General features: G+C 46.0%; 3 protein-coding genes and 1 long non-coding RNA gene across 5 annotated transcripts in view; 2 read left to right on the top strand and 2 right to left on the bottom strand.

Moving 5' to 3' along the window:
* Positions 1–221: 221 nt before the first annotated feature.
* Positions 222–20,907, top strand: LOC124014257 (matrix metalloproteinase-14-like). The gene is made up of 10 exons (XM_046329066.1): positions 222–733; positions 13,498–13,646; positions 13,919–14,041; positions 14,326–14,633; positions 15,221–15,382; positions 15,891–16,027; positions 17,708–17,846; positions 18,035–18,185; positions 18,364–18,479; positions 18,970–20,907. The coding sequence occupies exons 1-10, from the start codon at positions 638–640 to the stop codon at positions 19,290–19,292; spliced, it is 1,704 nt and encodes a 567-aa protein (XP_046185022.1). The 5' UTR covers positions 222–637; the 3' UTR covers positions 19,293–20,907.
* A 19,785-nt stretch (positions 20,908–40,692) lies between these two features.
* On the bottom strand, positions 40,693–42,359 carry LOC124014609. The gene is made up of 3 exons (XR_006835049.1): positions 41,488–42,359; positions 41,034–41,103; positions 40,693–40,916 (listed from the first exon to the last, which is right to left on the bottom strand). It is a non-coding gene; the product is annotated as an uncharacterized LOC124014609 (long non-coding RNA).
* Positions 42,360–42,935: 576 nt separating this feature from the next.
* Positions 42,936–52,968, top strand: LOC124014080 (LIM domain-containing protein ajuba-like). 2 transcript variants are annotated; one of them, XM_046328782.1, is made up of 8 exons: positions 42,936–45,692; positions 47,655–47,756; positions 49,834–49,901; positions 50,089–50,151; positions 50,320–50,450; positions 50,657–50,708; positions 51,762–51,830; positions 52,146–52,968. In XM_046328782.1, the coding sequence occupies exons 1-8, from the start codon at positions 44,150–44,152 to the stop codon at positions 52,248–52,250; spliced, it is 2,133 nt and encodes a 710-aa protein (XP_046184738.1). In that variant the 5' UTR covers positions 42,936–44,149; the 3' UTR covers positions 52,251–52,968. The 2 variants fall into 2 exon arrangements, with proteins under 2 accessions (XP_046184738.1, XP_046184737.1); XM_046328781.1 differs by having other exon boundaries at positions 50,609–50,708.
* A 2,436-nt stretch (positions 52,969–55,404) lies between these two features.
* The window catches only part of LOC124014312 (apoptotic chromatin condensation inducer in the nucleus-like), a 30,768-nt gene continuing 25,224 nt past the window's right edge, over positions 55,405–60,948 (bottom strand). Inside the window, 7 exon segments of the mRNA XM_046329150.1 lie at positions 55,405–57,038; positions 57,121–57,209; positions 57,345–57,696; positions 58,033–58,140; positions 58,351–58,458; positions 58,690–58,835; positions 58,962–59,145. Coding sequence (XP_046185106.1) covers positions 56,715–57,038; positions 57,121–57,209; positions 57,345–57,696; positions 58,033–58,140; positions 58,351–58,458; positions 58,690–58,835; positions 58,962–59,145 — 1,311 coding nt within the window. The 3' untranslated portion in view covers positions 55,405–56,714.

Here is a 60,948-nt window from a genome sequence, read left to right as displayed (position 1 = left end):
TGTTGTAACTATGCGCAAATAGTTAGTCTCTCTCTCTCTCTCTCTCTCTCTCTCTCTCTCTCTCTCTCTCTCTCTCTATTATCTATCTGTTGAAGGACGCTTGTCGCGTTCCACAACTAGTTGGAGCAAGGAAACTCGGAAATGTCAGATTTGCTAACTGGTTGTAGTTATACACGTGCCGCGATCAACGAATCAGCAAGTCGGACATTTCCGAGTTTCCTAGTTCCGACTAGCGAGCACAACCACGTCCACACGTCAGAGAGCGATGTCAAAATAGAGGGAAATAAAGAAAATAATTGGGGGGGGACAAAAGAGAGAGAGGAACTATGAAGCGCTGAGATTGCAGCGATTTTTCCCACCAACATCTGGATTTGAGTTTTTGAACAGATTTGGAAGATTATATATATATTTTTTACATGTATTTAATTATTTTTTTCTACCACAAAGGATTTGTTGTGTAGAACTTGAAGTGTGTCAAGAAAGTATCCACGAGGGCAGATTAGTGGCATATTATTTTGTTTTTTAAAGATCATCCCGACGGATTATAATTGATAACGTGGAAAACCAATAGAAGCAATCCCGTTGTGAGGTTCTCTATATATCTTCCTTTTTGGGTAACTCGCACATATAGAGAGGAATGTTACCCCGGCTTGAGAAGGTGATCCAGCTCCTGACGCTGACGTGCGGACTGTTCTTTGGAGTTGTTTCAACGGAAAACGAAGTAAAAGCAGAGGTAAATCATTATGACAACATGCATAAACTCAGAAACTATTTCAAAACTATTTAAAAGTATAATAAGACAGACATTGCTTAAGGTGTATACGATAAGGGTGGAGGTATATATCAACCACTATGTGTTATTGCCAACTGTGTCTACACTTCTTTCTGTACCAGTCTTCATAATTGGCACTATTTTCTTTCTCTTGATCTTTCATGATGGGGTGGCATGATCTTTAAATTGAGGGCAATTGAAAGGCAAGGTTAAAACCAGTGAACATTTCAGTAGAATCTGAAAAAGAGATGATAATGCAAATAGTAGTCAGAAAAATAACATGACTCAGATTTTGTGGTTTAAAAGAGAAAGAAGTGAGGAGGGGTAAAAGCGTTGGGGGAGTACAGAGTTGTGAAAATTCAAGTCAGCTGCTTTGTTCTAAGAAACTGGGGGCTGTGGTGTGTGTGTGTGTGTGTGTGTGTGTGTGTGTGTGTGTGTGTGTGTGTGTGTGTGTGTGTGTGTGTGTGTGTGTGTGTGTGTGTGTGTGTGTGTGTGTGTGTGTGTGTGTGTGTGTGTGTGTGTGTGTGGGTGGGTGGGGGGGGGTAATGGTTTTCATCTGTACTGAGTTATGGTGGAGAGAGACTGGAGACTGGAGAGGAAGCTGTTCTCTCTTTTAGCAAACTGGACATGAAGACTGTCTGGAGCAACAGAGTCATCATACCCATTGTAACTGATGGGACACTACTAAAGTGTAGCCTACACAAACACTATATTTTGTCACACTATGTTGTGTCATGATGTCCCTTCAAAATTATTAGGTGACATGATGCCTCTGGCCTGGGTTAATTCTAGATCCTGTTCTTCGGGAATTACAGATCTCTCTATCTACCCATCAGAGTGTGCTTTTGGATACATCCAAAACCATCAAGAATAACCAACATTAGCCATGACTGCAATAGCCAATGGCCAAGTCAAAGGTATCCAATGGTGCTCATGCATTTCTCCTAGTCTTTTCATGCACATCATGCATTTCTCCATGCATTTCTCCATGCATTTCTCCAAGCCTACCCATAGAGGTTGTTCTTATTAAGAAAGACAGGATGCTTGGAGGAACTCAGGTCCTGACTCAGTGACCACAAACAGCTGGTGTCTGAGTCAGCCAGACATGATGGATGTCTGAAATGGCACCCTATTCTTTATGCAGTCAGCGAGACATGGTCAACCACTGGTTGCACTGTCGGTTAGAAATGCCTGGGAGACTGTCCATTTACGAGGCCACAGTTTAGTGGACCAATCAATACAACATCTATAACCCTGTGATAATAGTGTAATAAGTGCACACACGACACTGAGACGGTAATAAAGCATACACAGTGTCACAATAAGACTGCAGATGTTGATGCTGGGTCCATGACAGATCTAGGCTCCGTTTACCCATTCCAAATCCTACCCATAATGCCACCCGAAGTCCCATCAAATTTGCCCATGCTCGTACAGGAGTCGGCAGATTACCCAACCCCAAATCCCAAGGAATGCCATAAGCAAGATGGATATATCTGACCCTGGAACAGCAGTCGAGGGCAACTTCTACCTACTCTGCCCATAGCAGCCATGATGGAAGATGGGATTATCACTAATTAACGGTTTCTGGTTTACATCACCTGTGTGTCGTACACTGTATGTAACGGTAAACTGTGATGAATACGATGTCTGTTGTGTGGGAGGGATAAAAGAACAGAGCACGTGAGTGACGAATAGGCTAAGTAATGAATAGGGTTGAGTTGAGAGGATGGGAGGTTGATTTTTATGCTGACAAATTCTGAGTTACGGTATGAAAGCACCGAACTTAGTAGGAGTAGAATTTTCGGACATTCCTTTCAGTGATTTAGTATTAAGTCACTGCCCACAGAGTCCAACTTGATAGGCCAGGGAGGCTAAGCCTACAATTTAACTTAAAAGCTGTGATGAGTGAGGAGAATGTCTTAGCAAATATTCACAGTCATAGGCTTCTCTTAAGATCGGGCTGCGCTTTTTGAAATGGGATAGTAACAAAAAAGAGCAAAACATCACAAAATACCTCTTTACTCTCTATTATGTACATTACTTTGTGCACATACTATAAATCCAAGAAAAAGCCCTCATTTTATTTCATTTTATTCACTTTTATTTACAATAACACCTTGTCTCACTTTTATAAAATTGCTGGTTGTACTTTATCTTAGCCAATGGAAGTGGAAAGGAATGAAAATGAGATGATCCATTTCACAGATCTCCGCAACATCTGTCTGAATCCGGAAGTCCTTGAAGTTCTTTTCAAACACGATAACAGCAGACATCTGGAGGCAAGGTGACTGGCGTGTCTCGGGATCACAGGGAAGAGGTCATGTCAGGGGTCCAATCCCAAATGGGTTAGGCCCATAGAAATAGAAATACTAGAACGGGGATACATTCTCAGACCACAGTAATTTGGGGCGGCAGGTAGCCTAGTGGTTAGAGTGTTGACCCAGTAACCGGAAGGTTGCTAGATTGAATCCCCGAGCTGACAAGGCAAAAATTCTGCCCCTGAACAAAGAAGTTAACCCACTGTTCCTAGACAGTCATTGTAATAATAATTTGTTCTTAACTGACTTGCCTAGTTAAATAATGTTTAAATACATTTTTAAAAATGGACAGTGTGGGTACCATAGAAATAGAATGAATAGTTCTATTTCTATGATCTGTATACTCAATACTGTTGCCGATCCATCCATCACAGAGCATTCACTTGAATGGGAATGTCTGCTCTATTGATTATATTTCTATGGTTTGTCTGGGTTGTTTTTGTATGGTTGAAGCACCCTGTTGGAAAAGTGCTGGCGCGTGCTGTTCTACAAGTGCTCGCTGTCACTTAAACATTTTCAGGCAGGAAAATATTCAGTTAATCTATCTGCCACAGGGAAAACAAACCAACCAACGGATGTCTATGGAGAGATGGTGTGTTTATCCATTCCCCTCAAGTGCTATCCCGGCAGTTTTCGTCCTAGAACCCATTATTTGTATAACAGTAGACATAGAATTTAGCCTTCGTGGCCCAGATGATTAAGGGATCTGCAACTTTCCCTTTCAAAACAATTCGAAATGTATCTATATACACGGGCTCCAAATGATACAAGAACAATATGTTTTAGTTTGAAGCAATTCGGTATGAATCGATGTGATTCAATGCATAAACACAGTCATTTTCCATGATAAATTATAATCTGTTGCTGATGGAGCTCATGAGCAGGGCCTCTCTTAGGTGTGTATTGGTGTGTGTGTGTGTGTGTGTGCATGTGTGCAAATTATGTCTATGTGGTGTATAGGCACCTGAGCTGAGCCATAACGGAAACTGGGAATCTACCACCCCCCCATCACCCACTAATTAATTTGTGCAGGTTAAAAGTGTTAAAGCTAGTAATGTATTAATATTTATCTTTAAAAAATAGCTATGACAAAGCCAATGAATATATAGCACAACTTTGTGTAACCCCCGTCTCATAATCAAATGGTTTAGACCAGGTATTCCCAAACTGTGGTACTCGCAATGCCGTCCGGGTTACGCCAAATAAAAATTTGATTTTACAAATGACATTTTTTGCATTAAAAAAAAATGTCTTCACATTTTCAAACAGTTCATTTATATTTTCCAATGGGGCTATACATTTTGGGTGAGTTTTTTCTCGTCTGAGTAGCCTCGTTTCGTTCACTGCTAAAAATAAAATGAAACATTCTAGTGTTCAATGAAATAACAACACAATGTCAAATACAGGTAGCCTGGTCAAATAATTAACATCCAATCACATTAACCGTTACTCTCTCGTGGGAATTCCACTAACGGTCCGTATGTAGCTAAACGTAGCTGCTGCTCATTCTGTTTGCTCGAAAATGGATAAATGGTTAAAAAAGTAAGGCCTGCGTCCATAGAGACACATACCAACTCTACTGGTAGTACTGCTACTACCAGCAGTACTACACCTGCACCTGTCGACGACAAGTTGTTCTGCTTCCACGAGCACATCCAATGCTAGCATCAGTCATTCTACATTTGTTGATAGACCAGCTGGCATGGACACTGACAGTTGTGAATCTGATGCAGCCAAAGAGCTTACTGCCCCTTTACCCGGGAAAGCACCGAACAACAGACAGGGACATTGGATCATCGAAGAGGAGCAAATATGATGAGAACTACATTGATTTGGGATTCACTTATTGGGAGTAGTGCCTTTCCTCAGCCAAGGTGTGTTATATGTGCAAAAGTACTATCTCACAACTCGATGAAATCTTCACTCTTGCGCAGACATTGAGAAACAAAACATGGCCATTTGAGAAATAATCCACAGGAGTTTTTCAGCAAACAACACTGTTTCACAACGCATCAGTGACATGGCAGGAGATTTGAAACAATTACTACTTCGCATACAAGCCAGAGAATTATATGAGTTACAGCTGGATGAGTTGACAGATGTGGCAGGCCTGGCACAGCTCCTGGTATATATCTGTTACGTTTATGGGGGTCAATTAAGGAAGAGATCCTCTTCTGCAAACCACTGGAAACCAGGACAACAGGAGAGGATATTTTTAAAGTACAGGACAGCTTTGTGACATCAAATGGACTTTGGTGGTCAAGATGTGTTGGTATCTGTGCTGATGGCGCAAAAGCCGTGACAGGGAGACAATGCGCATTAAAGCAGTTGCTCCCGACGCCATTTGGGTACACTGCAGCATCCACCGAGAGGCTCTTGCTGCCAAGGGAAAGCCTGACTGCTTGAAAGATGTTTTGGACACTACGGTGAAAATGGTTACATACAGAAGTGCGCTGGTTATCAAGGGGCAAAGTATTGACATGCTTTTTTGAATTGAGAGACGAGCTTAAAGTTTTCTTTACTGACCATCATTTTCACTTGTCTGACCGGTTGCATGATGACGAGTTTCTCACACGACTGACCTATCTGGGTGATGGTTTTTCTCACCTGAATGATCCTAATCTAGGATTACAGGGACTCTTCGCAACTATATTTAATTTGCGGGACAACATTGAGGCTATGATTAAGAAGTTGGAGCTCTTCTCTGTCTGCATTAACAAGGACAACACACAGGTCTTCCATCATTGTATTGTTTTTTGTGCAAATTAACTCAAGTTTACGAACAATGTCAAATGTGACATAGCGAAGCACCTGAGTGAGTTGGGTGGGCAATTACGCAGGTACTTTCCCAAAACGAATGACACAAACAACTGGATTCGTTATCACTTTCATGCCCTGCCTCCAGTCCACTTACCGATATCTGAACAAGAGAGCCTCATCGAAATTGCAACAAGCGGTTCTGTGAAAATTGAATTTAATCAGAAGCCACTGCCAGATTTCTGGATTGGGCTGCGCTCAGAGTATCCTGCCTTGGCATATCTCGCTGTTAAGACACTGATGCCCTTTGCAACCACGTACCTATGTGAGAGTGGATTCTCAGCCCTCACTAGCATGAAAAGTAAATACAGGCACAGACTGTGTGTAGAAAAAGACTGAGACTCCAATACAACCCAACATTGTAGAGTTATGTGCATCCTTTCAAGCACACCCTTCTCATTAACCTGTGGTGAATTATTCACCATTTTTTGATGAACAGATAAGGTTTTATATGTAAGATGGCTAAATAAAGAGAAAAATGATTGATTATTATTATATTATTATATGTGCCCTGGTCCTATAAGAGCTCATTGTCACTTCCCACGAGCCGGGTTGTGACAAAAACTCACACTCATTCTTATGTTTAATAAATGTATCGTATAGTGTGTGTGGCAGGCTTACAATGATGGCAAAAAAAAAAAAACATTTGAGAGTCCACTGACCCTGGTGCTAGAGGGGGTATGCAGCTGGAGGTTGAATGTTTGAAGGGGTACGGGACTATAAAAAGTTTGGGAACCACAGGTTTAGACTGTTTGGAAGTTGATGGACCATGCAGTGCAGGTAGAAGATGTTTGACTATGCAGTGCAGGTAGAAGATGTTTGACTATGCAGTGCAGGTAGAAAAAGTTTGATCGTGCAGTGCAGGTAGAAGATGTTTGACTATGCAGTGCAGGTAGAAGATGTTCGACCATGCAGTGCAGGTAGAAGATGTTCGACCATGCAGTGCAGGTAGCAAAGGTGATTGGCTGTCCTCGTCATGAAATGATCAACTTTACCCTGTATGTCTAAAAATGACCACATATACTGATTGTTTCAAGCAAAACTACCAAAACTATTGCCGATGGTGAACCTGAACAATCCAAATCAAATCTAATGTAAGATCAGCATGTAGCAAGCTGAGCACATCAAGCAGTTTGACTCGATTGCCGATATTGCCTGGGGTGGTTTGGTATGCAAAGTGACCCGTAGATCAATGACTGTCAACATAATTCCGCGCGTAGTTCAACCCTGAAGGAGAGGACGCAGTTGTCACAAAAGATGAGAGGTATTTTCGGAAGGTAGAAAGAATTGTAAACCGCCGATTCGTAATGTTTGAATGGATTTTCTTACCAATGCGTGATCGGTTTGGGGCCCCCGGACCTATGCACTCATATCTTAAACTATTTAATCAGGGGCCGATGTGTATCGGTGAATCGTTACATCCCGATATGAACCCAGGTTAGGAAATTGAGGCTCATCAACTGATAGGCTTTGACAATATGCATAGGACACCTACGGTTTGGTTGGGTGTAATTGTGTAGACTGGAGCCATGTGCAAGCTAGCGTCCTGTGTTGACTAGGCCATACTTGGCCGCTTGAGGGGTAGGCTTAAGAGTAGCCAAGTGTATTATTATGTTATAAATGGTCGCTCCTTTAGCCTAGAACTCAGGTATTCTACATTGTATTAAGCGTGTATATACAGTAAAAGTGATTTAGTTAGTTAGCATTAGCGTGTAGCCCCGGTTTGGGTTGAAATGGGTCAGAGAAGTGGGACGCCACACTAGGAGGCCAGGGAGGCTAATGTGTCTCTCAGACTGAGCCGCTTACGACCAAACTCTGGTGTCTGTTTTTTCCGTTGGCACCGTCTGAAGGGGAATAACTGACTCAGTCAACTCCGTCACCCTCAATAAAAAATTAAACTTTAATACTCCTGTCCCCTATTTTCTGACCCTTTTCTTTGTTTTAATTTTTTTACATCTTCATCCCCCATTTCTTTCTCACTTTCCTTCATTGTCGTTCCATACGTCAATCCCAATGAACATTTTATTTTTCCTTTTCTTCTTCTCTCTCTCTGTCTCTCTCTCTCTCAGCATCAGTGAACTATTAAAAAAGAGAGTCGGGAAAAGATTCCACTAATTCCGCTGCCTAAAGAAAACCAGATCCACTATAAAAGACATGTGGACTGAGAGGGCTGAAAACAGCTCTTTTCAGTTTGCTTGAAACCCAAATATCTGCAGTATCTTCACGCTTGGCAGAATTGCTTCTTGCTTAAACACCTTATTGTAACGGTTTTCCTCCTCTTCTGAGGAGGAGTAGGAAGGATCGGACCAATATGCAGCATGGTAAGTGTTTGTCATTTTATTAAACTGAACTGAACACTACAAAGTAAACGAAAAGAACAACCGAAACAGTTCCGTCTGGTAACTGATACAAAGACAGAAGACAACTACCCACAAATCGTAGTGGGAAAACAGGCTGCCGAAGTATGGTTCTCAATCAGAGACAACGATAAACAGCTGCCTCTGATTGGGAACCATACCAGGCCAAACACAGAAATACAAAAACATTGGACACATAGAATGCCCCCCCCAACTCACGCCCCCAAAGGTGCGGACTCCGGCCGCAAAACCAATAGGGGAGGGTCTGGGTGGACATCTGTCCGCGGTGGCGGCTCTGGCGTGGGACGTGGACCCCATTCCACCATAGTCTTGGCCCACTTAAGTGGTGCCTTTGGAGCGGTGACCCTCGCCGCCGACCCCGGACTGGGGGCCCTTACAGTGGGCCCGAATAGGCGGGAGACTCTGGCAGCACCGGACAGGCGGGAGACTCTGGCAGCGCCGGACAGGTGGGAGACTCTGGCAGCGCCGGACTGGCGGGAGACTCTGGCAGCGCCGGACAGGCGGGAGACTCTGGCAGCGCAGGACAGGCGGGAGACTCTGGCAGCGCCGGACAGGTGGGAGACTCTGGCAGCGCCGGACTGGCGGGAGACTCTGGCAGCGCCGGACAGGCGGGAGACTCTGGCAGCGCAGGACAGGCGGGAGACTCTGGCAGCGCAGGACAGGCGGGAGACTCTGGCACACGCCTGAGTGATGGGCGGCTCTGGCAGCTCCTGACTGACGGGCGGCTCTGGCAGCTCCTGACTGACGGGCGGCTCTGGCAGCTCCTGACTGACGGGCGGCTCTGGCAGCTCCAGACAGGAGGGAGACTCTGGAAGCGCCGGACAGGCGGGAGAACCTGGATGGAGGAGACGGAGAGGCAGCCTGGTGTGTGAGGCTGCCAGAGGACCCACCAGGCTGGGGAGACCTACAGGAGGCCTGGTGTGTGGAGGAGGCACCGGATGGACCAGGCTGTGGGGGAGCACTGGAGCTCTGGTGCGCAGCCTTGGCACCACTCCTCCAGGCTGGATGACCACTTTAGCCCGGACCCTCCAGAGTGCAGGCACAGGTTGAACTGGGCTGTGGGTGAGCACTGGAGATCTGGTGCATACCACTCGCACCTCTTCCTTAGGCTCAATGCCCAAATTCGCCCGGTACGGGCGGAGCGCAGGCATAGGGCGCACTGCACCCTCCCAGCGCCCCGGAGACACAGCACGCAGAGCCGGCGCAGGATACCCTGGGCCGAAATGGCGTACTGGAGACCAAACACGCTGAGCCGGCACAATACGCCCTGGCTGGATGCCCACTCTCGCATGGCACTTGCGGAGGGGGCTGGTCTATAGCGCACCGGGCTATGAGCGCGTACTGGCGACACCGTGCGCTTGACCGCATAACACGGTGCCTGACCAGTACTGCGCTTCTACCGGTAAGCACGGGGAGTTGGCTCAGGTAATTCGCCTGACTCCACCAATCTCCCCATGTGCCTCTCCCCCAAATATTGGGGGGCTGCCTCTCGTGCCTGTTGCGCTACCTTACCTCATATCGCCGCCGCTCAGATTTTGCTGCCTCCAGTTCTTCTGGGGCGTCGATATTCCCCAGCCTGTGCCCAGGGTCCCTTGCTGTCCAATATCTCCTCTCAAGTCCAGGAGTCCAGAACCCTCTGCTCCTGGTTACCACGCTGCTTGGTCCTTTCTTGGTGGGCCATACCCTTCTTCCTCTGATGAGGAGTCCATAATATATTTAATAAACTGAAAACAGAATACAAAAGAACAAGAGAAATACATTTGAAAAATGAAACAGTTCTGTATGGAAAACACAGACACAGAAAACAACTACCCACAACCCATAATGGGAAAACAGGCTGCCTAAGTATGGTTCTTAATCAGAGACAACGACCGACAGCTGCCTCTGATTGGGAACCATACCAGGCCAAACACAGAAATACAAAACCTAGAAATACAAACCTAGAATGCCCACCCCAACTCACGCCCTGACCAAACTAAAACATAGACATACACAAGGAACTAAGGTCAGGACGTGACACTTATGGTATATATTGGTAAGTTAGTCTAGCCGCCAGCTATCTAAACTTGCAGTAAGCATGGTCCAATTACCAACTGGGCTTTGGCCCATTGCCATTTTTAATATGATAACTGATGGTCAAACATTTGCCTCCACCTTATGGAACGTTTTGTAGAATTCCACGGAATTAGCAGAAAAACTGCCAAAAAATTGGGGGGGGCACCCCCATCAAAGTTTCACATCCCTGGTAGTATACAGTAGTGAGTATACAGTAGGTAGTATACAGTAGGTACTAGTATATTATCAGGCTACTTTGTCGTCCGGTTGTCTAATACTTTCATGAGTGTCTGTTGGACCGGATACATATTTGTCATCAATCTACTCGTTGTTTTATTTTGCGGGTCACACAGCCTGTCTTTGTTGAAATGCATTTTCTTCGAATATATGAATCGCTGTAAATTGCGTAACTTATAGGGACTTGCGTCTGTTTACTAAAACCGCAGTTACATGACCCTAGGCTATGACCACACACACATGGGTTTGTAGTTACCCTAAGGCTGGCAATAAGCGACGTAGAAGTCCTACTAAATAGAACCTTTGACTGGAACTGCTGCTGGGAGTTCCAGAGGAGAGTTGCATGATGGGATAGCTGGCGTTGTCAGAAGGGATGTGAGGCTTTGGGAGATAGAAAGAGAGAGGGGGGGAAGAGCAGAGGGTGGGGGACAAGTGGTGGAGAGAGGAGACCAAGATAGAGAGGGAGAGAAATGAGAGAGAGGTAGACTGAGAGAGAAGGAGAGCGAGAGGAGAGAGTCTTCTCGTTGTGGGGGAAACTTTTCATCCTGACTGAGCTGAAAGTGTTTTCACAGAGCCAGACTCGTCACCACAGTGGAGCCACAGCGCACACTAGGAGCAGTCAGATAGAGAGATGGAGAGAGAGGGGGGGGGGTGTAGAGAGAGAGAGGGAGCTTGGAGGGAGTTAGATATACAGACATGGAGAGAGGTTGTTGGAGGTGGGGACCAGATGGATTGATACAGTGTGTAGGTCTTGCTGAAAGAGGGGGCTGGTTGCAGTACTGACATGAGCAAAGGGAGAGTTTACCTCACTCTGCAGCCTATAATTGAACCTTGTTTTTCACCCTGTCTGCCGTGGCTGTGTGTGGTAATATCTCTGCCCAGGTACAAGCCAGCCATTTCCTCACTCTTACTCTCCTCTCGTTTTCCTCCCTCATTTAAATTAAACTCTTCTCGATATTAAAAAAGACCTCTCATCTAAAACGACATGAGAGAGAGACACTCTAGGAAAGAGTCAGGCTGACTATATTCACCCAACTAACTATAAAATGTATACTATTATATAGACACACATGGTTGGGGGTTTTAAGAGAAAAGGAGATAGAGAGAGATGGAATAAATTAGAGAGAGGGTTGGGTTTTTTCTGGGATTACAGAAGAATTCTCTGTAATTACACTGACTGAATTTGTGGGAAAGATTGAGACACTCACTGACTGCCTGTCTGTGCAGCACACACACACAAGTGCGCGCGCACACATGCGCGCACACTCATCTTGTCTCTCACCCACACACATGAACAAACTTGTCCATGATGTTTGATAACATTACGTCGGACTAGAATGAATCATCTCCATTAGGTTGATGTTTGTCTCTCTCTCTCTCTCTCTCTCTCTCTCTCTCTCTCTCTCTCTCTCTCTCTCTCTCTCTCTCTCTCTCTCTCTCTCTCTCTCTCTCTCTCTCTCTCTCTCTCTCTCTCTCTCTCTCTCTCTCTCTCTCTCTCTCTCTCTCTCTCTCTCTCTCTCTCTCTCAGAGAGACTGTTGCACTGATGCAGTCCGTTTGGCCAGAGGCTTAAGCAGCTCCGCATGACTGCTCTTGTATTTGAGAGCGAGATAGGTGAAAGTTTAGCACTTCTTGGTCAGACATTTGACTGAAACGCCATACCCAGCTAACGCATAACGTTCTGAGAACCATATGTTTCTTACATCTTGGTGAGAGCGTGGTCGTCCTATGGTTATTTTGCATACCACCTTCTTACAACTTTCTGGGAGTGGCGCAGGATAGTCGCTAAGCTATATTTCATCTAGTTAAGTATGATCTCACCTGGTTAAAAGCCTCACTACCACTACTCTGATGCGGTCCCGTGTGGCTCAGTTAGTAGAACACGGTTGTGGGTTCGATGCCCACTGGGGGAAAAGATAAGAGCCTCTGCTGAATCACTCAAATGTCAAATGAATCATAGATGTTGTTAGTATAGATGTCACTCCTCTCTCCCTCGACATAGGCATGTAGGGTCTAGAAAGCACACGTCTATTTTCTATGAGCCCCCGTGGTTCTGACTGAGAGAAAAGACGAAGTTCTGGGGATCCACGTCTGAGATGACATCAGTGTTATGGTTCTACTGTGATTTATTTGGCTTGATTCTCTTCCCTCATTTCTCCTTACAATCCCACAACAAGGTCACAGTTTCCTTTTAAAATGCCAAGCATAAGCTAAGGAGCAAGTTTTTAATGGAATTACATTGCAATAAGAATAGTTTTTTGTATAATTCAGTGTGTGTGTGTGTGTGTGTGTGTGTGTGTGTGTGTGTGTGTGTGTGTGTGTGTGTGTGTGTGTGTGTGTGTGTGTGTGTGTGTGTGTGTGTGTGTGTGTGTGTGTGTGTGTGTGTGTGTGTGTGTGTGTGTGTGTGTGTGTGTGTGTGTGTGTGTGTGTGTGTTCAGTCTGGCCAATCTCTGTCTGTTTGCTGTTGTAAGGAAGGGAGTGTGTGTTCCTGGGTACAACACGGTTTTGGTTCAATGTCAGCTTTGCATCGGTTTATTCAAACACTGGATACTAAAACTCCCATCCACCCACCCAGATCTCTCTCGCTCTCCCTCTCTCGTCCCTCACACACTCACGTTCAGATAAGCACTGTAAGCAGGCAAACAGGCACACCCACAGATATTGACACACATGTACACACAAAACATTCTTTACAATGACATCCTGGGCCGGTCTCTGTGTTGTTTCTGGCTGATGGAAATGGTGGGAAAATCCAGAGAGAATGAGAGAGAGGAATGAGGAGAGAGAGAGAGAGATGTGTGTTTATCTGTGTCTGTGTGTGTGTGTGTGTGTGTCCCCTTCTACCATTATCTTCAAAGACATTGAATTGTCCAGGGTCTAACTGTCTCTACCCTCCCATCTCTCCTCTTTCTATCCCAGGTGTGGCTTCAGCAGTATGGCTACCTGCCTCCAGGGGACGTCCGGGCCCAGGCTATCCGCTCCCCCAAGTCCATCAATACGGCCATCACAGCCATGCAGAAGTTCTACGGCCTCACCGTCACCGGATCTATGGACACCAACACCCTACAGTGAGTCCTGAGTGACCAGGACAAAGTCAAAGAATGCAAATATTTAAGCGTTATGCGCATAACGTTTTCATGCTGTTGGCTGTTTTTAAAGTACCCGTGAGAATTGTAGCCTCAGAATTGTATACAGAGCAGCTAACCCACTTTAAGTGGTGTCATTACCCCAGATGTGGTACAAAACCCATTCATATGCTCTAATGATTTACTCAGATATAGACATTGTACAGTTTGCAACATGGTAAAGGTAACAAACAGGTGTGCCTTGCTGTTGCCAGGGCGATGAAGCGGCCGCGTTGTGGCGTACCAGACAAGTTTGGATCTGAGCTGAAGAGCAACCTGAGGAGGAAGAGATACGCCGTACAGGGGCTGAAGTGGGACAAACAAGAAGTCACTTTCAGGTAAGACTACACAGCTTTACGACTACAACACAGCTAATATGTACGCAGTGAGTCTAACTTCCTCATATAAGAATTACACATACAGTATAAATAAAATATTTATATCAAGTAACTTGTTAGATCTAGAGCTCTTAAGGAATATTAATCAGTCAAAACGGGATCATATTGAGATTGCATCTAGCAAAGGTTGCACAAACGCAACCAATACACATTTCAGAAGATATTATTAGATATTTATTCTTTAAAACGTCAAATATGCTATTTCCTTCCTTTCCCTCACCTAGCATACAGAACTACACCCCTAAGATTGGGGAACACGCCACATACGAGGCTATCCGCCGGGCGTTTAAGGTGTGGGAGGCAGCCATCCCTCTCCGCTTCCGTGAGATCCCTTACAGCCACATCAGGGACAAGGTCGACAAGTACGCTGACATCATGCTCTCGTTCTCCGAGGGTTTCCACGGCGACAGCACGCCGTTCGATGGCGAGGGCGGCTTCCTGGCCCACGCGTACTTCCCCGGGAACGGGATAGGGGGCGACACGCACTTTGACAACGCCGAGCCCTGGACTACCGGCTACGTCGACCAAGGGGGTAAGAGACAAGGGAAATGGGGAGGGGAAGAGGAAAGTGAGGGAGAGGGGGAGGAAGAGGGAGAAGGTGAGCAGGGAAGGCTGGTGGGAGGAGCTATAGGAGGACGGGCTCATGGTAATGGCTGGAACAGAACAGATGGAACGTGTCAAACACATGAAAACCACGTTTGACTCCGTTCCATTTATCCCATTCCAGCCATCACCATGAGCCCGTCCTCCTATAGCTCCTCCCACCAACCTCCACTGAAGGTGAGAGATTATCAGAAAGAGGAGTGAGAGCTGGAAGAGGGGCGAGACCAGGGGGAGAGAGGAGATGAGAAGCGAAGGGGGGGGGGGGGGGGAGCGTAGAGACTTAAACAGGAGGTACAGGGAGTGGGAGCGAGTGAAAATAGACACCTGAGTGTTTTTCACTGGGTTGTCTGGAAGTCGGAATTAAGTCAGTCTGAATTACACAGTACTGTTCGGGCGCGTCTGTACTTTGTTTGGTAAACGTGCTACTTTTACTCTCTTTTCAAACGGTCTTTTCCCTCTTCCCACCTTTTCCCTTCTTCCTCCTCTTCCTTCCTCTCTCTCTCTCTACCTCTGTAGGTAATGATGTGTTCCTGGTTGCGGTCCATGAGTTGGGTCATGCCCTGGGTCTAGAACACTCCAACGACCCGTCTGCCATCATGGCTCCATTCTATCAGTGGATGGACACAGAGAACTTCCAGCTGCCTGATGACGATCGCCGCGGCATCCAGGCAGTCTATGGTAAACTCCTACGCTCTTAGAAAAAGGGTTCCGAAAGGGTTCTTCAGCTGTCCCCATAGGAGCACCCTTTTTTATTCCAGGTAGAATACTTTTTGGTTCCAAGTATAACTATTTTGGGTTCCATGTAGAACCCTCAGTGGAAAAGGTTCTACATGGAACTCAAAAGGGTTCTACCTGGAACAAAAGGGTTCTAACTGGAACTAAAAAGGGTTCTTCAAAGGGTTCACCCAGGGGAACAACCGAAGAACCCTTTTAGGTTCTAGATAGCAGCCTTTATTTCTAAGAGTGTAGTTTCATGGAATGTTATAGCAATGTTCCTGGAATGTTACAGCAATATTTAATACCGACTGTCTCTTTATAATGATTCGGGAAGGCTAAACGGGCAGGAAGTTCTTGTCTAGTTCACAGAAAGAAGGACTTCACATTCATTTTGTCAACTCAGTTCTCACTCAAGTCCACCTCTGGTTATCGTCTTTCCTCATTTTGTCTTGATTGTGTCCGACCACAGGGTCGTCCGGAGCTCCTCCCCCTCCCCCCCGCCCCACCAGACCCTCCAAACCAGACCACCCCGGACACGGACCAGATGTCTGTGAGGGACACTTCGACACCATCGCCATCCTCAGGGGGGAGATGTTTGTCTTTAAGGTAAATATGGAACACATAAACGACTACATAGGCTAACACATAACCACACACCGGAACACATGGCACAGAAATACACACATATTGGCATATAGTGCATTTGGAAAGTATTCAGACCTTTTGACTTTTTCCATATTTTGTTCAGTTTTTTGTTTGTTTTTATTCCTCATCAATCAAACACAATAGCCGATGATGACAAAGCGAAAACTGAAATATCACATTTACATAAGTATTCAGACCCTTTACTTTGTTGAACCGCCTTTGGCAGCGATTACGGCCTCAAGTCTTCTTGGGTATGACGCTACAAGCTTGGCACACCTGTATTTGGGGAGTTTCTCCCATTCTTCTCTGCAGATTCTCTCTTGTCAGGTTAGATGGGGAGCGTTGCTGCACAGCTATTTTCAGGTCACTCCAGAGATCTGAAGTCCGGGCTCTGGCTGGGCCACTCAAGGACATTCAGAGACTTGTCCCGAAGCCACTCCTGCGTTGTCTTGGCTGTGTGTTTAGGGTCGTTATCCTGTTGGAAGGTGAACCTTTGCCCCAGGCTGAGGTCCTGAGCGCTCTGGAGCAGGTTTTCATTAACAATCTCTCTGTACTTTTCTGTACTTTGCGCCATTTTTCCCTGGATCCTGACTAGACTCCAAGTCCATGCCACTGAAAAACATCTCACAGCATGATGCTGCCACCACCATGCTTCACCGTAGGAATGGTGCCAGGTTTCCTAAAGATGTGACGCTTGGCATTCAGGCCAAAGAGTTCAATCTTGGTTCTCATGGTCTGAGAGTCTTTAGGTGCCTTCTGGCAAACTCCAAGGGGGCTGTTATGTGCCTTTTACTGAGGAGTTGCTTCTGTCTGGCCACTCTACCATAAAGGCCTGATTGTTGGAGTACTGCAGAGATGTTTATCCTTCTGGAAGGTTCTCCCATCGCCACAGAGGAACTCTGGGGCTCTGTCAGAGTGACCATCGGGTGCTTGGTCATCTCCCTGACTCTATTTGGCTGGGCGACCAGCTCTAGGAAGTGTCTTGGTGGTTCCAAACTTCTTCCATTTAAGAGTGATGGAGGCCACTATGGTCTTAGGGACCTTCAATACTGCAGAAATGTGTTGGTACAGTTCCCCATTTCTGTGTCTCGACACAATCCTGTCTTGGAGCTCTACGGACAATTCCTTCAACCTCATGGCTTGGTTTTTGCTCTGACATACACTGTCAACTGTGGGACCTTATATAGACAGGTGTGTGTGCCTTTCCAAATCATGTCCAATCAATTGAATTTACCACAGGTGGACTCCAATCAAGTTGTAGAAACATCTCAAGGATGACCAATGGAAATAGGATGAACCTGAGCTCAATTTCGAGTCTCATAGCAAAGGGTCTGAATACTTATGTAAATAAGGTATTTCTGTTTTTATGCTAACATTTCAAATAACCTTTTTTCACTTTGTCATTATGGGGTATTGTGTGTAGATTGATGGGGGAAAAATTTGATTTTATACATTTTAGAATAAGGCTGCAACGTAACAAAATGTGGAAAATGTCAAGGGGTCGGAATACTTTCCGAAGGCACTGTAAATGCACTTACACCCACTGAGAAGGACTGAATGGCACATCAAGTCACTCAACTACCGAACCTATGTGTGTGTGTATGTACTGTACTCTGTAAACACTCTATCTTTCCGGTGAAGGATAAGTGGTTGTGGCGTGTTCGGAACAACAAGGTGCTCCAGGGTTACCCCATGCCCATCGGTCACTTCTGGAAGGGACTGCCACCAAACATCAACGCTGCCTACGAGAGGAACGATGGCAAATTTGTATTTTTCAAGGGTAGGTTCACTTCAATCGGCAATGTCTTTTTCAGTTTTTCGCATGATGGTTTTGCATTGGCATTGATAAGCCCATTCTAGCTACTGGTAGTCATTTATTGTTTTGTTTGTATATCCTTCTCAGATCTGTGTGCTTATAGATTTTCTCTCCCCTCCTCCTTCCCTCCCTCTCCCTCTTCCTCCCCCCAGGTGACAAGTACTGGGTGTTTACAGAGTCCAGTATGGAGCAGGGTTACCCTAAGACTCTGAAGGAGCTGGGCACAGGGCTGCCCAAAGACAAGCTGGACGCTGCCCTCTTCTACACCCCCACCGGACAGACGTACTACTTCCGAGGGACCAAGTGAGTCTTGTCTTTCATCCTTCATTCCTTTCTTGATTTTTTTTCTGTGTACCTTTCTATCTGGACAAAAAAAGCAGATTCATCCGCTATCCATCCCTATCTTCTTCTTTCTTCCTCTCTTTTGGTTGTTTTTCTCTCTCCCGTCCCTCTCCGTAACCTGCCTCTCTCTGTCCCTCAGGTATTACCGTTTCAATGAAGAGTCCCAGACTGTGGACAGAGACTACCCCAAACCCATCAGCACATGGCAGGGTGTCCCCGACAACATTAAGGCTGCCATCATGAGCGAAGAAGGATGTAAGTGTGTCAAGGCGTGCATGTTAAAGTGGATGTTCTTTAGAGTGCCACTGAGCATTATATAAATCGAAAAGGATAAAAATGACAGTTCATTTGTGATATTAGAGGAGGCTATCATAGACCACAGCAACACACTGTAATTTCTGAAAGTAATCATAATTAAGCAATAATGGCCTGAGGTGGTGTGGTATATGGCCAATATACCACGGCTAAGGGCTTATCTTATGCACCACGCAACACAGAGTGTCTGGACAGAGCCGTGGTATATTGCCGTGGTATATAGGCCAATAATCGCAAGCCCCCGAGATGCCTTATTGCTATTATGAACTGGTTACCAATGTAGTTACAGGAGGTTTATTTCGTACCCACGGTATACAGTTTGATATGCCATGGCTGTCAGCCAATCAGCATTCAGTGCTCGAACCACCCAGTTTCTAATCAGATTTATATCGGACCTTTCATCCTCCTTCTCTTCTAACATTCTCTCCAGCCTACACCTACTTCTACAAAGCCAACAAGTACTGGAAGTTCAACAACCAGCACATGAGGGTGGAGTCGGGCTACCCCAAATCAGTGCTCAGCGAATGGATGGGCTGCGCGGGGGAGGAGCCTAAGAAGCGGGACGGCGAGGAGGAAGTGATCATCATCGAGGTGGAGGAGGGAGAAGGCGGGGCCACGGCGGCGGCCGTGGTGATCCCTCTCCTCCTATTGGTCTGCGTGGTCCTCACTCTGGGAGCCCTGCTGTTCTTCAGGAAGTACGGGACGCCACGACGTCTCCTCTACTGCCAGAGATCTCTACTGGATAAGGTCTAGAGACGAACTGAACGAATGAAGAATGCAGAGGGACAGAAAGAGAGAGAGCGACTGAATGAATTGAAAGATTGAAAGAAAAGGGGGTTTGGGAGGGTAAGGGTAGGGATGAGGGTGAGTAAAGTAGGCTGAAAGGAGTTTTGGTTTTAAAAGAGAAGGGGTAATGGAAGGGCTGTTGGACATGGGGTGTGGTTGGTTGGTTGGTTCGTATACAGCCCAGAAGACGAGAAAGCGGGAGAGGGACAGGGAGGAGGGAGGAGAGAGAGTCAATCAGGAAAGACAAAAGTATGTTATCTATTTACATGTACAGCTCTGCGAGTTTGAAATTAGGAACAGGCCCCTACACAAAACACAGAGGAAGGGAATTATTAGATGATGATCGTGATCAACGTTCCGTGTGGTCGACACCCCATCTGCAATAAATCTACTGTCTCCATGTGTCCTTCCATTCTATCCCCTTCTCATTCTTCCTCTCCTAAAATCTCCATCCCATCTACTTGACGACTCCAGCTGAACTGCTGTCTGAATTACATTTGAAACCTTTATACAGCTACTTTGCGCTTTCATTTTTGGTTTCGCTCTAATGATGAAACCCAGGGCCGAACACAAACAAACGAACAGCTCTCTCTTCCTTTTCTCCTACCACTGAGAGAAGACACTAACCCCAGTCTCTCACTGTACTCACGCCAGCACCACGGTCTTATAGTCGTGGTTGTATTGCGAGGAGCATGCTATGGGCACTACCCTCGCCGCAAATGAGATGATAAAGGGGTAGATGTGAAGGTGTTGTATATTGTACACCCCTCCTGCCTTGAGTCATAGTGAGAAAGGCTAAGGTCTTGTCATAGAGGGTCAAAGACTGTTTGTAATCCTAAAAAAAAGGAGCTTCCCCACCCAGTTTACAAATGTATCTGAAATCGCACAGGCCCTTGGTACAGAGCCTGGTCTCAGTAAGCAGTCAAAGTTGGATGGAATTAAAGTAGCCATTTTGGCTCAACAATAAAGCCAGTGGCTCAACAATAAAGCCAGTTTCAATATTACTCCATGGAAAGGCAGTGAAGTTTCATTACATGTCACCCCATTCCAAATACTAATGTATTATCGTGTTTGTTATGTTTTTGTTACTATCATTGTTATAAATGTTGTTGTTATTATTATGACTATGGTTATTATTATTATTGTTGTTGTTCTCCAGGTGTAGTCGTACAGTAAATGATGTTTGTTGTTTTTGTACATTGTCATTTCAAGTCCTGCTGGACAGAGACAATAACATGACAAAGATAATCAAAATGGCTCCCAAATTTCACATTTGAGTGGTGGACTTGGGCGACTTTGAAAGTGTTTCCTTTTCTGAAACACTACTTTTCCCATTGCTTGGTTGGCATATAAGAACAATCAAACAAAACTATTTATAAGCAATTCTGATGATGCTTAATGTTTTTAAGTATTACACAAATTGAAAAATGAAGTAGAATTGTTTTAGGAATAACAATGATAACGGTAATGATATTTATAATGATAATGATATCAATTTTTTAAAAAGGGAATTAAATTGTTTTGCCTGTTTCACCTTTTTGCATTTCATGAGTTAAAATTAAATAAAAAATATTTTCTAAAATGAGTCATGCATTACTTTTTGGTAGCGATTTTCTGTTATCGTAACACACACAAACACACACACACTGGGGAAGAGAATGGCCTTCGGACTGACTAACAAATAGCAGCCTGGCCTCACCACTATTCAAACAGGACTAGGAATGCTGAGCAAACAACAGAATGAAGAGCTGCTTCTCTGGTTCTGTGCATTCCAACTTGTTGTTAACCAGCTATTGTTTACAGCTCACCAGGGGTCATGGGTGGAGTGGAGGAGAGGAGAGGAGAGCCTAGTTGAAGCTGGGAGGTTGTTTTGGACTTGGCCAGAGAGCCATGAGCCCAGGGAAATGAGAAATGGAAAAAGTGATGGAATGATCACGTTTTTCTGAGTGCAGTGTTCCAACTGAGTTCTGTTAACTACATCTGGAATTCTTAAAACATCGGAGCCTCCAGCCCCAACCAAGCGAGAGAGAGAGAGAGAGAGAGAGAGAGAGAGAGAGAGAGAGAGAGAGAGAGAGAGAGAAAGAAGGAAAAAGAAAGAAAGAAAGAAAGAAAGAAAGAAAGAAAGAAAGAAAGAAAGAAAGAAAGAAAGAGTGTGCTAAATTAAGAGTGAGGTGTCCAGTAAAGCTGAAATTATTTTATTGGTTTTAGAAAAAAAATCCTAACAAACTGCCTTAACTTACTGCCACTCCCCCTCCCTCCCCCTCTATCTCACCCCAATTTTTAACCCACTTACTGCCACTCCCCCTCCCTCCCCCGCTGATCTATTTATGAGGTTTCTAACAGAAACCACTGCCCCACTCACCACAAGAATCTAGGCTCTGTTTTCCTTTTCCCTCTCATCACATCCCAACTCACATCTCCTCTCCTCACATCCCCTCTCCTTAGATCTCCTCTCCTTACATCTCCTCTCCTTACATCTCCTCTCCTCACATCCCCTCTCCTTACATCTCCTCTCCTTACATATCCTCTCCTTACATCTCCTCTCCTCACATCTCCTCTCCTCACATCCCCTCTCCTTAGATCTCCTCTCCTTACATCTCCTCTCCTTACATCTCCTCTCCTCACATCTCCTCTCCTCACATCCCCTCTCCTTACATCTCCTCTCCTTACATATCCTCTCCTTACATCTCCTCTCCTCACATCCCTACTCCTCACATCTCCTCTCCTCACATCCCCTCTCCTTAGATCTCCTCTCCTTACATCTCCTCTCCTTACATCTCCTCTCCTCACATCTCCTCTCCTCACATCCCCTCTCCTTACATCTCCTCTCCTTACATATCCTCTCCTTACATCTCCTCTCCTCACATCCCTACTCCTCACATCTCCTCTCCTCACATCCCCTCTCCTTACATCTCCTCTCCTTACATATCCTCTCCTTACATCTCCTCTCCTCACATCCCTACTCCTCACATCTCTACTCCTCACATCTCTACTCCTCACATCTCCTCTCCTCATATCCCTACTCCTCACATCACCTCTCCTCACATCCCCTCTCCTTACATCTCCTCTCCTTACATCTCCTCTCCTTACATCTCCTCTCCTCACATCCCTTCTCCTCACATCTCCTCTCCTCACATCTCCTCTCCACACATCCCCTCTCCAAATCTCTCCTCTCCCCTCCTTTCCTCACGTCCACTCTCGTCTCCTCTCATCTCCTCTCCTCACATCCCCTCTACTCACATCCCTACTACTCCTCTCATCTTCCCTCATTACCTCTCCTCACATCCCTACTCCTCTCATCTTCCCTCATTACCTCTCCTCACATCCCTAATCCTCACATCCCTTCTCCTCACATCTCCTCTCCTCACATTCCCTCTTCTCACATCCCCTCTCCTCTCATCTCCTCACATCCCTACTCCTCACATCCCATCTCCTCACATCTCTTCTCTCCTCACATCCCCTCTTCTCACATATCCTCTCCTCACATCCCTACTCCTCACATCTCCTCACCTCCCTACTCCTCTCATCCCCTCTCCTCACATCTCCCCTCATCTCCTCTCCTCACATCTCTACTCCTCACACCTCATCTCCTTACATCTCATCTCCTCTCCTCTCATCCCCTCTCCTCTCATCTCCTCACATCCCTACTCCTCACATCCCATCTCCTCACATCTCTTCTCTCCTCATATCTCCCCTCATCTCCTCTCCTCACATCTCTACTCCTCACATCTCATCTCCTTACATCTCATCTCCTCTCCTCACATCCCCTCTCCTCTCTTCTCCTCCCTACTCCCCACATCCCCTCTCCTCAAATCTCTACTCCTCACATCTCATCTCCTCTCATCTCCTCTCCTCACATCCCCTCTCCTCTCTTCTCCTCCCTACTCCCAACATCCCCTCTCCTCACATTTCTCATCTCCTCTCCTCACATTCCTACTCCTCAAATCCCCTCTCCTCACATCTCTACTCCTCACATCTCATCTCCTTACATCTCCTCTCCTCACATCCCCTCTCCTCTCTTCTCTCTTCTCCTCCCTACTCCCCACATCCCCTCTCCTCACATTTCTCATCTCCTCTCCTTACATTCCTACTCCTCAAATCCCCTCTCCTCACATCTCCACTCATCTCCTCTACTCACATCCCCTCTCCTTATATCTCCTCTCATCTCCTCACATCCCTTCTCCTCATATCCCTACTTCTCACATCTCCTTTCATATCCTCTCCTCACATCCCCTCTCCTCATATCTCCTCTCATCTCCTCTCCTCTCATCTCCTCTCCTCACATCCCTACTTCTCACATCCCCTCTCCTCTCATCCCTACTCCTCACATCCCCTCTCATCTCTTCTCCTCTTGTCACATCCCTACTCCTCACATCTCCTGTCCTCACATCCCTACACCTCACATCCCCTCTCACATCCCTACTCCTCACATCCCATCTCTACACATCTCTTCTCCTCACATCTCCTCTCATCAGTAAACGGTTGTGCCTTGAAGATGAGGGAGAGTTGTTTAGTTTTTTATGTGCATTCCCTAATTTGTATTACAGCATATTGGATGACTGTCATTCATATTCACCCAGCTCAATGTAACATCGATAGGTTTAGGCTACTACATTACACTCAAATTTCCCCTGTACCCATCATGGGGTTGCTACAACCTAGCCTATGAATGCAAGTTAACAACGTAAGTGCACAGATCAATAGAATTTTGAGTAATCAAGGTGATACCCATCAAATCTAGGGGTCAAACAGGGAAATTGTTCCAATTGTTTTTTGCACCATACATTTTCCCATAGGGGATTTTAGAAACACTTCAAATAAGGGCTGTGTTTCGTATAGGCTTACCCTGCCATGAAGTTTTATCTATTCATCTATTTATTTAGATATTCAGCTCTATTCAAAATTGTCACGTCATCTCTAGCCGAAACCTTTGCTAAACAGGTATTGTGTCAATTTAAAACTTGCACAAGACAGTTCACAGAAGTGTCAATTTAAAGAAATATAGCCAATTTATTCATTACTACATTTAGCTAACATTAGATAGTTAATCCAGAGATTCTTACCTTTGCCTCGATTTGACAGTGTTGTCCAGATCAACATGGTATTTGTAGTTATTTATGATAGCCACATTAGCAGCTAAAAAGCATTACATTTTTTTTGTGGGTAAATACAGGTTAATATATTGATAATAGTCACCTTGTCCTAGGGAGATTTACACGATTATGAAAACGTCACGCCAAGGTAAGCCTACATGAAATACTATTTGAAGTGTTTCTAAAATCCCCTATTGAAAAAATTATGCTTGGAAACATTTCCCTGTTTGACTGCTAGGTTTTATGATACTTTTATAGCCAGCTAGCATCCCTCTCTGTTTGAGTAGGCTAAACTAGCTAGCTGCTTAAGCAGTTTAGCAGTTACACCGGCGGGACAAGTGGCAATAAATTACTAAAACCAAAAGCTTACCTTGACTTAGAAGAGTCCCAATGTTGGATTGCCATAGCCAGCTAGCTAACAATTCATCCCTCTCTGTTTGAGCTGGGTGTTTGAGTAGGCTAAACTAGCTAGCTACATTTGCTAGCTAAGTGAAAGTTTAAAAACACACAACCAAACATAGCTCTCTCTCTCTCTCTTGCTTCTCCTTCATTTTGGAGGAAATTTATTTGTTCAAAACTGTTCAACTATTGTCTTGCTCTCTCTTTGAGTCAACTTGTGCTGGAAACTTTTTATGTTTGTGCTTTTCTAATAACCGTTTTCTATTTTCATGGAAGTGTCTTACGGAATGAATCCTCACTATCAGTAGTTGCAATTTGGCAGTTTGCCCAGACCTTTGTTTTGAAAACGAAAGATATGTCATTTTCAAGGTCTCAGCGAAGAGAGAAGAGGCCTCGTGAGGTATTGGTCTGTCACATGTTATGAACCAGTATTGTTCGGTCACATGAATGAAACAAAACAGTAATGATGAATGAATTATGCTAAATCATGCAAATATAACTTGTCTGTGTATAGCTATATATTAGACAACTGCTGGGACTGCCCCAGCAGAGTTCCTGATTGACATGTGTACTATGGTGCATTGAGTTTGTTGGAACCACTCCAGCACCCTGACAATAAAGGATGATTCATTTAAGATTGAATTTGAGTGTCCCTGGTGGGAATTTCCATGACAAACTACTCACCACATTTTACACATTGCGTTGCTTGCAAGCTGTAGCTTGTGCTTTCAGTACTAGATTAATTATCTGATCCTTTGATAGGGTGGACAACATGTCAGTTCATGCTGCAAGAGCTCTGATAGGTTGGAAGACGTTCTCCAGAAGTTGTCATAATTACTCTGTAAGCCTATGGAAGGGGTTGAGAACCATGAGCCTCCTAGGTTTTGTATTGAAGTCAATGTAGCCAAAGGAGGACAGAAGCTAGCTGTCCTCCGCCTACACCATGGTGCTACCCTACAGTGCTGCTGAGGCTACTGTAGACTTATTTAGTATAGTTTTTATCTAGAAAGGATAACTTTTTTAAATGTTTCACTATTTTTATTTTTATGAAATTTCACTGAGGATGGTCCTCCCCTTCCTCCTCTAAGGAGCTTCCACTTCATCACATCCCCTCTCCTCTCCTCACATCCCCTCTCCTCTCTACTCCCCTTCCCCATCTCATCTCCTCCCATTCCCCAACCCCGCTCCTCTCCATCCATTCCCACATTCCCTCTTCTCTCTATCCCCTCTCCTCCCATTTCCCCATCCACTCACCTCTCCTCTCATTCCCCATCTCCTCTCCTCTACTCCCATTCCCCATCCCCTCTCCTCCCATTCCCCATCCCATCTCCTCCCATTCCCCCATCCATCTCCTCTCATTCCCCTCCATCCCCTCTCCTCCCATTCCCCCACCCCCTCTCTTCCCATTCCCCCACCCCCTCTCCTCCCATTCCCCCATCCCCTCTTCTCTCATTCCCCTATCCTCTCTTCTCTCATTCCCCCATCTCCTCTCTTCTCCCCCATCCCCTCTCCTCACATCCTTCAACTGTTTACGTTCCATCTGTGTGGATTGGCAGCCATCTTACATTTACATTTACATTTAAGTCATTTAGCAGACGCTCTTATCCAGAGCGACTTACAAATTGGTGCATTCACCTTATGACATCCAGTGGAACAGTCACTTTACAATAGTGCATCTAAATCTTAAAGGGGGGTGAGAAGGATTACTTAACCTATCCTAGGTATTCCTTAAAGAGGTGGGGTTTCAGGTGTCTCCGGAAGGTGGTGATTGACTCCGCTGTCCTGGCGTCGTGAGGGAGTTTGTTCCACCATTGGGGGGCCAGAGCAGCGAACAGTTTAGACTGGGCTGAGCGGGAACTGTACTTCCTCAGTGGTAGGGAGGCGAGCAGGCCAGAGGTGGATGAACGCAGTGCCCTTGTTTGGGTGTAGGGCCTGATCAGAGCCTGGAGGTACTGGGATGCCGTTCCCCTCACAGCTCCGTAGGCAAGCACCATGGTCTTGTAGCGGATGCGAGCTTCAACTGGAAGCCCGTGGAGAGAGCGGAGGAGCGGGGTGATGTGAGAGAACTTGGGAAGGTTGAACACCAGACGGGCTGCGGCGTTCTGTATGAGTTGTAGGGGTTTAATGGCACAGGCAGGGAGCCCAGCCAACAGCGAGTTGCAGTAATCCAGACGGGAGATGACAAGTGCCTGGATTAGGACCTGCGCCGCTTCCTGTGTGAGGCAGGGTCGCACTCTGCGGATGTTGTAGAGCATGAACCTACAGGAACGGGCCACCGCCTTGATGTTAGTTGAGAACGACAGGGTGTTGTCCAGGATCACGCCAAGGTTCTTAGCGCTCTGGGAGGAGGACACAATGGAGTTGTCAACCGTGATGGCGAGATCATGGAACGGGCAAGTCCTTCCCCGGGAGGAAGAGCAGCTCCGTCTTGCCGAGGTTCAGCTTGAGGTGGTGATCCGTCATCCACACTGATATGTCTGCCAGACATGCAGAGATGCGATTCGCCACCTGGTCATCAGAAGGGGGAAAGGAGAAGATTAATTGTGTGTCGTCTGCATAGCAATGATAGGAGAGACCATGTGAGGTTATGACAGAGCCAAGTGACTTGGTGTATAGCGAGAATAGGAGAGGGCCTAGAACAGAGCCCTGGGGGACACCAGTGGTGAGAGTGCGTGGTGAGGAGACAGATTCTCGCCACGCCACCTGGTAGGAGCGACCTGTCAGGTAGGACGCAATCCAAGCGTGGGCTGCGCCGGAGATGCCCAACTCGGAGAGGGTGGAGAGGAGGATCTGATGGTTCACAGTATCGAAGGCAGCCGATAGGTCTAGAAGGATGAGAGCAGAGGAGAGAGAGTTAGCTTTAGCGGTGCGGAGCGCCTCCGTGATACAGAGAAGAGCAGTCTCAGTTGAATGACTAGTCTTGAAACCTGACTGATTTGGATCAAGAAGGTCATTCTGAGAGAGATAGCGGGAGAGCTGGCCAAGGACGGCACGTTCAAGAGTTTTGGAGAGAAAAGAAAGAAGGGATACTGGTCTGTAGTTGTTGACATCGGAGGGATCGAGTGTAGGTTTTTTCAGAAGGGGTGCAACTCTCGCTCTCTTGAAGACGGAAGGGACGTAGCCAGCGGTCAGGGATGAGTTGATGAGCGAGGTGAGGTAAGGGAGAAGGTCTCCGGAAATGGTCTGGAGAAGAGAGGAGGGGATAGGGTCAAGCGGGCAGGTTGTTGGGCGGCCGGCCGTCACAAGACGCGAGATTTCATCTGGAGAGAGAGGGGAGAAAGAGGTCAGAGCACAGGGTAGGGCAGTGTGAGCAGAACCAGCGGTGTCGTTTGACTTAGCAAACGAGGATCGGATGTCGTCGACCTTCTTTTCAAAATGGTTGACGAAGTCATCTGCAGAGAGGGAGGAGGGGGAGGGGGAGGAGGATTCAGGAGGGAGGAGAAGGTGGCAAAGAGCTTCCTAGGGTTAGAGGCAGAAGCTTGGAATTTAGAGTGGTAGAAAGTGGCTTTAGCAGCAGAGACAGAAGAGGAAAATGTAGAGAGGAGGGAGCGAAAGGATGCCAGGTCCGCAGGGAGGCGAGTTTTCCTCCATTTCCGCTCGGCTGCCCGGAGCCCTGTTCTGTGAGCTCGCAATGAGTCGTCGAGCCACGGAGCGGGAGGGGAGGACCGAGCCGGCCTGGAGGATAGGGGGCATAGAGAGTCAAAGGATGCAGAAAGGGAGGAGAGGAGGGTTGAGGAGGCAGAATCAGGAGATAGGTTGGAGAAGGTTTGAGCAGAGGGAAGAGATGATAGGATGGAAGAGGAGAGAGTAGCGGGGAGAGAGAGCGAAGGTTGGGACGGCGCGATACCATCCGAGTAGGGGCAGTGTGGGAAGTGTTGGATGAGAGCGATAGGGAAAAGGATACAAGATAGTGGTCGGAGACTTGGAGGGGAGTTGCAATGAGGTTAGTGGAAGAACAGCATCTAGTAAAGATGAGGTCGAGCGTATTGCCTGCCTTGTGAGTAGGGGGGGAAGGTGAGAGGGTGAGGTCAAAAGAGGAGAGGAGTGGAAAGAAGGAGGCAGAGAGGAATGAGTCAAAGGTAGACGTGGGGAGGTTAAAGTCGCCCAGAACTGTGAGAGGTGAGCCGTCCTCAGGAAAGGAGCTTATCAAGGCATCAAGCTCATTGATGAACTCTCCGAGGGAACCTGGAGGGCGATAAATGATAAGGATGTTAAGCTTGAAAGGGCTGGTAACTGTGACAGCATGGAATTCAAATGAGGCGATAGACAGATGGGTAAGGGGAGAAAGAGAGAATGACCACTTGGGAGAGATGAGGATCCCGGTGCCACCACCCCGCTGACCAGGAGCTCTCGGGGTGTGCGAGAACACGTGGGCGGACGAAGAGAGAGCAGTAGGAGTGGCAGTGTTATCTGTGGTGATCCATGTTTCCGTCAGTGCCAAGAAGTCGAGGGACTGGAGGGAGGCATAGGCTGAGATGAACTCTGCCTTGTTGGCCGCAGATCGACAGTTCCAGAGGCTACCGGAGACCTGGAACTCCACGTGGGTCGTGCGCGCTGGGACCACCAGATTAGGGTGGCCGCGGCCACACGGTGTGGAGCGTTTGTATGGTCTGTGCAGAGAGGAGAGAACAGGGATAGACAGACACATAGTTGACAGGCTACAGAAGAGGCTACGCTAATGCAAAGGAGATTGGAATGACAAGTGGACTACACGTCTCGAATGTTCAGAAAGTTAAGCTTACGTAGCAAGAATCTTATTGACTAAAATGATTAAAATGATACAGTACTGCTGAAGTAGGCTAGCTGGCAGTGGCTGCGTTGTTGACTTTGTAGGCTAGCTGGCAGTGGCTGCGTTGTTGACACTACACTAATCTTGTGGAAGGGGGTCTCCATTAAACACTTGTTCATAACTTTCTCAAGCTTTCATTTGTGGATCTTCTTTCAGTCTTTCCATTCTGTCTCTTCATCTTCCTCTCCCTCTCCCTCTCCCTCCCTCCCTCCCTCCCTCCCTCCCTCCCTCCCTCCCTCCCTCCCTCCCTCCCTCCCTCCCTCCCTCCCTCCCTCCCTCCCTCCCCCTCCCTCCCTCCTCTCCCTCTCTCTCTCCTCTCTCTCCCTCTCTCTCCCTCTCTCCCTCTCCCTCCCCTCCCTCCCTCTCCATCTCCCTCACCCTATCTCTCTCCCTCTCTCACCCTCACCCTATCTCCCTCCCTCCCCCTCCCTCCCTCTCCCTCTCCCTCTCCCTCTCCCTCTCCCTCACCCTCTCCCTCCCTCCCTCCCTCCTCTCCCTCTCTCCCTCTCCCTCTCCCTCTCCCTCTCCCTCTCCCTCTCCCTCTCCCTCTCCCTCTCCCTCCCTCCCTCTCCATCTCCCTCCCTCTCTCTCCCTCTCCCTCACCCTCTCCCTCCCTCCCTCTCCATCTCCCTCACCCTATCTCTCTCCCTCTCTCCCTCTTTTGTGCCACATCTGTTCCTGTCCTCGCCCCGTTCTCTGTCCCCTCTCCACGTCGCCTGGTATATACATTTGTCTCATGCTCCAAATAATCTCTCCCAGCATGCAGTATTACAACCATTTATCTTCTCAGACTCATTTCCATTCCGACACTCCATCTACATCCTTAATTAACATTCACAGAGGATGGATGGATGGGAGAATGTGTGATAAACAGATTGACCGTAGACAGATAGAAATAGGTCTAAGAAAGGTGGGAGAACAAATTAGGAATATCTAGAGATGGGAGATCACACACACACACACACACACACACACACACACACACACACACACACACACACACACACACACACACACACACACACACACACACACACACACACACACACACACACACACACACACACACACACACACACACACACACACACACACACACTCATGCGTACACACATACACACACGCGCGCGCAGGCACGAAAGCATGCACACATGGTCACATAAACTTGTGTTGCAGAGAGATAGAGCGGGCAGCCATGTTAGTGAGTGTGTTTGGGTAACCTACATTGAGGCGCACTCTAAACTATCAGTCTCACTCACCAACTCACACACATTCAGACGCAAGTATGGACTCGCACTCACACGGACACAAGTTTGGACGAACACAAGCATACGCGCACGCACACGCACGCACGCACGCACGCACGCACGCACGCACGCACGCACGCACGCACGCACGCACGCACGCACGCACACACACACACACACACACACACACACACACACACACACACACACACACACACACACACACACACACACACACACACACACACACAAACACTGCCGTAGAAGTTTGTGTTACAGAAAGAACGAGCGACAATAAAATTCCTTTGCAATCTGAGTCAAGTACCAGAGTGTATGTTTATTCCATGGAAATCCAGCCTTTTCATGACAACAAACAGCACTATCAAGTTGGCCTACAAGTACAACACTGAAAGACTGAGATTGCTTGAGGTTTGAACTCATGTTGTGTTCCATGAAATCAGACCTAACACAGCAGTTAGACACTGGTTAGGATGTGACACCCTAAGCAGGACTTGCTGAATCAGTTCCTCCACAAAACCCCTAACACCCTCCCAAACTCTGCCCAGGCCCAGTCATATCTGCCAGGAAATATCCCTGCTTCGTCTCAGGCCTTTTGGCCTAGAGGCTGCAAGTAACCTTTTGGCTGAACCTAAAACACTACCCCACCACATCAGAGGGATGAGAGCCCTTCTGACCTTCTTATCCTTCTTGCTTCTTTTCGCTTTCTCCATTGTTGCATCTCTACCTCTGTGTGTGCTGCTGTTTGCTACAGCAGACTGACCTCACCCACTGTCCCCCCTCCACTCCCCCCTCAGTGACTTCTGCACAATAAGCAACATCTGGTTCTCATTTCTAAAAACCAAAACAACACGAGGGGGCGGGGGAAGAGGAGAGGGAGCAAGAGAGAGGAGAGAGATGAGTGGAGAGGAGAGGGAGATCCTGGCTGTTTCACACATAATTCTCAGTTTTTCCAAAGGAGATGTTAAATTGGGTGTGAGAAGTAAGAGGTTCATTCCAAGCCATTGTTCAAATGCTTTACAATTCTCACTTGGGAGAGAAAAGTGAGAGAATCCGTCTGAGAGACTTTGTATTCAGCTTCAAAATACTTGGTTCTTCTTACACATTAGATGTCCTCCGTTAAGAATGCTCATTGTTCATTGCATAGAATTAGAATTGCTTGATTGTAATTCTATGGTTCACCCAGTGACACAACACATAGCCACACCTAACAGTCATCACACAAGTGGAGCTGAGCAGTCCTTGGTCCAGCCCCATGAAAAAGAAAGGAGGGGAAAATAAAGCTTAATCGCCATAGAAAAGAATCTGCAACTCAGCGGCTAGCATGCCTTAATTACAGTGGTACATTGCTGAGATCGGCAAGAAGACCTGAGAGAGAGCGAGAGAGAGAGAGATAGGGCAAGGGAGAGAGCGCCTGAGAGAGAGAACCTAAGAGAGAGAGAGAGAGAGAGAGAGAGAGAGAGAGAGAGAGAGAGAGAGAGAGAGAGAGAGAGAGAGAGAGAGAGAGAGAGAGAGAGAGAGAGAGAGAGAGAAAGAAAGAAAGAAAGAAAGAAAGAAAGAAAGAAAGAAAGAAAGAAAGAAAGAAAGAAAGAAAGAGAGGGAAATAGCTCCGGAGAGAGAGAAAGAGAGGGCAAGAGTGGGAGAGCCTGAGCAAGGGAGAATGCAGGAGAGAGGGAGAGAATGGGAGAGAGGAAAGAATGAGAGAGGAAAGGTAGAGAGAAAGGTTGAAAGAAACTGAACATTTGGTAACCTTACCTCCCCTTCTAAACACAGACTGTTGGCTAGTCAAGGTCGCTCTAAAATTACAGCCGATGTTACAAATACAACGTGTGCTTAAATATAACGTCGGCAGTCTAATACTTTATTCCTTTAGAACACACACACACACACACACACACACACACACACACACACACACACACACACACACACACACACACACACACACACACACACACACACACACACACACACACACACACACACACACACACACACACACACACACACACACAAACACACACACACACACACACCCACATGCCCATAAGCTTCTGTGACAGAAAGAGCAAGAAAACATTTGACCGCGCATCACTTAGCCTAGTTCCTAGTCTCTTATATAAGAGGGGCATTGGTCGGACATTAAATGGGAAACTTTTGCAACAGAGTGGCTGACACACACACAGCAGAGTAGCTGACACAGTGAGATGCCTGTGGGATCACTTCAGAGATGGTCAATCTGCCTTTCCTATAGGAACAGTCTCTTAGTTAATCATCTTTCCAGACAACAGGCAGTCAGCAGCGTGGGACACACACTCTGTCCCATAACACACTTTCCCCTGTGTCTACGTGTGTGTGTGTGTGTGTGTGTGTGTGTGTGTGTGTGTGTGTGTGTGTGTGTGTGTGTGTGTGTGTGTGTGTGTGTGTGTGTGTGTGTGTGTGTGTGTGTGTGTGTGTGTGTGTGTGTGTGTGTGTGTGTGTGTGTGTGTGTGTGTGTGCGTGCGTGCGGAATGTAAAGTTCTTTAATTGCAGCCTTACACAGCACTTCATTAGGAGACTGATTCATACCCACATACACAATGGAACATTTACATAACACAGTGAAGTCACAAGGGGGCAGTGTAAAGTTACCAGCAGCAGTAATACCACATATACATATAGCTTAAGCACATTGCAACATATTTGCTTATAACACAAAGGTGTCACTAAAGAATTGCATCTAGTTAAGCAGAGCTTCTGCTCATAGCCTATATGTGTGCAGATAACAAACACACACACACACACACACACACCCACACACACACAGCTACACAATTGAACTTTTCTGTTTGACAAACCCTCCCACTCTTCACCAGACCACACAGCACTCCTTCTAGAGCAGTACTGGAGACAAAATGGCGACGAAGCCTGACTATTGACCTAAACTGGTGAAATACTGCATTCTAGTGGGGGAAGGATGACATTGAGGGAGTGAAATACAATTTAAGTCAGAAGTTTACATATTCATTAAATTCATTAAAACTCATTTTTCAACCACTCCACAAATTTCTTGTTAACAATAGTTTTGGCAAGTCGGTTAGGACATCTACTTCGTGCATGACAGAAGTAATTTTTCTAATAATTGTTTAGACAGATTATTTCACTTATAATTCACTGTATCACAATTCCAGTGGGTCAGAAGTTTACATATACTAAGTTGACTGTGCCTTTAAACAGCTTGGACAATTCCAGAAAATTATGTCATGGCTTTAGAAGCTTCTGATAGGCTAATTGACATCATTTGAGTCAATTGGAGGTCTACCTGTGGATGTATTTCAAGGTCTACCTTCAAACTCAGTGCCTTTTTGCTTGACATCATGGGAAAATCAAAAGAAATCAGCCAAGACCTCACAATTTTTTTTTGTAGACCTCCACAAGTCTGGTTCATCCTTGGGAGCAATTTCGAAATGCCTGAAGGTACCACGTTCATCTGTACAAACAATAGTACGCAACAGCATGTGACCACGCAGCCATCATACCGCACAGGAAGGAGAGACGTTCTGTCTCCTAGAGTTGACCGTACTTTGGGGCGAAAAGTGCAAATCAATCCCAGAATAACAGCAAAGGACCTTGTGAAGATGCTGGAGAAAAACAGTACAAAAGTATCCATATCCACAGTAAAACGAGTCCTACATCGACATAACCTGAAAATCCGCTCAGCAAGGAAGAAGCCACTGCTCCAAAACCGCCATAAAAATGCCATGACTATCGTTTGTAACTGCACATGGGGATAAAAATTGTACGTTTTGGAGAAATGTCCTCTGGTCTGATGAAACTAAAATAGAACTGTTTGGCCATAATGACCATCGTTATTTTTGGAGGAAAAAGGGGAAGCTTGCAAGCCAAAGAACACCATCCCAACCGTGAAGAACGGGGGTGGCAGCATCATGTTGTTGTGGTGCTTTGCTGTACTAGGGACTGGTGCACTTCACAAAATAGATGGCATCATGAGGTAGGAAAATCATGTGGGTATATTGAAGCAACATCTCAAGACATCAGTCAGGAAGTTAAAGCTTGGTCGCAAATGGGTCTTCCAAATGGACAATAACCACAAGCATACTTCCAAAGTTGTGGCACAATGGCTTAAGGACAACAAAGTCAAAGTATTGGAGTGGCCATCACAAAGCCCTGACCTCAATCCTATAGAAAAAATTTGGGCAGAACTGAAAAAGCATTTGCGTGAGCAAGGAGGCCTACAAACCTGACTCAGTTACACCAGCTCTGTCAGGAGGAATGGGCCAAAATTCACCCAACTTATTCTGGGAAGCTTGTGGAAGGCTACCCGAAATGTTTGACCCAAGATAAACAATTTAAAGGCAATGCTTCCAAATACTAATTGAGTGTATGCAAACTTCTGAGCCACTGGGAATTTGATGAAAGAAATTAATGCTGAAATAAATGATTCTCTCTATTATTCTGACATTTCGCATTCTTAAAATAAAGTGGTGATCCTAACTGACCTAAAACAGGGATTTTTTTACTAGGATTAAATGTCAGGAATTGTGAAAAACTGAGTTTAAATGTATTTGGCTAACGTGTATGTAAACTCCCGACTTCAACTGTATATTACTCCGTTGAAACCTTTACCAACCGTGTTCCTAATATTTGTTCATACATATGTTCAAGTACAAATAAGAAAGTAGATGAACAGTACGTTGTGGATATACATTAAAGTTTATTTTTGGAAAAACATTGAAAAAGGACAAAATAAGTACTACAAAGCCATACACCAACTCCACCATTTTGTTAATAGGTAATGTCAGCTAGAATGGAAAATATGATTTCTTATTTATTTTTCTTCAATAAAAGGTTCTCTTTGGGTTTTAGCAGAAGAGATTTATTGCGTTCCTCGATCCTTTTAGCTTCCTCCCGTTTCTCCCTCCACACTTCCATCCCTTTATCCACCTCAGGGCTGAGATTCACTACACATCTCTGGAGAGAGAAAATAAAATGAAGGGAAGGGATAAATAGAAGAAACAGATGGAGGAGTAGAGTTGCATCAAAAGGAGAGGATGTTCAAGAGCATACAATATATTGTTGACACAACTAAACTCAGCAAAAAAAGACGCGTCCCTTTTTCAGGACCCTGTCTTTGAAAGATATTTCGCAAATACCCAAATAACTTCACAGATCTTCATTGTAAAGGGTTTAAATACTGTTTCCCGCGTTTGTTCAATGAACCATACACAATTAATGAACATGCACCTGTGGAACGGTCGTTAAGACACTAGCTTACAGACGGTAGGCAATTAAGGTCACAGTTATGAAAACATAGGACACTAAAGAGGCCTTTCTACTGATTCTGAAAAACACCAAAAGAAAGATGCTTAGGGTCCCTGCTCATCTGCGTGAATGGGCCTTAGGCATGCTGCAAGGAGGCATGAGGACTGCAGATGTGGCCAGGACAATAAATTGCAATATCCGTACTGTGAGACGCCTAATACAGCGCTACAGGGAGACAGGATGGACAGCTGATCATCTTTGCAGTGGCGGACCATGTGTAACAACACCTGCACAGGATCGGTACATCCGAACATCACACCTGCGGGACAGGTACAGGATGGCAACAACAACTGCCCAAGTTACACCAGGAACGCACAATCCCTCCATCAGTGCTCAGACTGTCCGCAATAGGCTGAGAGAGGCTGGACTGAGGGCTTGTAGGCCTGTTGTTGTCACGCCATGGTCATTATATTTTGTGTTTTTGGTATATGTTTGGGTAGCCAGGGTGTGACATGGGTTTATATGTTGTGTTTCGTATTGGGGTTTGTATTATTTGGGATTGCGGCTGATTAGGGGTGTGTCTAGTTAGGCTTGGCTGCCTGGGGCGATTCTCAATCAGAGTCAGGTGCTTGTCGTTAGCTCTGATTGAGAACCGTATTTAGACAGCCTGACTTTCGCGTTGTATTTTGTGGGTGTTTGTTCCTGTCTTTGTGTTGTAGTCACCAGATAGGCTGTAATAGGCTTCACGTTCCGTTTGTTGTTTTTGTATTTCTTCAGTTATTTCATGTACCGCGATTATCTTCATTAAAGTCATGAGTAACCTACACACTGCATTTCGGTCTGACTCTCTTCATTCAACAGACGAACGACGTTACAGGAACACCCACCACTCACAGACCGAGCAGCGTGTGAACTGGCAGGATCTGAAGGAGGACATTATGGACAGCAGAAGCATGGAGTATACATAATATAATATAATAATAATATAATAATATATGCGACGTGGGAAGAAATTGACAGGTGGGCGGCCGACCCAGATTGAGTGCAGGAGCCCGCCTGGGATTCCCTACAGCAATGCGAAGAGGGCTATAGACGTATGGAGTCGAAAAGGAAAGCACGGCTACGCAGAGCGAGAACCGAAAGTAACGGGGGAAAGCGCAGAGAGAGAGTGGCTGAGTCAGGAGTCAGACTTGAGCCTACTCTCCCTGTTAATTGTGAGGAGCAGCAATATGAGGACTTCTGGTCTTGGGAGATGATATTAGACGGAAAAGGACCCTGGGCGCAGCCGGGAGAATATCGCCGTCCCAAGGAGGAAATAGAAGCAGCTAAAGCGGAGAGGCGCAAGTATGAGGAGGCAGCACGGCGACGTGGTTGGAAACCGGAAAGTCACCCCAAAAAATGTATTGGGGGGGGGGGGCTTAGGGAGAGTATGGCTGAGTCAGGAGATAGACCTGAGCCGACTCTCCTTGTTCATCGTGAGGAGCCAAGGAGGAGACCAGAACCAGAGCCAGTGTTAGAGGTGAGCGAAGCAGAGACTGTGAAAGGAGTTAATGGGGAAAGTGGAGTGGAGAGTAATGAGGGAGTTGCTAGCTTGGTGCTATAGATATAATATTCGTCCGACGGATCGTGTCGGGGATTTAATAGCACCTGAGTTAGCGCTCTATACTTAACCTGAGGTGCGTGTTAGTCAGCTGGTGAAGTTGGTGCCAGCCTCACGCATCAGGCCTCCTGTGCACATCCCTAGCCTTGCACTTCCTGTGCCTACACTGCTCTCAAGATCTCCAGTACGCCTTCACGGTCTAGCCCATCCTGTGCCACCTCCACACACCAGTCCTCCGGTAGCAGCTCCCCGCACCAGGCTTCCTTTGCGTGTCCTCGCGCCAGTACCACCAGTTCCAGCACCACGCACCAGGCCTCCAGTGCGCCTCGCCTGTTCAGCGCAGCCAGCGCTTTTCTCCTCTCCTGCGCTGCCGGAGTCTCCCGCCTGTTTAGCACAGCCAGAGCCTTTCTCCTCTCCTGCCCTGCCGGAGTCTCCCGCCTGTTTAGCACAGCCAGAGCCTTTCTCCTCTCCTGCGCTGCCGGAGTCTCCAGTCTGCCCAGCGCGGCCAGTGCTCCCAGTCGGCCCAGCGCGGCCAGTGCTCCCAGTCTGCCCAGTGCTCCCAGTCTGCCCAGTGGTCCCAGGCTGCCCAGTGCTCCCAGTCTGCCCAGCTCTGCCAGTGCTCCCAGTCTGCCCAGCTCCGCCAGTGCTCCCAGTCTGCCCAGCGCCGCCAGTGCTCCCAGTCTGCCCAGCGCCGCCAGTGCTCCCAGTCTGCCCAGCTCCGCCAGTGCTCCCAGTCTGCCCAGCGCCGCCAGTTGGCCCAGCATCGCCAGTCTGCCAGGATCCGCCAGAAGGGCCAGTCTGCCAAGATCCGCCAGATCGGCCAGACAACCTGAATCATCCAGTTCCACTAGCCAGCCAGGATTTACCGGAGCCTACTACCTGCCTGAGCTTCCTCTCAGTACTGACCTTCCTCTCAGTACTGAGCTTCCTCTCAGTACTGGGCTGCCTCTCAGTACTGGGCTGCCTCTCAGTACCATGTTTCCCCTCAGTACCTGGCTGCTTCGGTCCCGGGCTGCCCCTCTGTCCTGAGCTGCCCCTCTGTCCCGAGTTGCCCCTCTGTCCCGAGCTGCCCCTCTGTCCCGAGCTGCCCCTCTGTCCCGAGCTGCCCCTCAGTCCCGGGCTGCCCCTCGGTCCCGAGCTGCTCCTCAGTTATGTGGGGATAAGGGTGAGGACTATTAGGCCATGGTCGGCAGAGAAGGTGGATTATCCCAGGACGCGAAGGGGAGGAACTAGGACATTTATGGAGTGGGGTCCACGTCCCGAGCCAGAACCGCCACCATGGACAGACGCCCACCCGGACCCTCCCTATGCTCTTGAGGTGCGTCCCGGAGTCCGCACCTTAGGGGGGGGTTCTGTCACGCCTTGGTCATTATATTTTGTGTTTTTGGTATATGTTTGGGTAGCCAGGGTGTGACATGGGTTTATATGTTGTGTTTCGTATTGGGGTTTGTATTATTTGGGATTGCGGCTGATTAGGGGTGTGTCTAGTTAGGCTTGGCTGCCTGGGGCGATTCTCAATCAGAGTCAGGTGCTTGTCGTTAGCTCTGATTGAGAACCATATTTAGACAGCTTGACTTTCGCATTGTATTTTGTGGGTGTTTGTTCCTCTCTTTGTGTTGTAGTCACCAGATAGGCTGTAATAGGCTTCACGTTCCGTTTGTTGTTTTTGTATTTCTTCAGTTATTTCATGTACCGCGATTATCTTCATTAAAGTCATGAGTAACCTACACACTGCATTTCGGTCTGACTCTCTTCATTCAACAGACGAACGACGTTACAGTTGTAAGGCAGGTCCTCACCAGACATCACCGGCAACAACGTCACCTATGGGCACAAACCCACCGTCGCTGGACCAGACAGGACTGGCAAAAAGTGCTCTTCACTGACAAGTTGCGGTTTTGTCTAACCAGGGGTGATGGTCGGATTCACGTTTATCGTCGAAGAAATGAGCATTACACCGGGGTCTGTACTCTGGAGTGGGATCGATTTGGAGGTGGAGGGTCCGTCATGGTCTGGGGGGGTGTGTCACAGCATCATCGGACTGAGATTGTTGTCATTGCAGGCAATCTCAACGCTGTGCGTTACAGGGAAGACGTCCTCCTCCCTCATGTGGTACCCTTCCTGCAGGCTCATCCAGACATGACCCTCCAGCATGACAATGCCACCAGCCATACTGCTCGTTCTGTGCGTGATTTCTTGCAAGACAGGAATGTTCTGCCATGGCCAGCGAAGAGCCCGGATCTCAATCCCATTGAGCACGTCTGGGACCTGTTGGATTGGAGGGTGAGGGCTAGGGCAATTCTCCCCAGAAATGTCCGGAAACTTGCAGGTGCCTTGGTGGAAGAGTGGGGTAACATCTCACAGCAAGAACTGGCAAATCTGGTGCAGTCCATGAAGAGGAGATGCACTGCAGTACTTAATGCAGCTGGTAGCCACACCAGATACTGACTGTTACTTTTGACCCCCCCCTCCCCCCTTTGTTCAGGGACACATTATTCAATTTCTGTTAATCACATGTCTGTGGAACTTGTTCAGTTTATGTCTCAGTTATTGAATCTTATGTTCATACAAATATTTGCACATGTTAAGTTTGGTGAAAATAAACGCAGTTGACAGTGAGAGGGTGTTTCTTTTTTTTTTGCTGAGTTTACATACAAACTTATAGGGAGGTAATATGAAGACAAAAAGGGGGGGGGGTTAACATAAGAGAAGGTACTGACTGCTAACGTCTCGCTCTCCTGCTTTCTCCTCAGCTGTCCTTTCAGTGGGGGTGCTGACCGGCCATCTGTGTATAAAACACACACACACAAATCATAACACCAAAAACCACATGAACATAACGTGTTCAAATGAAACACACAAACGACACTCACAGCATCTACCAGCTCCATTGACCAACCACACAATATGTTCCTGCAATACATTCAAATTAATGCTCCAATCGTGAACTTGCCTGCAAAGAACCAGTCAGGGATATCTGTCAGGGCACCATACTCTGTTCCACTGCGGGCAAGACCATTTCAGTGGGCAAGACCATTTCAGTGGGCAAGACCATTTCAGTGGGCAAGACCATTTCAGTGGGCAAGACCATTTCAGCGGGCAAGACCATTTCAGTGGGCAAGACCATTTCACTGGGCAAGGCCATTTCAGTGGGCAAGACCATTTCTGTGGACAAGACCATTTCTGTGGACAAGACCAAGTGGAATTGTAAAAAAGTATACCAACAGTCAACACAGCTGTATTATCTACAATTGTGGGTGTTTCATTTTGTCTTAACAGTTTCTGTCTTTTAGAGCTTACTCTGTCGTCCACTTGATTCCGGACTGTGCCCCACAAGTCGTAGTAAAACAACGACTGGAATGCCTCAAAGCTGAAAACAGACCAGGAATTAAATTCATTTAGCTAGGCTGTCTACCCTGTGTTTCTGAATCTGACATTGATTGGGCAGCTCACGTACAAACAAAAAAAAACACAATTGAAGAGAACAATGCATTCGTTAGAAATATCTGATGACATGGCTGTCAAAGACCAACATATGTTACACAATACAATTTGACTGAGACATGTAGTTCAATCTGAATCACTGACCAATAAGAGTTGTCTAGCTAGCTAGCCATTTAAAATAATCTAGGGTAGCCATCTATCTAAAGATGAAACGCAGTCTTGTGAACTGGAAGCCGGATACTATTTACATTTCAGAAGGAAATGACCATTCGGTTGAATGAAAATGACAAGTAATTGTAAATAACCTCACCTGTACTACACAATGTCCTAAGGGGCGCAGCCATGTTGGATTTTCATGGGAGGATTGTTTTGACCACTAGCAGTGCTCAAGATACGGCAAACAGGTGGTGGATTTGGAAAGAAAGTAGTAACAGGCAGCAACGTGCGATGATACATTTGTTACATTATAATAACGTCGATCACGCTCTATTAGACAATGATTATGTGGACTTCAGGTGGTGGTGGTGGTGATGATGATCATACACTTACAAAATCAAATGTGGGGTCTGAATTGGTTGAGATGAAGTCGTATTTTATTATCATAGAATTACACACTTGTATTAGATTAGAGTATTATGCTAAAATACCAAATTATAATATTGCATTTACACTTGAATGATACGTCAATATTTTAAAAGTATAATTACACGCACAATTTGTCATCATATAAAATGTTTTGTCCCCCAAAGTTGATGTCATAATTGTGAACAATATTTTTCCGTGCTCCAGCTGCTCTTTACACTGAGTAAGCCATGAAGTATTTTCTGTTAACTTTACAGACAAGTCCCCACTCGCCGACAATGAACGCTCTCGTCAACTCAAGGGAGCAGGAACCAGGCACACACCGAAGCCAGTGCGTTTCAGTTTAAGCTACTGCAAGGCCGATGAAAGAGTCTAGGGAGAAAAGACTTCGGGGCTTCGGGGTAGGCAAAATCAGCCTGCCCACAGTAGGCCCTAATATACACAAAATTGTTTCACAAAGATGTGATTCATGTTATGGGTTAATGTCACCAAAACGACTCAGATCGCGTTGAAATGTATGACACTTGTTTACTTTGTATCGTCCTTGGAGAACACGTACATGCCGAAAAGGAATCATAGCGCCGTTGTCTCTAGCGAATGTCCTTCCGCACATTCCACAGAATGGGAGCACAATAAAGTAGTACCCAAATAGGTTTGGACCATTATGGCCGATTACACATATTCTAGTCGCGTAGGCCTATACCAAAGTCATATTTCAACTGTGTCAGGTCTTGACAACAAGCAATATATTGCTTTCTGCGTCAGGCACGTCATATTGGTGTGTGGTTGATAAGGCCTGGGGCAAATAACATACCTGAGACAGGTATTTAAGAGGTCATAATTGTGTAATAAATCATTAACCCACCCATGTGAAAAATCTGAATGTGATGATTTATGATTGTAATTGAGTATAAATTATGCAAGGAAAGGTTCTTATCCACAATTCCACATGAATTCCTATTTAAGCCCCCACTGAATATAAAGGCATAGCCTCTTAATTTGGTTAATACCGAAAAAAATGGGAAAACAAGATAATCTCTTTTGATGTGTCTGTCACCTAAACTAGTGGACTCTGCAATGCCATTGTTCACCCACTGGGAAGTTTGCGAATGAACGACGAAATATTTTGGGACGTTATCCATTCGCGATTGCTGGCAGAAAGGTGTTCCGGCCTGAAGGAAAAAAACAAGCCAGTGGCTGATAAAGGAAAAAGAGGGGGAGGTAAATCATTTGGGGGAAAGAAAGAAACGAAGTTGTTGTAGGCTGTGACACATTTGCGGAATGGATTAATGCTTGCCTACTTTTACGGTACAATTGGTTTGGCAACGGTCAGTAGAGTTTAAGGCAGCATGGGTTCCGTTCTCAAACTTATCCGCATATTTTTTTTGTCGTAAAATTATTTGAAAACGGAATGTGAGCAATAATACATTCTCGAAACATCGAATGCTTTATGTTTTCGTTTGATCCGTTTTTTTTTCTCGCGTTTTTATATGCATTTTCAATATCATGTTTCTTTCAAAGTGAATAGAAGAGTTTGGATACGCTACATTTTATACAGAAACGGACTTATTTTCCTCCTTCCACTGGTCCTCACTTAGCCCGACGAGTTATTCCAAAAAGCTTTGCCGTGGAAAATCGTGTGGAACGGAACTTCACTGGACTACATGTGGCTTTAAAAAACAAGATCAAAGGGGAATGCTTCTTAATTAAAAGGACCCAAAATAAGAGCATTTAAGTTTATACTGGTGCCAGTTGCGTGGGAAACAACTCATCTTTACGTGACCAAGTCTAACCTAATATAATGGACCGTTTCGTCACACCGAAGACATGCAGGTGTGGGGCTACCTAGTCTCAAACGAGACCGACAACAACAACTTCAGCTTCACGAGAGTGACCTAAAAAAGCCATTTTTATCCGTCTTTATCTCCAGCATTGCCAGAACAATAGAAGTAGTCCACTGCTAACTCGATGGATTCACATGCGTTACCTTCTACCTGTCTGCCTGTAGTCTCCACAGCCAAGACACGATGACTCTCAACACTGTTATCCAAACATGATTATATCGTCATGTGATCCTCCAAAAATGTCTTAATCGTCTTATTTAACGTCTGTTTTTTTAATTTATTGTATATGTACATATAGCCTACACAGGTCTGTCCTTTGGTTGTTCTAATTTGGGGGGTATTTGTTTAGCATATAGATTGCAAGGGTCTCTGTCATTTCAACTACTGTAGTTCAACTGTACTGTAGACATACTTGAGTGTTAATGTATTTCCAACTCACACACTGTATTTATTGAGTACATTAACTTATATAACATAGTGGTTTGTTAACAGCATTTAATTTAATTGGATTATTCAGAGTTTTAGACGACCAGGTTAGACATTACAATGGACCGACTTGGAAGTAAGTTATTGGAGAAGTTGAAATTGACTGACTCAGGGAGTGTGAAATTCGCCAGTTCTAAAAAGAAAAACGAGTTGGTCAACAACACCAACAATAACAGCAATGGGAACACCAGTAGTGGACTGCCACCAACCCTGAGCACTGTAACCTCCTCACCATCAACACCCGGCCAGTTCTCTCTCACCTCTCCAACCTCAACGGAGTCATGCAGACCGGCCAGTGGCAGAGGTGGGAATGGACTGGGAGAGAGAGTCTCCGCTACCCAGCACCTCTCCCCCTCTACAAGCTCCATTGCCCCCCAAACTGCTGACTGCGAACATCAACCCTACTCCCTCTCGACTCTCGCCCCCCTTCGGCGGCGGTCGCCCCAGCAGCGTGCCTCCTGCTACCTGGGGGAGGGCGTTGACATCCAGATGAGGCGTGAGTCAGGCCTGGGGGACTGTGACCCGGCTGGGTCCAAGGCCTCTCTGAACCAGCGCCGCTACTCTCTGGAGCTCCAGCAGCTGGTCCGACGCCAGCAGCTCCTCTCCCACCCTCCTCTCCCACCCTCCTCTGGCCCCCCTCCGGCATACCCCACCTCCTCCACCTCCTCGGGTTACGGCTCCGCTCCCCGTGGTGGCGCAATGGCCGAGCTGCACTACCTCCCCGAGCCGGAGCGCCACAAACGCCTCTCCCTCCAGGAGGCGCTGTTCTACAAGCGGCTGAGCGCCGGAGGGGAACTCTGGGAGAGCACCAGGCCGGCCTCGCTCTCTCACCCCCCACACCGGCCCTCTGAGATGGGTGGAGGAGGAGGGGTGGGTGGAGGTTTCTTCTTCCCCCCAGGCCCGACACTGAGCCCCTGCTCGTCCTTCAGTCTCCAAGAGTCGGTGCTGGTCAGTCCCAGGTCCAGCTTTGCCTCCAGTACTGCCAGCGGTGGAAGCCCCATGGGCAGCCGCTGTAGCAGCAACCGCACCAGCGGAATCAGCCTGGGCTATGACACCCGCTACTCCGCGGCACCGCAGCTGCAGTTCTCCTCTCTGCACGCAGGGGGCTCCACCAGTGGACAGGGATACACAGTCTCTGGCAGGGCCGGGGCACACTCTGGGTCAGGAGGCTGGCAGGACTACCTGGACGGGGTCTCTTCACCTGGAGGAACAGGGGTTCAGGACAGTCGGCATTCATACCCGCCTGCGGTGGGTAGCCCGGCAGCGGCCTGTTACCGGGCTGGGCCCGAGTGGTGGGATGAGAGGGGAGCAGGAACAGCACGAGGGGAGGAGACTGGCGTGGGCGCTGGCAGGGAACGGGCGCGCTACTCGGACCTCCCGGGGACCCGCTACCAAGAGGAACTGACGCGCCTGTTGCTAAGAGATGCAGCACTGGAGGGGGAGGGGCTACACCTGGGTGGTCTGATGCTCAAAGAACATGCCAAGGCCCTCAGCAAGCCGGTGACGCTCGTCAACACAGCTACGGCTGCCGGACCAATCAAAGCCCAGGAGGAGCCAGGAACGGGGAGGGAGGCGTTGTCTGAGAATCGCCAGGAGTTCTTTGGTGAGATCATCAACCACTTCATCATTTATTTATTTTTCAATGAAAGGATTGGATAGATGAATGGATGGATAGACAGATTGGATAGATGAAAGAGAAGGATGGATGGTGCCTTGATACCTGTAGGGACTTGCATGTCCTACCTACCTACATACCTCCCACACAAGCAAAGGGAAAGAAACACATTTTGCCATCAGTGGGCTAGCTAAGGCAGAGGCCTATCCAGACAAGTAGAGCTGCTAGGTTATCCACATCAGACAGAAAGGAGAAGAGAGGGATGCAGAGATCAATTGATGAGGAGTCATTATCATAGTTGACATGCAAAAATACACACATCAAAGACTGTCTGTGCAACAATCACTCCATAATGTAAAGCAGTAAATCACATTGGGAGACTCTAGGTATACAACATTTGTTAGGTAGAGTTAAGCACAGACATTGAACCACATGGCAGCGGTTCTCAAAGTGGGGTCTGCGGTACTGCAGGGGGTCCGAGGCCAGATAAAACAATATATACATTTATTATATTTTATGATTGTTACTAACAACAACAGATTAAAGTACATTTGGTCAAGGATCAGTGGAATAAGTTTAGTGTAATACAATAATACAATGTAATATTATTAACCCTGGGCAACATGAGCCTGGGAGGCTCACAGGGATATTGGTATCCACAGTACTCTACAAATTATCCATACTGCCAATGCACTGTAATTTAAGCTTTAAAATGGCAAAGTTTTCTCTCTGCCCATTACAAAAGTGTGTAAAATTGCAGGAAATTAGCTTTAAAACTGCAAAATTCTCTTAGATCCCAAGAGGCAGGCCTTTAAAATGCTCCTTCCCATTCCTGAGACTTGGTACATCCAGCCATCCAAATCAAATGTATTTATATAGCCCTTCGTACATCAGCTGATATCTCAAAGTGCTGTACAGAAACGCAGCCTAAAACCCCAAACGGCAAGCAATGCAGGTGTAGAAGCACGGTTGCTAGGAAAAACTCCCGTCGAAAGGCCAAAACCTAGGAAGAAACCTAGAGAGGAACCAGGCTATGTGGGGTGGCCAGTCCTCTTCTGGCTGTGCCGGGCGGAGAATATCCATCCACTGCCAAAGTCATAGTAAAACTCCTTGTGTGCTATTTTAATCTCACTCGAGTTGTTCTGATTATGAGGTGTTCCCCTGATGAATTGGCTATCACAAAAGTGGCCCCCAAAATGTTTGAGATCCCCTCCCATAGAGGGCAGAGGAAGCGCAGCTATACATACACACTGAACTGCAAGGCCTAGTTCTGCTGCAATGTTCAGACAAATTACATGGTAGCGATAAACACAGCACTGACCATTAGTATGAGTCATAGAGAAGATTACAGCTTTGGACTGGCAGTGTGCGTGTCGTGTGGCAGGGTGTGTGTGTTCGGAGTGACTCCGGGCCATTATAATATGCAGTGTGTGGGACGCGAGTCATGCGTGTGCTGGTGTGTTACCCTGGCACGGCGTGCGGCAGCGGAGGTGTGCTATAGCCTGTTTTTCTGCTCCCGTATCTGAGCCCTCGGGGGATGTGAACTGTACTGCCACCTCCTCTCACTGTGGCAGCTAAGCTAGGCTCAGAGCTGTTAACACGACAGAGGCCCTAACCGGAGCTCAGAACAGGAGGGCGTTTTAAGAAGGGCCAGGAGAAAAAAACGAGTCCTAATTTTGAGTGTTGACTCTTGTGTCTGGCTTGAAGTATCTTGTTGGTTTCAAGTTTTATTAGTCCTATATACGGGATACAGTAATGTTTACTGAGTGTGTGTGTGTGTGTGTAACGAGGGATGTTTGACTAAGGCCAAGACGTTTTCTTGACGAGGTGACTTCACCAGGAAAGAATGTGGGCCCATGTCTTAATGAGTAATGGTTGTTCATTGTATTGTGTTGCAGGTACATGTGTGACGTATAGCAAGGGTTATTTATTGTGTTGATTGTGTTGCAGGTACATGTGTGAAGTGTGGGAAAGGTGTGTATGGAGCGGATAATGCGTGCCAGGCTCTGGACAGCCTCTATCACACACGCTGCTTCACCTGTGTGTCCTGTGGTGAGTTGAACACACACACACACACCTCTAGTTGACTGACTGATTGAACAACAGCAGAATGGTTAAACTGATATTTCACGCAAATTGCACATTGGTTCCTTATCCTATAATCAGTCTACGGACAAGGCATGACAGCAATTCATGCTTTGGTTTTGTTTCCCGGGCCCTGTTTCCACATGCTTACGTTTGAGCTTTTGTGGCACAAATCCCATCCCAAGTCATAAGACTGATATTAGATTTTTTTGCAAATCATGTCCAAATCATCCAAAAGTATCTCAAAATTGATTGAGAAGCACAACAAAGTCACTTAAAGATGAGCAAAAAATGCTAACATCGGTCCCATGACTTGAATGGGAATGGTGCAACAAATACTCAAATTATAGCATGTGGAAACTAAACCAAAGCATGGACTGCCGTTGTACCTTGTCCATAGACTGCATACAGGGTAAGGAAACCAATGTCATTTTGTAATTTGGGTGAACTTTCCCTTTAACTCAGCGGAAATGAAGCATTCCAAGCCAACTGCATCATCAAATCAAATGTAATTTGTTAAATGCGCCAAATACAACAAGTGTAGACCTGACAGTGAACTGCTTACTTACAAGCCCTGAACCAACAATGTAGTTTTCAGAAAAATATGTTTTATGTAAATAAATAATTATATTATTTAGCTTTAAAACTGCAAAATTCTCTTAGATCCCAAGAGGCAGGGATATTATAATTTTATATTATAATTTATATACACACACACACATATACATATATATACACACACACACACACACACACACACACACACACACACACACACACACACACACACACACACACACACACACACACACACACACACACACACACACACACACACACACACACACACACACACACACACACACACACACACACACACACACACACACATATATATATATATATATATATATACACACAATTATTTTACTTAACTTATAATATATATATAATTAAAGAGCAGCAGTAAAATAACAGTAGCGAGGCTATATACAGGGCGTACCTGTACAGAGTCAATGTGCGTGGGCACAGATTAGTCGAGGTAATTGAGGTAATATGTACATGTAGAGTTAGTGACTATGCATAGATAATAAACAGAGTAGCAGCAGTGTAAAATAGGGCGGGGGGACAATGCTAATAGTCTGGGTAGCTATTTGATTAGCTGTTCAGGAGTCTTAGACCTATACTTGTTCAGGAGTCTTAGACCTATACTTGGTTCTCCGGTACGGGAGCAGAGTGAACAGTCTATGACTACGGTGGCTAGTCTTTGACAATTTTTAAGGCCTTCCTGGTATAGATGTCATGGATGGCAGGAAGCTTGGCCCCAGTGAGGTACTGGGCCGTTCACACCTACCCTCTAGAGCCTTGCGGTCGGAGGCCAAGCAGTTGCCAAACCAGGCGGTGATGCAACCAATCAGGATGCTCTCGATGGCAAACTTAATGGTGTTGCGGAGTCATGCCTGGCCGTGCAGTCATAAGTGAACATGGAATACAGGAGGGTACTGAGAACGCACTCCTGAGGGGCCCCCATGTTGAGGATCAGTGTGGCAGATGTTGTTGCCTACCCTTAACACCTGGGGGCAGCCCATCAGGAAGTCCAGGATCCAGTTGCAGAGGGAGGTGTTTAGTCCCAGGGTCCTTAGCTTAGTGTTAGTGATGAGCTTCGTGGGCACTATGGTGTTGAAAACTGAGCTGTAGTCAATGAACAGCATTCTCACATAGGTGTTCCTTTTGTCTGGTGGGAAAGGGCTGTGCGGAGTGCAATATAGATGGCATCATCTGTGGATCTGTTGGGGCGGTATGCAAATTGGAGTGGGTCTAGAGTTTCTTGGTGATATGATAAACTCAGTTTGAACAATCATGCCACTCCATGAATGTGTTTGCAGTTAGTGACACACGGATGTATTTTTATGTGAATAAGTACCGTTTTAAATGCCGGTAATATCACAGAGGACACGGTATATAGTCAAAGCAAGGAAAACATCTGGGTAAGCCTGGCCTCCCTCTGTTCCTCTGTGGTCATTCATGTTTCCCTCTCTGTTAGGTCGCACCCTGAGAAACAAGGACTTTTACAACGTCAATGGCTCTGTGTACTGTAAAGAGGATTACATGGTAAGAGGGCAAGGCCAAAGATTCTCTCTCTCTTTCAGTTCCATTCCTGGATATCAGTGCAGTACATTTCTAAACAATGGCCTCCTAGACATTACAGCAAATTGCATTAAAGTTTTAAATAGTACTTTTCTATGGTATGATATAAAATCATATCTCAAATGTTCTCTCTTCTCTCCATACTTGTCAGTTCTCAGGGTTCCAGGCTGCAGCAGAGAAATGCAGTGTGTGTGGCCACCTTATCCTGGAACAGGTGTGTGTGTGTGTGTTTGTGTGTGCGTCAGCGACTCCTCAACATTCAAGCCCGTGTATTTTTGACCATGACCATAAAAAAGGAAAATGTTTCTGACCAAGACCACATTTTCTAACCTTGTTTTCAAAAATCATTTCTTCACATTCCCCCATCTGTTTCGTCCATCAGATCCTCCAGGCAATGGGGAACTCTTACCACCCCGGTTGTTTCCGCTGTGTGGTGTGTTCCAAAGCCCTGGACGGAGTTCCCTTCACCGTCGACCACCTCAGCAACATCTACTGTGTCTCGGACTACAACAGGTGAGGCCGGGTGTCTTCAGTAGGTCAAACTGGGGCGTTGACATACAGATGGGGGTCGACATTAATTCCATTGTCAAGTTGTTTATGGTCAGAGGATAATACTCAGTTTATCACACAGTTTGTTAGGTTTGTACATTAGTAGTACATTACATTTCTAGGTCTACATGTCGTTCTATTCTGCCATTGGAACTCTTGTTGCCCCGCAGAACGTTTGCTCCTAAATGTGCTGCCTGCTTACAACCCATCTTACCTGCTGAGGTGAGTGTCTCGTTTCATTCAATGTGTTTGTTGCGTATCATGTAGTTAGACAATACTGCATGCCACTCAAATGTCCAACTACACTATTTATGCAAAAGTATGTGGACGCCCCCTTCAAATTTGTGGATTCGGCTATTTCAGCCACACCCGTTGTTGACTGCTGTGTAAAATCTAGCACACAGTCATGCAATCTACTTACACAAACATTGGGAGTAGAGCTGCCCCAGGCAACTTTAAGCGCTGTTATTGTGAAGTGGAAACGCCTAGGAGCAACAACGGCTCAGCCGCAAAGTGGTAGGCCACAAAAGGCCGAGCAGCCGCACACAAGCCTAAGATCACCATGCGCAATGCCAAAGCGATGGCTGGAGTGGTGTAAAGCTTGCAGCTATTGGACTCTGGAGCAGTAGAAATGTGTTCTCTGGAGTGAAGAATCACGCTTCACCATCTGGCAGTCCGTTGGACAAATCTGGGTTTGGAGGATGCCAGGAAAACGCTACCTGCCCCAATGCATAGTGCCAATTGTAAAGACTGGTGGAGGAGGAATAATGGTCTGGGTCGGTTTTTCATGGTTCGGGTTAGGCCCCTTAGTTCCAGTGAAGGGAAATATTAAAGCTACAGCATACAATGACATTGTAGATGATCCTGTGCATCCAACTTTGTGGCAACAGTTTGGGGAAGGCCCTTTCCTGTTTCAGAACGACAGTGCCCGTGTGCACTAAGTGAGATCCACAGAAATGGTTTGAACCGACCTCAACACCACCAAACACCTTTGGGATGAATTGGAGCACCGACTGTGAGCCAGGCCTAATCGCCCAACATCAGTGCCTAACCTCTCTTATGCTCGTGGCTAAATGGAATCAAGTCCCTGCAGCAATGTTCCAACATCTAGTGGAAAGCCTTCCCAGAAGAGTGGAGGCTGTTATAGCGGCAAACAGGGGACCAACTCCATATTAATGCCCATAATTTTGGAATGAGACGTTCAACTAGCACGTGTCCACATACTTTTGGCCATGATTGTGGTGCACTAATCTCACCACCGCTGTTTTGTTACAGGGCAGCGAGGAGATACTCCGGGTGATGTCTATGAACAACGATTATCACTTTGAGTGCTACCACTGTGAGGTTAGTACGGCCTTCATCTAATATTAACAACACCTGCTACGTAATGTGGTCAGTCTGTACCCGTGTTCATTGAGAGTGAGCAGGCTTTTGTTCCAGCTGTGCAATAACACACCTGATTTCAACTAATCTAGGGCTTGATAGTTTAATCAGGTGTGATAACTGTACTGGAACAATACCCAGAACATCCTGCGAGTCACCGGGACTAGGGTTGAAAAACACAGACCATAGTAGTGTACTGTATGTACTTTATGAAGAATTATACCTGAACTCAGATCAGAAGTAATGTTCTCTCTCCATGTCTGTTTTATTCCTCAGGAATGTGGGAAGCAGCTCTCGGATCAGCAGGGCTCCCAGTGCTTCCCTCTGGACTCTCATCTCCTCTGCCATTCATGTCACATGACCCGGGTGTGCGCCTCATAACATTTCCCCTCACAACACAACTGAGGAAGGAACTCTGTGCATAAAACATTCCCTTTTCTTTCTCACACAAACTATTTCTTTCTCTCTATTGCTCACCAAGATATGGGTTTGCTCTGATGGTCGAATTTCATGTGTGAGACAAGCTCACATGAAAACGCTGGTATAAGATGTATTTTATTTACCGTTTTGGTCCAGAGTTTGACACAATAGCACCAATGTCTTAGATCCAGGGATGGGTCGGTTACATTCTAAATGTAATCTATTAGTTATCTGTCAAATTGTAGTCAGTAACAACTTTTGGATTACCCAAACTCTAACGTAATCTGATTAGTTTGTTACTTTTAGATTACTTTGCCCTCAAGTGGCACCCTGCCTCTGTTTTTGTAAAACGCTGAATTCATGGCCCTGGCGAAATGAAACCACTCTAAGATTAATAGACAGAGACAATTTTCCAATGTTTTTATACAAGAAAAAATACCAATGTTTACAAACATTGGGGGGAAAACAAGTTTACAGTATTTTGGGTTATCATGGCATGTGATAGTTGAACTAAGCTCATGGACCATTTATAATTTATATTCTTCCGGCCACAACCGGGAGGTCCGTGGGGCGACGCACTATTGGCCTAGCGTCGCCCGGGTTAGGGAGGTCTTGGTCGGTAGGGGTGTCCTTGTCTCATCGCGCACCAGCGACTCCTGTGGCGGGCTGGGCGCAGTGTGCGATAGCCAAGGTGGCCAGGTGCACGGTGTTTCCTCTGGCGCATTGGTGCGGCTGGCTTCCGGGTTGGATGCGCACTGTGTTAAGAAGCAGTGCGGCTTGGTTGGGTTGTGTATCGGAGGACGCATGACTTTCAACCTTCGTCTGGCCCGAGCCCGTACGGGAGTTGTAGCGATGAGACAAGATAGTAGCTACTACAACAATTGGATACCACGAAATTGGGGAGAAAAAGGGGTAAAAATTTTTATTTTTTTTTTATATTCTTAAAGAATCAATGGGTATATACGGTATCATTAATTTATAAATCCAAAAATTGAGGTAGCAACGACAGATTTACCCTTTGTCTATCAAAAGTGCGCGAGTCCATTAGGCCTATGGATTATTTTTTTATCAACACTAATTAGATTGAGCAATAAAAGCCATATTTGAAGTCTTAAATTAAACTTGTTTTTGACTGTATTGAGCACAATACCACAGGAGTTTAGAAGTTAAGAACACCCTCAAACTTAAATTCCATAAACTGGGATCTGCAGTATGCAACTGTTACAAGAGAGCATTTTTCACTGGCTATCCACTGGTTGCAAAAACTGATTGAAAAGGCAGTTTAAACTTTTTCAGTTTAACCATTATTGGGTTCAAATACACATACATTTGAACAGCCATCTACAACAACCACAATCCGTACGGCGATAATAGCTAAATGAGAGCTGCAGTGTGATTCACAATAATGTAGATAGATAAGTATTCTTATCGCCTGTAGGCTAAACCACTGCTGTCATCCTTACCTCCAAGCATTTCTTAAAGTTGAATAATCTTTGAATGCGGACAGCAGTCACAACATTGGACTGTAGCCTACAAAGCCTATTCCCTTCTCTTTTCCAGCGATCCATCAAACATTTGGTAGTCGTCAGTGGCCTCTGACTTGTGGTCAGACTCGTTTAGGCGGATCAAACTTAAACTTGCACCTTTTTTCAATTATGATTTAAATGTCATTGAGAAAACAAAAAGGTGTCATATTTTTTGTTGTTGCAAACAGCCTTTCTGAATTTAAAAAGACTAGAAGTAATAATCTTGCTGGTAATTTAATGGATTCGTTTTTGTAATCCGTTATACCCCAATCCGGTTTAGATCAAACCCCTGTATGTCCGGGGGTAAGTTCATTAAGGCGCACACGTTTGGCAGAAGATGAAAATAAGTATTTCTTTCTGGGCAAGTTGATCATTTTCTTCAGTTGTGTGCCTACTGAACACCACCCAGGTGCAACATAATGAGTCCTTCTGTAGCTCAGTTGGTAGAGCATGGCGCTTGTAACGCCAGGGTAGTGGGTTCGATCCCCGGGACCACCCATACGTAGAATGTATGCACACATGACTGTAAGTCGCTTTGGATAAAAGCGTCTGCTATAAATGGTATATAACTCCTGCCATTCCGCAGACCATCACTGTACCAGACTGGGAGAAGAATATAGCCGGGTCCAAGATCAGTTTATGCAGTCTCGGCAACTCTTATGGTAATTGTCACGGCATAGTTTGGCATATCTGGGACCAGGCTAAGAAGAATACACCAAACTATGGTTTTGTTTTTACCACCCGACCATGTGCTATAGAATAAGGGATTTATCGATCTGGTTAACCTGTTTTTGTATTTAACCATCACTAGCAAACAATTTGCACTTAAAATTTGACTTGTTTACCCGTAAGATATTTTGTAAGTGTTTCCTCTTGTAAAAAAATAAAACATTCCTGTATCGGTTGTAATTAATAAATATTTTCCTTTGTGTCTTAACTTTTGAGGTAGTCTTTATTGCAGTTACAATCTTTGGCCAGAAGGTGGAAATCAAACCTAGTGTGTGTGTGTGTGTGTATATAAAATACACACACAAAAGTTAGAGTCCAGGCTCTACCGTGACTGGGAGACCGATGAGGCAGTACACAATTGGCCCAGCATCGTCCAGGTTCGGGAGGGTTTGGCCGGCAGGGATGTCCTTGTTCCATCGCGCACTAGCGACTCCTGTGGCGGGCCGGGTGCTGTGCACGCTGACACCATCGCCAGGTGTATGGTGCTTCCTCCAACACATTGGTGCGGCTGGCTTCCGGGTTAAGCGAGCATTGTGTCAAGAAGCAATTCGGCTTGGTTGGGTTGTGTCCCGACCTTGATCTCTCCCGAGTCCATAAAGGAGTTGCAGCAGATGAGACAAGACTAACTACCAATTGGATACCATGAAATTAAGAAAAAAACTTGAAATGCTGTTCTTGTGAAACTCCATATTAATGCCCATGATTTTGGAATGAGGTGGTCGATGAACAGGTGTCCACATACTTTTGGCCATGTAGTGTATTCATATAATTGACTAATCTCCCGAATAAGCAATTGTTGAACATGAACAACATTACAGAATGTGACTTGAGATACTATATTAAAGAATGCGCTGACAACATTTAAACTTTTACATTTATTTTGAATTCTTTGTACATTCAGCACTTACAGGAGAAAAAAAAAGAGCCAAATAAGATTCCGTTTCAAACAAATTAAAAACAATATTAAAACAGTAATAATCTAAGTTAAACTCATCCGATGTCTGATTCATTTACAAAAAGAACTGGGAGGGTCGAGGGTACACTGAGTGAATAAGAAGGAAGAGAGCAAGAAAGGGATAGTTTCACATGTTGGGACAGTTTCACATCGTGCCACACGGACTCTCTCAGTGCGTTTGGACCCCCCCTACCCAAACAACCTAAAAAGAACCGTATACATGCCAAGTGTGCGCAAATGAAATCAGTCCCCCACCCAACACAAAAATGTCCCTACCCCTCTGACAAGGCAAAAAGATAAGTTTCCTAATTTTCTTAAACATACGCTGCTTTCAGTGTAATGACACATTAACCAACTTTAACCTTAGTGTGTGGAGAGAGGGAGAGCAGAGCACCACCACACACACACTAGAACACACAAAAACCATCCAAGGCTGAGATTTACATGATTCATCATAATAAAACGTCAAAGCAGAAAAAATAACCTTCACATGACCCTACAAAGGGCCTTGGTACCGGTTGTAGAAAAAATAACTTCACTGGATTTTGAAATACTAAAATTGATTCTAGAACACATTTGGGGGTTGGTAAACTGGGCTGCTATTTTTAAATGGATTATTACAGGGAAGAGTCTTATTACTGTGTGCCCGCAGAGATTGGTGGAACAAGACTCTGCCTCGAGGCAAACCTCCACCCTTTATTTCCATTTCTGGTTAAAATGCATGAGAATTTCCAGAGCTCAGAATAGGCCTCTGGACTGCTTCGTATGAGAAGCTTGAGACAGATGAGACAGCTATAGGAGGAAGAGGGAGAGCGAAAATGTCACCATATCTATTCCCTATATAGTACACTACTTTTGACGGGGGCCATCATATAGGAAATAGGGTGCCATTTTGGAGGCAGACATTTTTCGGTTCACTAAACTATCAACATGTGACCAAAGTCCATACATGTAGATTTTTATGGTCATGTGAGAGACAGACAGCATTACTGAGTGAGGATTTGGGGTTTTATAAATAGGAGTCTCCCTGGCCCAAAGGACAGGATAGCCAGAAGAGGAACAGCCTGTTAACCTGAAGACTATGGAAGTGGTTTTAATGTAAAGGAGGGGGACTAGAAATCTCTTTCTGCTGTGTTTCAATTGTATGTTGAATGAGGGACTGCATCCATCCTTTTTTCCTCCTCCCCATCTCTCTCACTCCGTCAAACTGATAACTCAACGGCGTTTGTCACGGGGGTTGCTACGGCTACGGGAGCGTCGGAACCCAGCAGAGGGTTTAGTATCAGGACCTCTGGGTCTGAATCCACCACTGTCCCTCCTCTTCTCTCCCTCTCTCTCCCTCCCACGCTCCCTCTCTCCCTCAGATCCCCGGACACTCACACTTCCAGTGCTTACCGCAGCTCCTCCCTCCTTCTCTCTGCTTTTAATTCTCTCCTTTCTCTCCTCCTCTCGCTTCTTGTCCTCCTCCTCCTGCTGTTCTTTCCGCCTCCTCTCTCGTTCTTTCTGTCGCTCTTCCCGTTCTTTTCCCCTCTGGTTTGCCTAGGGATGCGAACAAAAGTCATTAATGACAATAAAACACTCCCATCAAGTTGTTGCATGATGATGTGTGTGTGTGTCTTACCTGTTCTTCAGTGAGAGGGAGCCAGTATATACAGGGAGCTGCTTTGGTCTTATTGAAGAGGTCGTCTAGTAATTTGGCAGGAGGCTCATCTGTTTGGAATGGATGAAAATGGAGGAGAGGGAGACAGAAAGATAGTGAGTTAACATCGTAATAGCTATAGGTTACAAACAGCTTAGATATTAAAACATGCATAGGGAGGACAAGAGACTCCCAACTCCTCTCACCCTTTTTGTCGGCCTTTTTCTCCCTGCCGTCCCTCTCCTTCCGCCTTCTCTCTCTATCCAGGGAGCGAGATCTCCTCCCCCTCTCCCTCTCCTCTCCTGGTTTGCCTCCGAAGTCTCGAACCTTGTCCCGGTCCCACTCACGTTCCGCCCTGGTCCTCTCCCGGCGTTCCATCTCCCTCTCTCTCTCCGCCCACTGGTCCCGCACACCTCCGACCACGCCGCGGTCCCCGCGCCCGTCCATCAGGGGGGGCAGCACGCCCGGTCTGACTTTGGGACCTCCAGGACCCACACCAGGCTGGGGGCGGTGCTCCTCTCTGGGATCCACGGCCAGTAGGCCTCTGTGAAAGTCCAGCTAAAGAAGAGAGAGAATGAGGGGAATAAAGGATGAATGAGAGGAAAAGAGGGTGAATGATTTTTAGACAGGCAGTGTTTTATCACTTTAAAATGTAAAAACTTGTTCCTTGGATGGATAAGAGAGGAAGGGCTTTGTTAAATCATAATTTACACAATAGATCTACACACCATAGATTGAACATAGATCTACACACCAAGCGCCAGCTATTTTCCCCCAAGTTAGTTTATGTAGATACCCATTAGTCCATCAGAGCTAATATTCCTATGTTCCTAGTGTTTACTAGTACTAGTCCAGTTGTTCCCTGTTGGGTGTGAAAGGGTTGGACAGAATTACCTCGTTCTGCTCACAGAAGTCCACACTGAGGACCTTAGGGTTGCTTTGGGGCCACTTCACCCCATGGAGCGCAGCTCGTGTGGCCACAGCCTCCTCTGTGCTGGAGTACTGGGAGGAAAGAGAGAGAGAGCGAGAGTGAGGTCAAAGAACAATGACCAGTTCTTTGAAAAACAACAGTGTGATGTGCGTGGACTTTCAAAGCCATCAGTTTCTCTAGTCCCAATTAAGTAATTTGGGAATTAATTATCTGACCGACTTGACAATGATAGTGAGAGACAAACTGGTATGAGAGAGAACGAGACAATAACAGTTACTCACAGTGACGTAGCAATGAGACTTGATCTTGTCGATCCAGAAGCCATCCTCTACCACTGAGCCTGTCCTGTTCAGCAGCTCCTTCAGCTGCCCCAGGGTGAAAGGTCGCACCTAATGGACAGGAGAGAGGTCATAGGTCAGTCAGGGCCACAGGTCACTGAGTTCATGATGTTGATTCAAGTTAGAGGTTGCCCTTTTGCACAGATCTAGGAACCATATATCCTAACCTTACCCATTAGGGATGAAAATGATCAGTGACTAGGAGCAACCTTATCCCAAGATCTACTTTTATATATGCTATACACTCAAATGAGTGTGTTAAAGACAATGCTCTGAACTCACCAGGTTACAGACGTGGACGATGTTGGAGACTTTGCCTCTGGGCGGAGAGGGCTGTTTGGCGGTGCGAACCGGGTCGTCGATGGTGACAGACACACCTGACTTCTGCTGGCTGATGGAGCGACGCACCAGCGTATCACTGGGAGTGACTGAGGGAGAGAGATTGATTTGAAGAGAAAGGGACAAACAAGGGGAACAGGGCAGGAAGATAAAGTGGCTAGAAAGAAGGAGAGACTTGGGAGACAGCGTTACACTTCAGGACTGTTGTGCGTTACCTTTCTTAGCATCGGTGTCGTGCGTAGCGGAGGACTGAGACTCCATGGTGTCTTCTGAGTAGCTGTCCTTCTTCTCTTTCTGTGTCCTCTCTCTGTCATGCTCCTGTTTCTTCTCCTCCTCCTCCTCCTCTTCATCTTCATCTTGTTCTCCCTGGCCATTCTCCTGGTTTTCACTTGGGACCACCTATGAATGGAGAAGTGACAACTTAATCACTATACAGCTCTCAAGTGTGTAAGAATAAATGTTGGCTTGTCGATAAAAAGAAAACTCGGTCTCCGTCCTCACACGATGCTCGTTCCCGATGCTCGTTCCGTGGGTAAGCGAATGCTCCTACCACTGTCATTCCCAAGCATCTTCAACCAGTGTTTAGGCTTACTGCCCAGCATATACCTTGTATCAACAGCACTGGCTTATGCTAGACAGAAATAAACACCCCAAAGCTCAATGTGGAAGAGGAATATGTATCAAACGCTACACTCCATGAACTCGATCAACAAAGAGTTGGATAAAGATCCCCCCAAAAAAGTCTGTCCTGCAACTCTTTATGGATTCTACCAACAAAGGGGTTGATGATTTGTTTAAGGATGTCATGGAATTTAAACAGTTGAGTTTACACAGTCAGAGGTGGAGGAGCTAAAGGGCGTGAATGTCACCATTTAGCAATTTTCCAAACACTTGACAAGCATTTTTCCAAAAGGAGACTACCTCGAAAACCGATAGAGGCGCAAAAACATAAAAAATAAATCCATTTAAAAAAAGATGGAATTGAGGATGTTAAGACTGAAACTTGGCATGACACCGAAGTTAAGGGCAAGAAACCCCTGGCAAGATCAACTCAAACTGGACCCTAAACTCGTGGAGAGGGCGATTAGGAATGGCACTTTCTTCCCTGATGGACGGCCCAGATCTATAGTGGCGAAAATGCTCAGGTTCAAAGACAAGGAGGGGATTCTCAGGAGAGCCAAGTGCCTGAAGGAAACCAACATCTCCATAAATGAAGACTTCTCTGAAAAGGTACGCCTCAAAAGAAAGGAACTGCTGCCACGACTAATTGAAGAACAAAAAAAAAGGCCAAATTGGAAAACCACTGATGGAAATCCTGTGGATTGCATTAAGGAACATTTCCCTTCTCTGCTTCAGTTTGATCCTCCTGATGTAATGGAGGTAATTGGTAACTTAAAGATATCAGCAGCAGCCTCTAATGTATATCTTCACCAAATCTATGCAAACTGGTATTGTTCCTAAAGATAGACCATTTTCTAAAGTTATCCCCCTCTATATAATCTGGGGATCCAAGATCTTTTGCAAATTATCCCCCAATATCTGTACTGTTTTTCTAAAATCCTCAGAATTGGTATATAAGAAAATGTTGAAACATTTAATTAACACTTCTGTATAAGCAACAATATGGTTTTCGTAAAAACTACTCCAAAGATATGGCTCGTTTGCAACTTGTGGATAAGATCTATACTGCCCTTAATGAATATATGCTTTGGCATCTTTTTAGATTTATCCAAAGCGTTGACACGGTTGATCAGGAAATATGACTTTCTAAATTGCATTACTACAGTTTTCATGATAATACATATCATTGGTTATATAGTTCTGTTTATGATCGAGACCAATTTGTTTATGCAAACAGCTGTGCATCTACCAGGGCCAAGATACGATAACTAGGCCTTTGTTGTTCCTAATTTATATCAATGACCTTGCTGCTTTCAACCATTCTCTTTGCTGATGATACCAATTAGATTTTATCACACAGTCATTTTGATTCACTAATTAATGAAGCCAACTCAGATATGGCTACATTTTCTGAATGTTTCAGATATATTTTTTTTTTAAATGTAAAAAACATTTAAAAAGATAATTTAACTACTGAATCTCAATTGGTGGGAATGAAATGGAACAAGTCACATCCACTAGATTCCTCAGAGTCTAATTGATGAAAGTTACCTTGAAAAGATCATTCAATTTGTCTGCAGT

Source organism: Oncorhynchus gorbuscha, linkage group LG25, assembly GCF_021184085.1.
Source record: "Oncorhynchus gorbuscha isolate QuinsamMale2020 ecotype Even-year linkage group LG25, OgorEven_v1.0, whole genome shotgun sequence".
In the NCBI taxonomy this organism is placed as follows: Eukaryota; Metazoa; Chordata; class Actinopteri; order Salmoniformes; family Salmonidae; genus Oncorhynchus; species Oncorhynchus gorbuscha.
This window is presented reverse-complemented; position numbering and strand designations above follow the sequence as displayed.

What these genes read in the sequence shown, in the direction of transcription:
- LOC124014080 (XM_046328781.1), top strand. Translation starts at nt 44,150, where the DNA reads ATGGACCGACTTGGAAGTAAGTTATTGGAGAAGTTGAAATTGACTGAC. An exon ending in GAATCGCCAGGAGTTCTTTG is followed by an intron (nt 45,693 to 47,654) that starts GTGAGATCATCA and finishes ATTGTGTTGCAG; the next exon opens with GTACATGTGTGAAGTGTGGG. An exon ending in ACTGTAAAGAGGATTACATG is followed by an intron (nt 49,902 to 50,088) that starts GTAAGAGGGCAA and finishes CATACTTGTCAG; the next exon opens with TTCTCAGGGTTCCAGGCTGC.
- LOC124014257 (XM_046329066.1), top strand. Translation starts at nt 638, where the DNA reads ATGTTACCCCGGCTTGAGAAGGTGATCCAGCTCCTGACGCTGACGTGC. An exon ending in AAAACGAAGTAAAAGCAGAG is followed by an intron (nt 734 to 13,497) that starts GTAAATCATTAT and finishes TTTCTATCCCAG; the next exon opens with GTGTGGCTTCAGCAGTATGG. An exon ending in ATGGACACCAACACCCTACA is followed by an intron (nt 13,647 to 13,918) that starts GTGAGTCCTGAG and finishes TGCTGTTGCCAG; the next exon opens with GGCGATGAAGCGGCCGCGTT.